The 72089-nt window shown below is 42.2% G+C and overlaps 3 protein-coding genes across 3 annotated transcripts; all 3 read left to right on the top strand.

The window, feature by feature from the left end:
* The first annotated feature begins 10082 nt into the window (after positions 1 to 10082).
* pyurf (PIGY upstream open reading frame) lies at positions 10083 to 11368 on the top strand. Its single transcript, XM_080736093.1, has 2 exons — positions 10083 to 10345; positions 11217 to 11368. Exons 1-2 carry the CDS (start codon positions 10131 to 10133, stop codon positions 11359 to 11361), a joined length of 360 nt encoding a protein of 119 aa, XP_080592219.1. The 5' UTR covers positions 10083 to 10130; the 3' UTR covers positions 11362 to 11368.
* Positions 11369 to 11747: 379 nt separating this feature from the next.
* Positions 11748 to 12196, top strand: LOC308293526 (phosphatidylinositol N-acetylglucosaminyltransferase subunit Y-like; the record flags this gene model as incomplete). The annotated part of the gene is made up of 1 exon (XM_080736094.1): positions 11748 to 12196. One exon carries the CDS (start codon positions 11748 to 11750, stop codon positions 11958 to 11960), a length of 213 nt encoding a protein of 70 aa, XP_080592220.1. The 3' UTR covers positions 11961 to 12196.
* A 23248-nt stretch (positions 12197 to 35444) lies between these two features.
* LOC308294805 (BTB/POZ domain-containing protein 10-like) lies at positions 35445 to 68018 on the top strand. The gene is made up of 8 exons (XM_080737672.1): positions 35445 to 35579; positions 45123 to 45337; positions 45988 to 46315; positions 47042 to 47144; positions 59069 to 59189; positions 63285 to 63482; positions 64235 to 64345; positions 65385 to 68018. The coding sequence occupies exons 2-8, from the start codon at positions 45184 to 45186 to the stop codon at positions 66209 to 66211; spliced, it is 1842 nt and encodes a 613-aa protein (XP_080593798.1). The 5' UTR covers positions 35445 to 35579; positions 45123 to 45183; the 3' UTR covers positions 66212 to 68018.
* The last annotated feature ends 4071 nt before the right edge of the window (positions 68019 to 72089 follow it).

Raw genomic sequence — 72089 nt, 5'->3', positions numbered from 1 at the left:
GCTCCAGTTTTGTTTTCATCCAGTTCCTGATGTTGCGCTGCTCAGCGTTGCGTATGAGAAAACCCGCCCCATCTGCCTCTGATTGGCCAACCGAATTTCCGCTTCTGTGACGCACAGGGAAGAATTCCGTAATTCTTTTTATTTTTTTTGCCAGGAGTCTTGGACCAGCACCCCCCAGCCGGAAGAGGCGTCTACCTTTCTATGTCTGTGGTAGTGACATTCTGGCAAGCGCAACCCTCCCTAGCGTTCTCATTGGCTGAATGCAAGACTGAGAAAACATGGACACCGGCATTACTTTTTTGAGAAAATAAGGATAGTTATTGACCAAAGCGCGACGGAGGTGTGCTGTCTCAAGCGGACTTGAGCCACGTGAGACACCATCGAGCGAGCTAAAGCGAGCGAGTCGCCGCGTCGAGCGTTGCGAATGTTGATTTCACTCTTTTGGGGGATAGGTGGAGGGGGCTAATGAGCTTCAAAATGAGCTGTGTTCAATTTTACTCTTGTCTTGAATTTCTTGCTCTGATACAGATTGGTTCATCCTGAACACGTTTGTGTATTACCTTTTCTTCTGTTTAATAAAACCCTCATTAACATTCAGTCAGGATTAAGAGCTTGTTATTTCCCTGGCAGTCCCAGTCTTGTATAAACAGGTGTTGCAGGTGTAATCTTGCACCTGCCATTTGTGACTACCGTATGTCATGTGCAGGGGCGTCACACCAAATTCTGGGCCCTGGGTACAAGGATTCACTGTGGGCCCCCCATCGAATGTTAACTATTGAAAAATAGCAGATATACAAGCTCACAGCGCGGCACCGAGTGCCGCGCTGCGAGCTTGTAGATCTGCTATTTTTGAAATTTTTTGATGTCAGTGATGCTCAAACTTTTTCATGTGAAGGACCCCCAAAATTATATGAATTTAGCCACGGACCCCCATCTCAAAATATTTAGTTCCAGGGACCCCCCCACAAGCAAAATTTGAGTTAGAAATGTTCGCTTAAAAAATACATATATTCAAAGATTTTCACACATTTTCACAACATTTCAAAAATAGCAGATCTACAAGCTCGCAGCCCGGCACTCGGTGCCGCGCTGTGAGCTTGTATATCTGCTATTTTTCAATAGATAAAGTTATTAGGGCCCCTCCACCTTGGGCCCCAGTAACTCAGTCCCACTTTCCTACCCCTTGTGACGCCCCTGTTCATGTGTGTCTGAGCTGGAGTGCAGTTAATGCGGGACAGACATCTGAGAGAATCCACTAATGAGCACTCTGTGGGCAACGTTTCCTACTGTCCTGTCAGACCTCTGAAATGTTGGCTCCACTCTCTCTCTCTGTCTGACTGTCATTATCCACCACATCTCTTTTTCCTCCCATTTATTCATTCCTGCTTCATTCTCCTCCTTTTCACTTCCTCCCCTCTCTTTAATTAACTCTGCAAATCTCTCCTTCTGCTAAGATATCCGATTAAAGAGATATCTCTGTGTCTCCTAGGGGCAGATACCCTCACAAAAACATGCAGTAATCCTGGTCTCTATAATGCCTCCCCCTGGCCTGATGGAGGGGAAAGAAACTGGTTGGAATAACGTGTTCCTTCCACGCGCTACGTCCAACCGGAGAAGCTCCCCTCTGTCAGGTGATAAGAAGTGGCCTGTTCACTCCTCATGCACTGAAGGAAGCATGAGCTCAGTTCGGGGCTCTCCCCAGGTTGGCAGAGCCCAGGATTACAGTTTAGGCAATTGGCACTAGGTAAAAAATGGGTTGCAAAATCGTGGGTTAGGGTTAGGAATTTTGGGAAGTCAAGTCATTTATATTTGTAAAGCACATTTCATGCAAGGTAAACTGAATGTGCTTCACATTAAAACACAGCAATAAATGATGTTTAAACAGATACAACGGTTTGTAATCCCTGACCCCCATCCTCCCACCCACACATATGAAATGCTTTTATAAACACTATTCATCCACACATTAGCATGAACTCCAGGACCACCCCCGCAACAACAACAACACCATCTCACTTGCACATTACTGCATACAGAAACACAACACGCACCCACAGAGGACTGAGAGGTTTGATTGGTTTCATGGCTTATATAGTGAGCAGGTCAGAGATAGGCATTCAGGAGCTAAACCATTGGAGCCTTGTAAACAGTAAGCAGAACTTTGAAATCAATTCTGTATTGTATTGGGAACCATTGAAGTGATCTGAGTATAGGTGTAATGTGTTCAGTTATTCTTGTCCCAGTGAGCATTCTGGCTGCTGCAGCATTTTTGAATGGGCTGGGGCCTTCTTACAGCAAAAAGAAAGAAAAGAAAAAAGGGGGCATTACTGTTATTTACAGTAAAAGATAACAATAAAGTCTGCAACACTGGTTCTCAGCGCCACTTGTTTCGCCTTTCTTAGTGTAATTTAACCTCGACGAATGCATATGCCAGTTTTTCAGTGCCAGATGGAGACAGGAAGCTTTTTTTTTTTTTTATCCCACAATTTTGTAACCCATTTTTCACCCAGTGCCAATTGCCTATGTAATCCTGGGCTCTGCTCTCCCTCTGCCGCGCCTGGGGAGACAACGGACTGACCTCATGCTTCCTTCTATGCATGAGGAGTCCAAGTTGCTTCTTTTCACAGTGGAGATTTCCCTGGTTTGGACGTAGCGCGTGGAAGGAACACGTTATTCCAACCAGTTCCTTTCCCCTCCATCAGGCGCTCCGGCTGGCCAGGGGAAGGCATTATTGAGACCAGGATTACTGCATGTTTTATGTGAGGGTATCAACCCTCGGAGACACAGGGAGAACATGCAAACTCCACACAGAAAGGCCCTATCGGAAGCTTTTTACGTTGGAGATGTTTTTTAACCACATGAGTCTTCCTTCATGTGGTTTGGCAGTTCTACAAACTCACACGCATTGCAAAGAAAGGATGAAGGGGCCTTATAGACCCTTGGGGGACTCAACCACATACAATATATAGGGTTTAAGTGCAAATTATAGAGCTAGAGACAGTGAAGTCAAATGGGAATGGATCTCCTCTGACCTTTAGCACTTTACTACAAGGAATTTAGTTAAGCTGTAGAAGGGTTTTGAACTGCATGCAGTGCAATTAGCACTTTACAGGGCTATACCGGGTCTACCGGGGGAAAGCGAGATACAAGTTTATATCATCAGCGTACATGTAGGAGTAGTTTTGTCTCTGTATAATGGCACAGTACCAAGTGGTAGCATAAATAAAACACTTCTGGAATCCAATAGAAAATGTTGAGAGACAGAGAAAGTCTTTCAGGTGTAGGAGGAAAATCATCAAGGTTTCCATGGGTGATTTCTAGGTAGCACATGCACTACCACTGAACCAGGAGCACTTCAGAAACATGTCTCTTGGACGCTCATAACATCAAGGTTATTCTAATGCAGCACATCTAATGCACTACGTGGCTAATAAACACAAGCAACAACAACAGTACATTAGCCAATATAGTGCTAATGATGCCAGAGTAATTAATGGGTAGCGAGTCACTCTGGGACTTTCAAAGAGGAGCTGTAATGATGTTTTTCCAACCTTTCCCCGTGGCTTGTACTCTTCTGCTGAGTAACCTCTGATGCTTAATTGACGGGTAACACTTTGTTTGCATGGTTGCTGGGTAACCACAGGAACTTTACCAAAGGGTAATATTAGCCTATACAGTGTTAGAGCTGAGCACAGCCAGCCACCAATCATGAGCATTGAAAAGAGTTGCCCTGTGTGTCATTTTGACACCATTAGGCCCAGTACTGTATTTATGGGGTTTTACTGCAAATGTGCAAATGTGTGATGCAGGCAGAAGAGCAGCAGAGAAGGCAATGAAGCAGGGACATGCAGAGAATGTTAGAGGCAGGGGCTAAAATTTCTAAAAGGGCCTGGAAATAGCAGACCTCCAAGCTCACAACGCGTCGCGCTGCGACGCGTTGTGAGCTTGGAGGTCGGCTATTTTCGGGGCTTGATACCACACTGAACTAAGCATAATCAAGTCAATTCTGGAGTTGTGGCGTACAGCATGGATTTCTACACAGAGAGGATTTTTTTCCCCCTTTTCAACATAAGATGCTGCATTCAAGTTCAGGAGAGTTTGGGACATGGCAATTCTCTTGAATGCTGCTGCCTTCAGGTATGGCATGGAAAGAGGGCATTTGCATTTCTTTCACCATAGTAAAAACTGCATTCATGGTCTGGAGCGGGCACTTTTTACAGACGGATAAAAGGGCAGGGGCTCAAGCCCCCTTTGGTGTCTACCGTATGTGTGCACGTGCCTGCAATGAAGGCAGGTTGGGGAAAGAATTAAGAAGAAAGTAAAGTATGGGTAGAATGTGGTTGAGAAAGGGGTCAGGGGGAGGTGTTGCAGGCAAAGGCATATTTTGGAGGAGACAACTAGCAAGGAAAGCAGAAGGGTTGTGGAGGAAGGGCAGGAATAAAAGAAGAGAGAACAGATAAGGGGTGCAGAGGAAAGAGCAGAGGGTAAAAGGCAGGCAGATTAGTTAGGGGCGCAGGGGAAGGAAATCGAGGTCTTTTGGGATCTGATTATCAGAGGGAGAGAATGCTGGATCAGCAATATTTTGCCATGGAAATGAAAGCTCCCCTGGCAGGGAAAGGCATAATCTCCCTGTTTCTAATTGGACAAAGTCTAGCCTCAGCAAGAAAATGATCAGAATTATGTCCAGGCTGAAATGACATTGAACTCTCATCTGAGTAGGCAGTTCGCTCATTTTCTCTTTTTGTTGATAAATTCCTGTAGGCCATATGAAACTACTGGGACACATTGTGTGAATGCTTTTTTATTATATATATATAATTCTACAGGGTGGTAAAGTAAAGAGTTTTAGTAATCAGTACCGTCAACAGATTGAAACTTCACTATAGTGTCCTCAGGCACAAATTAGAATGGACTATTACTTGCCACGCCTCATTTCTGCAGACAACATTTTAAACCATGGTGGTCCAGATAGTGGGAGTAGAGGAGATGCGTTTGGGTGAAACGCACGCACACAGAATGCAGTGGAATGAAATTTGATATTGTCTATTAGCTCTGTTCATATTAAAGTCATGACACTACTGCAGGGGTCTTCAACAGGGGGTCCGGGACCCCTAGGGGGTCCTCAGAGTTACTACAGGGGGTCCTTCAAATCTTTGTGTGATAGAAACCTTTTTTCTCCTTTTAACCACTTGAAACCATATTCTGAGAACTTTAGCCGAAAATAGCCGATCTACAAGCTTGTAGATCTGCTATTTTTTGGCTAAAGAGGTTTGGTGTAGAGGGGAAAAAAGAGCAGACTAAGTGCAGAGTGAAAGGTCAAGTTTATTAAGTATTGACGGTTCAAGTGGTTACATATCTGATAACACAAATAATCCAAAATACACTGATGATTGTGCTGTCAAACGATTAAACTATATGGAATCTGGGTGTCCCTGCTTGATCCCTCTCTCAGCTAAGGGGTCCTTGGCCTGAAAACGTTGAAGACCCCTGCACTAATGGATAAGAGAAAACAAGATGGTCTGTATTTTCCATGTTGCCCTTATCCAAAGCACTTTACATTCAGTGGTTACATTTCACACACCACAGATTGAGACAACCATGCCTGGTGGTTGGGTGATGTTTGGGGTTGATAACAGATCTGTCAGTTCTCACCAGGGAGTTGACAGAATATTTATCAAAATGTCACCAGGAAGTGAAAGCCCTCTTGTTGTCCTTTTTGCTGACTGGGTAACTCTTGGGGAATATTATCAGAACACCTGTCAAAGCTGGGAATAAATTCCTTGCCACACGATTTCTTCACCAATGTGTTCATAAAGGTGTCATAGTAACATATCTAACAAAGATTGAAATTAAACACCCCTAGGAGAACCTTTGACAGCTAGGACAGTTCCACTTATAGTATAGTGTATAGAAAGTGAATGAGGCCCAGAATTATCCTAGCTGTCAAAGATTCTCCTAGGGATGTTGAATTTCAATCTTTTTAGATATGTTACTTTACGAACACATTGGTGAAGACATTGTTTGGTGAGGAATTTATTCCCAGGTTTTATTAATATCCCCTGACTATCTGTGTTCCAACTTTCTAATCACATCAGATCATCATACATCTACAAGAAATGAATATCTATATTCATGTATGTTATGTTATATGGTTTTAGTTTGGCCTCTCCTAAACTCACTGTTAGCTGCCCAAGACAGCTAAATCTCTTGCCAGATTGAATAGCTTGTTGGTACAGAGATTTCTGGTCATGCTACAGGTCTACTGTATGTGTAACATGTTATCTAATAATGAATGAATGATTCATCTAAACATCTTTGACTCACTAGTATCCACTTGCAGACTGGTTTTAAACTGAAGAACTTTAGAAAACTAGCCCTTACCCGTTCAAAGATATGAGCTCCAAAATGATGTGCAGTGTGTGGGTTATGGGATGTGCACTGTGCATACAGTATATGAGGGATGGAAAGTAACTTTAACTGGTGCTTGCATGATAATATGTAGGAGCATCAATGTAAGAAATACCCGTTTCGTTTAATGGCTACCCCCCCCCCCCCCCCCCCGCCCACCCGCCCACCCGCCTGCGCACACACCCGCCTGCCTGCACACACACACACACACACACACACACACACACACACACACACACACACACACACACACACACACACACACACACACACAGAGAGAGAGAGAGAGCTGGTTAAACATGTTGCCTCATGCTAGATGCAGAATAGATGTGCCTCATGCTAGATGCAGAATAGATAGTAGATACACCATAAAAATGCTAATATACAGTATATGATTTGTGAAAGTGACAAACAGGCTTCACAGTTATGTTAGGTGTGTTCATATGCTGATGGTGATGCGATTTCAGATCAATTGCTCCAGCCACTGAGGAGAAACGCTGGGACAGACAGACACCCACTCACTCAGACATTCGCAAAATTATAGTATAGATGTCAACCATGTAGCCTACTAACAGTTTAGGCTATTAGAAGCAGAGAGAATAGACACTCCAAGGGAGTAGAAATGGATGACCAAATGGCAGTGGTGGAAAAAGTACTCAAATGTTGTACTTAAGTAAAAGTATCAATTCTGCAATGTAGAGGTACTCCGTTAGGGTGCCCTCACACCAAAATACCTATGAGAGTGGAATCTGCGTTCCGCCAATGCATTTCAATGAGAGTGAAGCGGTTTCATGCCAGCTGAGGATTTCTGCAAAAAATGCTCCCTAAGGGTGCCCTCACACCAAAATACCTATGAGAGTGGAATCCACGTTCTGCCAATGCATTTCAATGAGAAGGGAGCGTTTTTTGCAGAAATCCTCTGCTGGCATGAAACCGCTTCACTCTCATTGAAATGCATTGGCGGAACGCGGATTCCACTCTTATAGGTATTTTGGTGTGAGGGCACCCTAACCCCCCGGCTCCACCGGGCGCGTTGAGCGTCGCGTCAACGTCAACGCTGGGAACGCTCGCGTTTTAATCAATGAAGGGAGCTCCACTGCCGACGGTAACGTCAACGTCGGACGCTCCGGTGACGGCGTCCAAACTCGAAAATCGCCCCGGTTCAATTTTTTGACGGCGTCCACAACGTCCAGTCATGTATAAAATATGAATAAATGCATTGTATATTTAAATGTAGGCTATATACGTGCGTTTCTGCTGTTGGCTATCCATTCACAAGGGTGACTATTAGATGTCCCAAAAATCCTAGCATATTTTTGTATGTAATTACAGCGGTCTACTTTGATAAAATTATGTACAACAGGCTATAATCATGACAAAGTGGTCAGTGGTGCATTGCTGCTCTCTGCTGTGAACAGTGTGCTCTATACGTTCACATGAATTTCAGGTCACAAATAGTTGTATTCCTGTTTGAAAGTGATTTTCATGTTGTTTTGGAAATGGGCTATATTGGCCATAGAATGAATACCTCACAGTCACAGCCGCTGCGCTGCGGTGGAGCCGGTCGGACGTCAATGTGGCGTCAATGACGCCGTCAAGACGCAGAGCAACGCAACGCCGCCAGTGGAGCCCTGGGGTAAGGGTGCCCTCAGACCAAAATACCTATGAGAGTGGAATCCGCATTCCTCCAATGCATTTCAATGAGAAGGGAGCGTTTTTTGCAGAAATCCTCTGCTGGCATGAAACCGCTTCACTCTCATTGAAATGCATTGGCGGAACGCGGATTCCACTCTCATAGTATTTTGGTCTGAGGGCACCCTTATCATTGAAATGCATTGGCGGAACGCGGATTCCACTCTCATAGGTATTTTGGTGTGAGGGCACCCTTACAAGTAAAAGTCCGGAATTCAAAATGTACTTGAGTAAAAGCACAAAAGTATTGGCATCAAAATGTAAAGTACCAAAAGTAAAAGTTCAAAATGTTTGAAAATAGCAGATCAGCTATTTTCAAACAGGCTAGGTATAAAATGGGTGGTGTATGTTTTATAATATTACAATGTATACCTGCAAAGTAACTAGTAACTAAAGTTTTCAAATAAATGTATTGAAGTAAAAGTACAATATTTGGATCCGAGATGTAGTGGAGTAGAAGTAAAAGTATTGGAAATTGGAAATACTCAAGTAAAGTACAAATACCTCAAAATTGTACTCAAGTACAGTAGTTAAGTAGATGTACTTAGTTACTTTACACCACTGCCAAATGGTCCCAAATTATTGGAGTTGAATTAACACTAAAGCCTGGGGCTGGAGGAAATATATTAGGTCTGAATCTGAAGTGCACAGCAGTGGGATATTGAAGCTAGGAGCTGTTTTAAAACAAGTTGGGCCTCACTCTGCTGTGAAAGTCTCAGAGCAATATCTTTGGCCAGATGGGCAGGGACTATAATATATTCTGTCCTGTCTCTGACGCTCCTCTCTGACAATATTTAATATTGTATCTATAGGCTAAAACCTACTGGGAAATTATCCCTCGAAATTATGATGAAAATGACTGTGGCACTTAAATGTAACTAAAGATTCAAACAGTGACTGCCAATTGCAAATGACAAAGTCTATCTCCATCAAATTATTCCACTTCATATCACAATAGGTTGAGTCTAAAGAAATCAATAATAATTTCGTAATAATGTTTTGACAGAAGCTTATTTTGTTTTACTAATATGCCAAAACACAGAAAATTACAGTTGGGTCTAGACCTCAACAGTTAAAACAGCGTAATACTGCCACCAAGTGGACAAGTGTAAGATGTACAATTACCGTCTATGGATGGTTTCCAGCAGTGCTAAATAAATACCACTATTATGAACATTACCAAACAATCGGCTCAGGCACAGGGAGAAATAATGATTCATATTGGTTACGCTGAAAGACTTATTTTAAATTATAGTGGTAAACCTAATAATAAAAGTAAAATATAACGGAGGAACAAAGAATTGCATTTCATTGGAAAGGGGGGGACTCCATTTTGGTTGCACACACATAATAGAGATGGGATTTATGGTTCTTTGAAGTGAGCCGGATCTCTGGTATCCGTTCCTTTCAAAGAGCCGTTCAAAACCAAAAGACTCATTAACCAACTCACTAACCAAAATGTTTGGTTACTTAGTTGTCACTTTGTAGATTTTGATTATAATTACAAATCAATTCAACCCTATAGGCCAATAGGCCTATACATTTCGGCCATATATACATTTCGGCCATTTGAAAATAGCCGATCTACAAGCTCACAATGCGTCGCAACGAGACACATTGTGAGCTTGTAGATCTGCTATTTTCAAATGTTTTCTTTTTTTTTCTTGGAAAACTTGTGAAATGGGACAATTTGCATAATGAGTACTTTCTACTATTGGTACTTTAAGTGCATGTTGATACTTAATACTCGAGTACATTTTAATTCCAAACTTTTACTTGTACATTGCAGCATTGATACTTTTACATAAGTAAAACAATTTTGTACTTTTTCCACAATTCCACATTTAGAAAGGAACGGTTCGCATCCTTCTGCGAACCGGATCCCATCGTTCTTGTCAAAGAGCCGTTCAAAAGACTCGATTCGTTCGAGAACGTCCCATCTCTATCACATAACGTGATCGTTTCCTGTTTTGGAGGTTGACAGAACAGACAACACTTCGTAGAAGAACTTTGGGTCACTGGTTTTGGTCATGATTCACAATGCATTGAGGAGATTAGTGCACCAAGTTGCTTGTGTTCAACGCTTGAAATGTGCGCCTTCGCATAAGCTCCTTTCCTCTGCATTTGTGCTGTCAAACAACAACAGAAGCTTTACTGATGATGTGAAGGACGAAGCACAACACCACCAGTTCGACACGTCGTTGCTCGAGTTCCTCGCATGTCCACTGTCCAAACAGCCACTGAGGTAAAGAAAGTCCTTTTAAAAGACAACTCATTTCATTATCATTGCCTTTTATTCAGCTGTATCATTTTGGTCCCTGGCTGCGTTGGGTGATCTGGTTACTAATGTATTTCCTGTCAGGTACTGTGATATTCTAACACTGAAATAAGAAATAATCCAGGACTCATTTAGTATGTTAATGTTACAGGAGTAGTACATTACTTTGTTTCTATTGATTACTCATGATTTAGAGACTTTAGTTCAATAATATGTTTTGGTATTTGTCGCATTCATAAGACAAACATGTATAATAGTAAATTTACCCCGATTTTGATTCTGGATGGGGATTGGGGACCCAAATGCATGGGCCTGGATGGGGACCAAATGCAAGGCCCTGGATGGGAACCCAAATTATGTTGGGTCATAAATGTAATCAATGGGGGTAAATTTTGTGTCAGGGGTCATTGGTTCTGACTCTGAGCTTGTGTCCCATCCAGAGCCTTGCGTTTGGGTCCCCTTCCAGGGCCATGCATACTTTGCAATACGGGGTCCACCTTTTGTTCCCCAGGTTCTATGTTCCCCACCTCACAGCATTAGTTTTAGTGAGGTTAGGGTTAGGTTTAGGTGGTAAGAAAGTAGGGAACATAGAACCTGGGGAACATAGGTACGGTCCCCAAAGGTATATTTATGACATAGTTTATTATTGAAAATGGGTGGTTCTCCCCTTTAAGTGTGAAAAGGTCTATAGTTGCTGTAAACGTTTAAGAGTGAAATCCCATTGCCAGTTACATCAATTCTTAAATGCAGGATTTGTTCCTCTGCATTAAGACTTATCTCGATAAACGGGCCCATGGAAACGAGTAATGAACTGTGTTGCTCTTGTTTTCTTCCTCAGGTACGACGAGAAGACCAACGAGTTGGTCAACGAGGAGCTTGGCATCGCCTACCCCATCGTCGATGGCATCCCCAACATGATCCCTCAGGAGGCACGTCTCATACGGAAGGACCCGGACGCCCCTACTGAACCCACACAGGGATAGAAAAGAAGACAGAATCACAGGGCCTATAACTGACCCAGTACTAACACCGCAGACACGACCTACAACTAAAGACATTGAAATCCTTGTCAGCTGGCCACATGTAAAGACTTATATCAGTGCAAAGGACTCTCTTATACTCTCTTATATATTATACATACAGTACATTAGTCTGTTGAGAGCAGAAATTAATGTAGTTTTTGCTTTGGTACTGTACTTTTACAGAAACCTTGTTCCGGTCCTGCAGCCTGAGAAAGCTTTAATAAGTGTGAACATGGCAAACTGAAACCGTAATCTTATCGAGCTACTGCCATTTAATTCTGATACAACTATAACACAGGTTAGCTTGCTGCAGTTATTAAACATTTTACAGTGTCCCATCTGCCAATATGTTCACCCTGTCCAATCTGGTGGTGCTGGTACCTATAGTGTCTCTGTGTGGCTTGTTCTACTCTGCTGCCGTGGATGAGAACTTTCCCCAGGGCTGTACCAGTAGCAGCAGTCTCTGTTTTTACAGCCTGCTGCTGCCAGTCACCATCCCAGTCTACGTATTTTTCCACCTTTGGAGCTGGATGGGGATCAAACTCTTCAGGCACAACTAGTATAGATCTAGTTCAGTGATTCTCAAACTTTCAAATTTCAAGGTCTCCCCTTAACTCTGACAGTGTACAAATGGAATGGGTTCATTTGGTTCCATTTATACGCTGTCAGAGTTACAGACTTGTATGGGTCATTGTAGACCCCCCCCCCCAAAGGAACCCACAGAGTCTCTGGAATCAACTTTGAGAACCACTGTTCTAGTTGATGTACTCCTTGTTCTGTTCATTTAAGTTGTAATGGCTGGTTGATTTCACAATCTGTAACTTTACGTGTTGTTCTTTGTAGCAGAGGTGGTAATATGAATAAAATTTCCTTTGAAAAAGGGGTGCATTTCTTAAACAGCAGTTAATGTATCGAATACCAGTCCGTTCACCCAAAATCTTTTTCGCCTCGAGCGTCTATCCGGTGGAACGGTACACGGTCTCTGCCTGGTATACCTAAAAGCGTAACCTCTGTAAAACGGCTAAACCTAACCTTGACCTCTGAAAAACGGTGCCAAATCCTAAATCTATTCATAATCTTAACCTCAGTAAAACTATGTCTAACCCAAAACTTATTTATCGTTTTACTACAAATACAAGTATACAAAAAAACGCCCCACCGAGCAGTCGGCGGAAAAGAATTGGGACGCATGGATTTTGGGCGAACAGACTTTTACCAATGTTACCAATGTATCTGCTGTAGTGTGTACTGTGTATACAGTTTGTGATAGTAGGGTTGGCAAGGAAATACTCCTATTGGGATTTACTTGACTTCACAAGATGAATAGTCAACAGTGTTTATAATAGTAATATTATTGGAGGAGGATACAGTAGGAAAATTACACTCCAATAAGAAAGTTGTCTTGTTTTACAATAAATTAACAAATAGCCATAAAGAAGAAAAGGGGAGAAAATCAAGTAAGTGAACAGCAATGCACAACATTAATTATGAAATTGACCAGAATTCAATAGCTGAAACAATACATGTTAAAGACCAAAACTGTCACAAACACTAGCTGGATAACATCCAAAAATACATTTATAAACTGATCAGTATACATGAAACCTGTACATTTCAATCAAACTGGCCACATTTTATTGCTACTGTTTTAACTTCAGTGGTTCCCCCTAAAGCCTCACATTTCAAACTGGCCAAGTTTATTGTTACTGTTAAGTATAACTTCAGTGGTTCTCCCTAAAGCCTTCCTACTTCTAAAGGAGGTAGTTCAGCTATGTGGCCTGGGTGGAAAATGTACTATCTACAGTATTTAATATCTGGCTGGTATGCCTCAAACCAGCCCAATCAAATAATCCCTCCAGATTAGAACCCTTATCCTTTCAAGTCCATCTCATCAGATACTGTAGTCAGTGTCTGCCACTTTTCTTCCCCTTGTGAAGTTTCATCAGTGGGGATTTCATCAGTGGGGAGTCTGGTCTGGGTGAATGTCCCTCTCCCTTAATTTTGAAGAAGAAGGACTCGTTGAGTCTTGTTTGGACCGCTCTGACCTGTTGTAAAATGAAGAATGATTTGTCAGTTGAAGTGCTTCTATACATTTCTATTAACCTCTACAACAACAACAACAACAACGTTATATTCATGCAAAACACGTCCACAAGTGTAGTTTTTGAATGGTTAGAATGTAATTTTTAACATTGTGAATAAGATTTGGTGGCAATATTGTGCATCGGATTTGATGGAATTACCCACGTATACTGTAGCTATGTTAAATCTAAGGCACAAATACTTTGAACGGTCAGCTTGACCGTATCTCTGTCTGTCTGTCTGTCTCTAACGCGTTGAACACCTGACACTGTGGTTCCCCTGACACATCACTGTGACATCACATGTGATCAGTTTCAGAACCGTCACGTTTGGTCTCTCACAGCACAGAATATCTCTACGGTACATGGATCTCCATATATGGGTACCAGGGGTCTCCATATATGGGTAGCTGGTCCGATATACATCACTGGCCAGATGGCCAAGAATTGGTGCGAAAGGTCGCAAGTCGAGGTTGCATGTCGCACTGAGGTCGCATGTCGCCCTGAGACGTCTTACTAGTAATGATTAGGGATGGAACGATATGAACATTTCATATCACGATTATTGACAAAAGAAATCGCAATGTACATATCGCGATAATCAAAATCCATTATCCTGGGGTGGAACATTTGCCAAAGAATAGCAGATCTACAAGCTCACGTGTCGCAGTGCGACGCGTTGTGAGCCTGTAGATCGTCTATTTTTTGGCAAAGACATTTGATAGAGAGTGAAAAAAAGACTGTATCAAGTACGTATATTATAATTATTATACCTTTTACCAATTATAGAGGGTTTAAGTGGTACCGGATATGCAGCTCGGCAAATAAAAGGTGAATTGATCCCAGTGCATGACGGAGGACGATATCACGATAAATTAAATCTCCACGATACGATTATCGTGAGTGTTTTTTATCACGATAAACGATAATATCGCGTACCGTCCCATCCCTAGTAATGATTATGGAATTTCTCACCTGTGACAGGTCAAACTTGGCTTTCTCACTGTCATCACTGGAAGTGGTGGTGTCTGTGGTCTTGGGCTCTGGCTCCGACTGGGGAGAGGGGGGTGTTTCATCTTCACCCCTTTTCTTTTCTTTGTTATCTCCTGGGGAACAGATCAGTTCCTCCTGACTTTCATATTTGATCTCTATAGGTGAAGATGACAGATGCTGCTTGCCATGCTTGTCGGCTACATCGTTGACACACCTGCCCGACCGCGCTCTTGTTCTTCGCGGCAGACTCAGATCTACGGGCTTCAAGTCCACAGAGCTCTCGATCACTCGGTCGTTACGTTCTTGGCAGAACCTGAGGAAAAACGATAGCTCGGTGGTGAAGAAATTCTCTGTCTGGGTGGATGTGTTGGTTGTTGATATCAGGGGAAAGAGTGATGGTTTATGTGTAGGCTTCAAGCATGGAGGAGGCATCTGGTTCTTTTGGTTTGGTGTGTGGGTCTCCTTTGGCAGCTTTGTGACGTCCTGGTCAGGTTTCTTCTTGGGCTTTCTCATCTCCTGATGTAACTGAGGGAGTTCATGATGCGCATGTCTGTCTGACGCTGCATGATTTAGCATGAGATGTGATGGTGGTGGCGGTGGTGGCCGTTTTTCCCTGAATTGCTCACTGAGGGTGAGTGGAGTTGAACCGATGCCCTCTTCCATGTTCTCTCCACTGGATGGTTCAGACGATGAGCATCTGAATGTCTTCTGGGTTATAAAGAGGTCCTGGCTGTTAATATCACTAGCGGTGCATTGAGAGTCATTGTCCTGTGGCTGTTGGCTCTGGCTCTCCCCAGTCCGTGTTCCATGTTGTTCCTGTTTCTCGTCGTCTCTCATCACTTGACTCTCTGAGAAATAACCGTTTTTTGCTGGGGGTGGCTGTGAGATTACCCTAGGGTGTTTGGTACCAACGTAACCGGGTGATAAATGAAATGCCACTCTCTTTTTTGTTTTGGCTGGTTTTGGGGAGATGAAGTAATTGGTTATTTTATTAGGCTTTGCCTGCTCATCACTTTCTGAATTGGATGTGGCAGGTGTGATAGGTGCAGGTGTGCTAGGTGCACTGTCATTCAGTGTCAACCTAAAACTGTCATCTAAATTCACACTCTTCCTGTCTTTCTTTCTATTCTTCTTCTTCTTCTTTTTTTCCTTCATGGCCTCTTTGAATTTGGGTTTCCTCTGTTTCTTTTTCTTCAGGATGCTGCTTTCCTGTTCCGAGGGCGTGTCACCTTTGATTCTTTTACCATTCTGGTCTTTTTTGGATTTTTTCTTTCTCTTTTTCTTCTGAGGTGACGTCCAGTATGAGTCCCAGTCCTTGACGAAGTCTGAATCTGCCTCTGCAGCCATGATCCTGTGTAGTACAAGGAGAGAGTTAGTATATGACACTCTGTGTGTGTGTGTGTGTGTGTGTGTGTGTGTGTGTGTGTGTGTGTGTGTGTGTGTGTGTGTGTGTGTGTGTGTGTGCGTGCGTGCGTGCGTGCGTGCGTGTGCAGAACTCAGATCCTTTATAGCTAATTACAGCACATTTTTTTGAAAGACTTTTTTCTTAATTCAAGCAGCGGTGCTTAGCCAGCATGCACCACCAAAGAGAGTACATAATTACAGAAAGGTTTCAAAGAGACACTGTTCACAGCACACTGATCACATACATACTGTACTGTAAGCAGTGGTGCTTTGGGATTTTCTTTTCCGGGCGGACGGTCATGCACGCGTTTACACGGTCGTGCACCGTTCGGTGCCGTCCGTGCGTCCGTGTGGGATTTTTTTCGACCACACGGCGTCCGGTCGCGTCCGGCCTCCAAAGCGCTACTGACTGTAACCTTTTCAGGCCGAGACCCCCCAAATAATCCTATTTTAACTGGGGACCCCCCACCCTGACGAGCACTAAGAGTTGAGGCATTACATTTTGTATAACACGGTTCTATTGTGAAAATAGCCAATCTACATGCTCACAACGCCTCGCAACTCTGCCTCTAATATTTGACAATTTGGACAGTGTTTAATAAGTCCTTAAATTGTCACTTTAGAAATGTGCAGATACCCTCTATACACTTAAACGTTATGTTGGTTTGTTTACTGTTGAGTGAGATAACAACATTGCACATTAAGTTAATCATCTGGGGAGCCCTCAAAATAATTTGGGGACCCCCCTGGGGGTCCCGACCCACAGGTTGAGAACCACTGCTGTAAGAGGAGGCCAGGCAGGCAGAAGTGGCCACAGATATGACATGTTCTGTTCAAATCCCATACTCAAACAAAAACACAAAATACATGTTTAATGCCAAAATGTAGAGTTGAAAGAGAAATGCAAAAGGACGGTGTTTAGCACTAGACTGAAGATGTGTCTCGGGTATGTGGCCACAGCAAGCACTTAAAATAATATTGTGAAAGCTAACAAGGGTGACATTGTGTTACGTTTTCTTTTTTCTCGTGCACAGAAATAGGAATTTAAATGTATGCCTGCTCCACATTACAAGTAAGCAGATTCAGAATGTATCTTGTCTAGAATCAGCACAGTGCCCATTTAAATGTTAGACTAGTGCAAGAAATAATCAAGAATTAAGAGGATTTATTTGTCAATCACTCATACAGTTACAAGCAGCAGAATTTTGTAGTGCATTTATATGTACTGTAGTAACTTGATTATTGGCAGTGCTGATTTCAAAAACGTCATGTAAATGTGAAACAGCGTTTTCTGTTCCAGGTAAACATATTAATTAAGAGAAACAGAGGTAACAGCTAGATTTCTGCTGGAGAAATCAAGGTACTTGGCAGCTTACTGTAGCCTACTGTACCTGGATGCATTGTTCATTAATAGGCCTGTAGTATGGTTGTCCCTCTCATATAAACAAATAGCATAAAGACATTTTAAGGTATCATATTCCTAAAGGTTTTTTAAAATGTACATTAATAATTAAATATAAATAGGTTAAACTCTATTAGTAGGCTATTGTTATTATATTACTGAAATGAAAATGCAGCAACTTTTATGACCAAACATTAGGATGATTTAGAAGTCATTTTAGGCCTAAAGCAAGGTAAATTATTGGAAGATTTTTCTATTCTAATAACATCAATTCAGCTTAAATTACGTGTTCTTAATCGCATTGTTCAGTAAACCCGTTGTAGGGTTGGAGTAGGTATCACGACTAGACACCTGCTGTGTCGTGGAATCGGTGGAAAGATATTTGACAAAACACGTTCATCCTTTTTGTCTTTTCAGCTGCCTGTCACTATTAGATTTAAATGTAGTTTGCGATACATTTTACTCACATGTAGGCTCTCGCTCTGCAACAATGTAGCAATGTGTCACGAGTCACACGACTGAGAAATCAACCATAAGCAACAATGTATCTTCTTGCTGCGGAGGTAGGCCTTCGTCGTACGTGGTGTCGCGCACAGAGAATAGCAGGTCTACAAGCTCACTAGCGTCTTGCCATGCAAGGCTTCATGAGCTTGTATATCTAGTATTTTCGGCAAGCAAGAAAGGAACACCGTCGGTCCGTCGTAGCCTACTAGAGAGAGACCACCATATACCTGTGGGCTGTATTATTATTCAGATTACTGTAAGTAAATAAGTTTCAGCTCAACTATGTTTAACCCCGGCTGTGTTTTTTAATCGTAAATGGAATTTAAACCAAAAGTAGCGTACATTTAACATTAACGAGAAAATGACGAGGTAAACTAGTGAATGACGACTGAAGACTCTAGTCTAGTTGTTTGGCTTCTGAGGAGCACGCCGTCTACGCAAGCCTTTGATGGTGCGTCTAAACGTTTACATGTAAATTACATCCACATAAAGAGTGCAAGAGAAACAAATGCATTAACAGAATAAGTCAAAGTTACCTCCGGCTCTTCTTTTCCTGGTTCTTTGGTCGCAACAAAGTTGTCAGATCAAAGGCAGCGCTCATTAGGTGTTGCTACTGAGGTCAGCCCGACCCGCTCCTGCATCCAAAAATACCGCCACTCAGTCCCATCCCATCATGCTCCTGTCTTCCTGCCCGAAAATAGCCGATCTACAAACGAGCTTGACGATGCGTCGCATCGCATCGCGACGCATTGTGAGCTTGTAGATCGGTTGATTGTAGCTCGATCATTGGAAAATACTCAAGTAAAGTACAAATACCTCAACTGTACATTACTTAAGTACACGTACTTAGTTACTTTTTCCCACCACTGACAGTTACAATGTTTCCTTTCCAGTCAGTGTTAACTGGAAACATTGTAACAAACTGACAGATGTCTATCACCTGCTCTGCTTTACTGCACATATACTTTGTGACACAAAGTATCCACGCAAAGTTTGTGTGGATTGGATAGTAGACTGACTAGCAGAAGTGGAGATTAGAACATTTCAGTAAGGTGTAAATATGTTGTTAATTAAAATGACTGCGTAATAATTATGAGGCAATTACTTGATGGATTTGCCTATGGAAATGTGTTTGATGGGATAATTAATACTGCACTATAAATGCCTAAACTCATTTCATGAATAAGTCTTGCTTTTAAATAACCTACTACAGTGTGGGCTGCACTAATGAGTGTAAAAGTAACCCAATTTTAGGCAAAAAGTAAGTTGAAGTCAGTCAAGTGACTGACAAAACATAGCCTAGTTGTTAATTAGTTATTAGTTTATAGACCTTTATTCAATTAATAACATACATGGCTAAACAACATAGAGTTTATACACTTTTGACCCATACAGGCACCCAGGCAATCTCAATGTTCTCACAGTAGACTGGGAAGTGTGAGTCCTTGGTCACCCACTGTCCTTAGTGTTTTCATAGGCCCTGTCCATGTGCTTGCTCCATTGGTGACTCCCCTTTTCATGGTGGGAAAAGGTCTCTCTGATCCATCGTCTGAAAATGAAGGCCCTATGTGAGGTCACGGAACAAGAATGTTGTGAGCCAGACCCACCAGTGTTCTTCAAGTGGAAATAGGATGTGGGCCTGGCTCTCTGCGTCATAGCAGGCTATGCTTTGTTCCTGTAACGTAGCACCATATGATGTCACTGGGGGTGACACTAACTGTGACCACCAGGTCAAAATAGTTCAGTCACAGGACAGGCAGCAGAACAGTCTTTGTGTCACATGTGGAAAATTAAGCTCTTATGCATTGAGCAACACGGTTGGGTGAGCCGTCACCCTGTGCCAATGTATACAGTCCTAAACTCACACTCTCCCTTTCTTTCTTCTTCTTCTTTTTCTACTTCATCACCTCTTTGAATTTCAGGTATATGCAGACTTATTGCGACCATAGGTCGCAAATATGTGAACGGTCACAGCTTGACCATATCTCTGTTTATAACGCCTGACACTGTGGTTCCGCTGACACATCACTGTGACAACACATGTGACATCATGATGTCAGACACTCAGAGCCGGGATAACCCCTGACACATCACTGTGACATACAATGGATTGTTGTGATTTCATGGGAACCACTCTAACAGAATCCCTTTTATGCCCATATATGGAGATCCCTGATGTCATCAATATTAAGAACCATATCTGGGGCGTCCGGTGGCCTACTGGTCAAGGCGCATACCACATAGGCACCGCCACATAGGCATGGTTGCCGGTTCGATTCCCGATCTGGACGACCTTTGCCGCATGTCACTCCCCATCTCTCTCTCTCCCCATTTCCTGTCAGTCTACTCTATACTATTAATAAAGGCATAAAAGCCAAAAAAAAATTATATAAAAAAAAAAGAACCACATCTAACACCACATCTAACAGGACTTCATATGGGAATGCATATGGAGGAAGACAGCCCATATCTGTGTGGCTGGTTCTACAGACAGGGATCTCCATGGATGGGCATAAAAGGGATTGTATGTATGATGTCAGATGTGATAGACGTCATAGGATTTTCACATAACGAATAACCGAGTAAGCATGTCTGAGGTCTCACAGCATATCTCCATATACAGTACATGGATCTCCATATATGGGTAACTGGTCCGATATACATCACTGGACAGTCGGCCAAGACATGGCACGACCTTGCCCTACACTTGTTGCCCTGAGGCGTCTTACTAGTATGCAGACAAACATTCTGAATAATAACAGTAAGGATAGCTTACATTCAGGATAGGCATTAGGGCTGCATTTGGCTTTAAAAACAAGCCTGTAAATTAACTGCTGCTCTTACTTGATTACTGGAACTTGTATTTCTTCTTGGAACATGCTTTCCCTTTTTTAAATATGTGCGTACAACTTAATTGGCATGAATACCAGAAGACTTGTCGGAAAACACACTCGCCTTGGGCGTCTATCTGGCGTAACCGTAGAGCGGTCTCTGCCTGGTAAACGTAACCTTGGTAAACTATGCCTAAACGGTTAAACCTAATCTTATTCCTAACCTTAACCTCAGTAAAACGGTGCCAAAACCTAACCCGATTCCTAATCTTTATGTCAGTAAAAGCTATGCTTAACCCTAAAAGTTATATCTAACCTTATCCTCAGTAAAACAAATACAAGAATACTAGAACCGTTCCAAGCGGTCATCGTGAGGTTGGCAGAAGAAAATCTAGGCGAGAAAGTTTTCCGGCGAGTAGACCGGTTACCCATGGCATGACCCACCGATAACGCAGAAGAATGTTCTCATTTGCTTCCCAGAATTTTCCTCTTTCCAGACACAATATGATCGATCAGGTGCAAAAACATTGGTCCTGGTTTATAATTATATGACTGTAAATCCTTGTGAGAATGACTTATGTTATCACAGTGACCTAGAATTACAGTATTTGAATTTCCAACCACAGTGTACAGCTAGTTTGAACAAATCCAAACAATGATTAAGTTAACTATGTTATGAGGCATACTTCCCTTGAGTTCTCAAAGTGAGGTCCGGATACACCCAGGGGTCCTTGAGCGTATTCCACAGGTTCCCAGAAATGAAGAACAGTTTAATTTCACAATTAGAATTTTGAGAATGTATGATTGATGATCATTAAAATCATATTTCACTCTCTCCACTGTTATCTCCCCATCTACACAGTTTTAGAATTACTTTACTATATCATCAGTCATCTAACAGAAAAACATCTCAGGGAGCTGCACCATTAATTCATAATGAATTATTTGTTCTTCTTTCCAGGAAAGATGTTAAACTCATGGTAGGCACTCAACCACCTTTGGAACAAATGCCCTTGGACCAAACTATCAGGTTGGTAAGATGTTATTGTTCAGCCAGATGTTAATTAGTTAATTTGGTCTTTTCCAAACCTATGTCTGCAGGATTGTATTCAGCCATTGTTGAGTCTTGGGGAAACTTGTGGTTTGGAGAATTCAGCTCTGTCGTATCTATGCCTAGCTCTCTCACAACAATGTCCTATTTCCTTGAAATGGAAGATTGATTATATATACATCAATAAAGAAAATGTAGTTTATTTAATCACAGTGTATAATAGATGTTTGATTTGGATTTTGTTGTTGTTACTGTCAGTGCAATAACATTGAATAACTGCTTAATGGCAGGTAATTTGGCACAGATTATATGACTTTTTAACTGCCTTAGCATCCCAACTGTCATAATAGGCAAACATTCACAGAAAATAGGCAAACATTCGGTGGAAATAGCAGAGCTCATAATGCCTCACAACACAATGTGTTGACATTTGGTGTAGATGGAAAAAAGTAGGGGGCCAATGCAGACCGCTGGGGAACTGCCTGGTTGTGAGCGAAGGTCGCAGTTTACCATGAGAAACGGCACAGCTTGTCCGCGTGTAGAGTAGACGTGTACACTGTGGCAAACCCATAGACCGGTTTGCCGCTCTGACATCTCTGACATCATGCTCTGATGTCACTGTGATATATGGGGAACCACTCTACCAGAATGTGTTTACCGCTCTGACATCACGCTCTGGCTTCACTGTGATGTCACACTAACTAACAGAATCCCTTTTATTCCCATAATGGAGTTCCCTGATGTCATCAATATTAATGATGCCCTGTTAGAGAGATCCCTGTGATGCCAGGGGGTACAAATCCCTTTTATGCCCATATATGGAGATCCCTGATGTCCACAACTCTGATGTCCACATCCCTAATGTCCACATCACTGTGCGCCCTGAGGCATCTTACCAGTTTATATAAGGTTTAAGTGGTTATTGTGCATATTTGGTGAGATAGAGCTACTCTCGCCATAGTGATTAAGAGACTGTTTCTGTCTTTACAAGTTACTTTTGGCAATATTTTCAAATATATTGATGAGAGACTACTTAAAAAACAACTAAAACAATACCAGTTGATGATGCTTTATAACATTTATGGAGAGAAGGTGATTTATTTAAGTTCAAATCTAATTTTATACTGTATTTATTGTCTAAAGGCAACATTTAATCATCAGCACACTGAATTAGATTACGATGATTCACAAAACATTATACACATCTGTAATATGGATGCTCCAATCAGATGTATTAGACATAGTCAGTGTCATTCAGTCTACACATAATGATAGGGATGGTGTTTGAATGACTTCCAGATCAGGATTGTCCTCATCTGTTTTCCACTGCTCTTGATGATCCATTGGTCCGGGGCGCTACATTACTTCTGCCTGCAAATGTTCAACAAGCCTTACCCTCTGGTTGTAGCTTTACACCTGAGGTGTAATGAAAATGAAACGTCATCCGCCTCAATCCTAACATCCCTTAAGGGTTAAAACACATCTGTGCAGCAGGATTGTGCCGATTGTGTGTAGCACCTTTCAATAACTTTATTTATTATGATGGTAGTTCTAAATTATGCCATTAAAAATGACAGTTCTTAAACTTAACAGTACTTAAACTTAAAAGTAAATATCAAATAGTTAACCCATGTTTTACCATGTACTTGTGAGCATACTGCTAATGGGCCTATTCCCTCAGTAGTAGTAGAAGTAGTTTGCCCTCCTGGCCCCCAAGTTGTGGAATAAACTCCCTGTCGCACTTAGAACAACGGACTCACTCGCTAGCTTTCGCCGAGGACTGAGGACTCACCTTTTCAGACTCCACCTAAACCCTTAGCACTACTGGAAAGATCAATGACCATACATGAAGCTAGTTAGCATTTGTTTTTAGGTTTTTAGAAACCTTTTTTTGCCAGACCCATGAAATGGGTAGGCCTACATAAGCAAATGTCGGTCTGTCTGTCTGTCCGGGTTTTCTATATAAAGGGTATATATGATGATGACATGATGATGACATGCCTATAAAAGGCATGATGTCATAAATGATGATGACAGACAGGGGGTCTGGCACAACCAGGTTGACCTGGTCTAGTTACGGATTATATCGTTTTTTTTCTAGATATATATTCATTTACATTTGTTATATTGCTGTTGATGTACTGACACTTAATCTTGTTTTCTTATTATGATGTTTATTTGCTTATTGTAAGTCGCTTTGGATTAAAAGCGTCTGCTAAATGCCTAAACTGTAGTTCCATGTTAAGAAAAGTCAAATTACATCCCCAATGTAAGACCTACATGCAAATCACATTATCTCTCCAAAAGAAAACATTTCCTCATTGTAGAAGTACAATAACAGCCTTACAGGCCCTCATAATGTGTTAACCACTTTCTCATATTATTCCTGCTGCGGATATTTCATTCTCATTTGAGAGTTTTTGTTGCCACGGTAATTGCACAGGGCAGGGACACAATGCTCTTAAATCTGTGTAGGTGGGATCTTTTATGTCTCCCTTCAGGTGTGAAGGTGGTAAAATGTCTGAAATGGGCCAAACAATCTAGGTTTCCTGCTCTAACACTCCATGTGGTGACTCATTTGGCCATGACTGATGTATCTTTATGTGTGCATGTGTGCTTTGCATGAACTCTTTGCCATAGTGGAACGGTGGACAGCAGGCCAACACGAGCACCCACTGGAGCCGCCTTTGAATGGCCACACACTCATGTTATTGCAGGATCATCAATCTCCCTTAGCGTGTGTATGTGTGTACACTACTGTATATGACATGAATAAGCTTCTTGAAAGATGGCACCTTCGAGATTGAGACAGTACACTCAGAATTCCACTTCCGCTACATACACTCATGCACGCGCATGCAGGCAGAAGCTCACACACACACATGATCACTAACGTCCAGATGTACACTAAAAACCACCCAGTGTGGTGGTTGATGGCGAGTTTCTTCTGGGTCAGTGAGAATGCAATCTGGCTAACCATCGTCGTCAAATAAAAGGGAACGCCCTCTCTGTTTGTTCCTCTTCTGTTGCGTTGCATCAGAGTCTGTCTCGAGAGATTAGTAAGAATAACCTCCTAGCCTGACCAAAATGAGGCTTCCTCTCAAGTTGTTGTACAATACTTCGATCCCCTCGGTCTGACTTATGGTCTTAAGGCACGTCTACTACTCTGTCAGTAATAAAGTTTTCTCTTCCATATCATGCATGAATCCTGCAAAGACAGCAGCCAAAACGGAGATGGGATGAGATTTCACTCAGATGTATGAAGAAACATAAAAACATGAACATTAGCATCCCTATTCTGCAGTGAACATCCAGTAAAAATAGCTGATCTACAAGCTCACATCATTGTGACTTGTTCTGAGCTTGCATATCGGCTATCTTCTTATTTGGTGTAGAGCAGGCTAACAGTAGAGTGTCAATCTAGTGTTTCATTCACTCACACCGAAGATAATTTAAGAATGAATTCTGAATGATGTAGCGATGCTTATTCAGAATCTCAGCTCTTCTTTATGAGCTGTCTGCAACAATAGGAGAAAAACACACATAACTGACTTTAGTCACACCTGACAAAAACCATGGATGCATTATTAAGTGGGTGACTCATAAGGGGAATGACATTGTCCTGGGAGACACAGTTTCCTAGGACTCTACAGACCTTTTTCCAGAGCGCTGCTATGTAGCTTCGGTGTTGTTGTGAGAAGCGGTGCTGCTTGACACCGCAGTTATGGTTGCCGCTCTGAGAAATCGGTCTATACACAGAACAATCCAGAGTATGGACTCAACTGTTGGAGTGTAAAGAACAACTCCTTGTGGATCCATTCCATTTACACTATATCTGTAACTTTTATAAACACGTACAGGTTACAACAGGCCTAAACGGGTTATGGTGATTTAAGGTCACCTCTAGTTTCATGAATCCATATCAGGCCTACAATGGCCTACAAAACAAATTGAGTTAATTACTTTGTACTAAGGATACAGCACTAGCAGATTGCTCCACTCCAGTGTATAGAACAGAACAACAGAACACCGATGGCATTATGATTTATGCATATAGACTCATGACATGTATTTCTAGAAAGCAGCATGTGTTGTGTGGTGATGAGAAAGGGGTAGAATGTGTCTTAAGGGTTTGATGCATTAATAGGTTGTACAGTGGCAGACTTCATTCAAAATGTAATTTGAAATGTTTGTCTCTGTATTTGATTTTGCCTACCTGAAACGATACAAATTTAATCTTTTCTTCTTGATCTTGTCTACCTAAAAGGATATACGTTTCAATTAAACTCAGCTGAGAGTGTCCATTTTTGTCCTTTGAGAGCTAAACTAACAATCAGGAGTTTGCTCTGCTGTGTTGCCAAATCTTGGTGCATCGCCTAGGGAACCAAGATCAGCGAGTGAGCATTTCTTGGAAAAGAAGGATTGAGTTCAAACTGAGCGGGGTAACGAGCTAGCTGTAATGTCAGTGTGAAATGCAGGGTGTACATGAGCTCATGCACACGTCTGAGGTCCTCCTATCCGACCCTTGACCATACATAATAAATCTATGTCTTCATATAGGCATTAGGGAGACATTGTTGAGCTTAATAAACATTTCTAACCTCTAAAGATGTTTAATATGTGGATATTTTATGTAAAAAGAATATATAGAGCCATTTGTCCCATAACCTCTGAAATTAATCTAGTTAATTATAGTTAGGTTAGTATAAATATTTAATTTCATACTGTACTTGTAGAAGAGGAGTATGATGGGAGGAAGATGAAGTTAGCATCGAAACGTCAGTCACCTTTGCTAGCAGCTTTATCAAAAAGGCTTAAAAGAAGTAAAGTACTTCCGAAGACATTCAGAGAGCTGTTGTATAAATGAAGATTGCTTAGCTTACTTAATAGAGTAGGGTTAGGGTTGAGGGTTCAGACTTTAAACATGTGTCCCTATCCATGTGTCCCTATCCATGGAGAATTCATCTTAGCGTAATAATCTTTGAATGAAGGTGCCCGCCGGCCTAGAGCTCCAGGCACATACCGGTACCACATATAGGCTCTAATGCAGCCTGACAGCGTGTCACGGGTTCGAGTCCCATTCCCGACAACCTTTGCTGTGTGTCTCTCCCCATCTCTCCCCCTTTCCTGTCCATTTTCAATTGAACAATCAATAAAGGCAGAAAAATAATATAGATATATATAAAATATATATCTTTTAATGAATCATGGGTTCTGCAATGGGTTAAACTAGCCATTATTCAATATGTACTTTTTGGTTGCATCAATGTAGTTATATTCTTTCTCTAATCTCTTACTTGTAACTCTTATAACATAGAATAAATAGGTATATTTGACACTTTGACTTTTTGGCAGCTTCTGCATTTCATTTCTCATAAAGATCAGACAAATATCTTAATTAACTAGCTTCGCAAAAAACACCTACTAACAAAAAAACACGAACCTACTAAACAAACATCTGTAATGAAACGTGCACTTGTTTTACCATAGGCTATTTCTAATGGTTTGATATGACAAGAATCTATGCTGCTATTTATCTTCGCTGTCACTCACCTCGGGACATGCCGTCACCCCTCTATAAAAATCAAAGGAAACCCTAAAATAGCATCTGTCATGCTCCCTAATTACCCCTCTGTACTATTCTTGAGCCTAAGAGGGACCAGGTTCACTTACTGATGCACCTGACTTGTAATTGTTCTGAATGCCAAGTTGACCCTGATGTTTAGCACAGGGGTCTTCAACGTTTTCAGGCCAAGGACCCCTTAGTTGAGAGAGAGATGAAGCAGGGACCCCCACTACCTTTTCATAGATTCCATATAGTTTCATCGTTTGACAGCACAATCGTTGGTGTATTTTGGATTCATGTCAATTCGTGTTTTCAGATATTTAACCACATGAACCGTCAATACTTAATAAACTTTACCTTTCACTCTGTACTGCTCTTTTTTCCCCTCTTTTTTCCCCTCTACACCAAAGCTCTTGCTGCGAGGCGTTGTGAGCTTGTAGATCTGCTATTTTTGGCTAAAGTTCTCAGAATATGGACACTAGGGTTCAAGTGGTTAATATAAAAAAAGAAGAAAAAAATGTTTCTATCACTCAAAGATTTGGAGGACCCCCTGTTGAAGACCCCTGGTTTAGCATGTCATCCATAACTCAAGAGTATAAGGCGTACATGAGTTATTCTTTCATGATTTGGTGAGACAGAAAATGTATCCGTCTCACCATAATCAGACCTCGTACCAAGAACTAATTCAGACACAATTCTGCCAATATGCTTTGGCATTATTGTGTTAGGCTTTTTTCTTTTTTCTTGCATCAGGCTTTAGCCTTGTTGCATTCCTGTGCACCTTGTTGCCGTCGCATGCCATAGGTGACATGTCTCGCGTTGAGCCGGCATGAGGTAATGAGAACGACAAAGTTAAGGATCCCAAGCTAAGGTCAGAGGTCATTGTGTGTGGCTGGTGTCATCTAAACAGGCCGTGGCCACCGTAGTCCGTAATAGTATCATGGGAAAGCGAGGCGAGGTCACAATCTTTAAGACTCAGGGCCCCCCCGACGACCATAAATCTTGTAATACTGGTATGTAAACAGATTTCATTGCTAGCCACCTGTGACATTTGTTTATCAACAGGTGCAATGGTCCGGTTAAGAGGATAATCAATATTGTTATCAAGTTCTTTGCTGCCTTGGTACAATTTGGATTGTTGCTCAAGTACGAATGAACAATATAAGATTCACTCACTCACTCAGGTATGTGCAATGTTGGTGCTCCTCAGACTGAATAAAAACATATTCAGCAATTATTAAATATAAAGATATACTCATTTGCTCTTCATGCAGATACGATTCATTTGAATTGGTGCATCTTCAGTTCAGCCTTTCTATGAATCTGTCTTTCATACAAATGTCAGTATGTCACAGATGTTCAACTCGTCCTGATGAAACTAAGAGTTACTTGAAAATCCCGGAGCAGCTTGAGAAAATGCCATACCTTGACTTCTCTGACGATGCCGTCATGTTTTTTTTACCCCGGGTGACTGCTGAGTGACAAGGGGACCCACATAAGGAAGAGGCATCTACATGCAGGGTCTGAACAGGCATGTGCACACATAGACATCAATGGGGGCTTGAGCCCCTGCCCCTTTTATCCGTCTGTAAATGTATGTGCCCTCTCCAGACCATGAATGCAGTTTTTACTGTGGTGAAAGAAATGCAAATGCCCCTCTTTCCATGCCATACCTGAAGGCAGCATTCAAGAGAATTGCCTTGTCCAAATTCTCCTGAACTTGAATGCAGCGTCTTATGTTGAAAGAATTGCCCTCTCTGTGTAGAAATCAATGCCGTTACGCCACATCTCCAGTATTGACTTGATTATGCTTAGTTCAGTGTTCAGTGTGGGATGAAGTATCGAAAATAGCTGACCTCCAAGCTCACTGCGACGCGTTGGAGGTCTGCTATTTTCAAAAAAGGCCCTTTTAGAACTTTCAACCCCTGCCTCTCTAACATTCTCTGCACGTCCCTAGGTCTGAACATGGGATCTATACAGCAAGTTTGTTTAACCAAGAAATATAAATATATATAATATTTAAAATATCCAAAATCAAGTCTCAAATTTCCAGGTAGAGCTCATTGCTCAAGACACAAACATTTCAAACCTCCGAACGCAAATTGCATTTAACCCACTCTTACTGACAAGAAATGCATATATTTTGTTTTATTGCAGACACAAAGTGCTAGTGTAAACAGAGCCGTTGTGTCATGACATCGCCATTCCTAGCTACTGCTACATTTAGAAAACTCATGCCCTCACCATTGCCTAATGGGTGGTGGGTGTGACCATAATAAGTAGGACGCTCACTTCCCAGCATGTGGCGTGTGGTCGCATGGGATGGATCGCTGTCAGGACACCTGTGGCCTCAACACTGACTGAGGGGTGAGAGGAGAGCTTGACCCTGCATGGGGGCCAAAAATGAGTGTGCATATGGGGCGTCACAAGGGGTAGGAAAGTGGGACTAGGGCCCAAGGTGGTGAGGGGGCCTCAATTATTTTATACTTTAGCTATTGAAAAATAGCAGATATACAAGCTCACAGCGCGGCACCGAGTGCCGCGCTGCGAGCTTGTAGATCTGCCATTTTTGAAAAGTCGCGAAAATGTGCGCAAATCTTTGAATATATGTATTTTTTTAAGCGAACATTTGTAACTCGAATGTTGCTTTCCAGGGGGGGTCCCTGGAACTAAATATTTTGAGATGGGGCTCCCGTGGCCAAATTCATATCATTTTGGGGGTCCTTCACATGAAAAAAGTTTGAGCGTCACTGACATGGAAACATGGGTTTCTATTTTTCACGATTTTTCAAAAATAGCAGATCTACAAGCTCGCAGCGCGGCACTCGGTGCTGCGCTGTGAGCTTGTAGATCTGCTATTTTTCAATAGTTAACATTCATGGGGGGCCCGCAGTGAATCCTTGTACCCAGGGCCCAGAATTTGGTGTGACGCCCCTGGGCGGAGGGAGCAGAAACATTTAACCACTTAAGCTCTATACTTAAGCTCCACTTAAGCTCACTCAAGCCTGATAGTTGTGCTTAAGTATTGCTATTTGCTTTTTTTGTTTAAGTTGGCTGTTTCACTTATGAGCATTTACTGTTTTTGACACTTTATGTATATATTATTTGTTCCCTTTCTTTGATGTACCTTGCTCTTTACTGTACTCTGTTCATGTTCATTTTTATTATTTTCTTACTCCTCTGTAACTTTGTAAATATCCTTATACTGCTGTGCTGCCTCCAGTCCAGGTGACTGATTTTCCCCCTTGGGATAATAAAGGTATCTATCTATCTATCTATCTATCTATCTATCTATCTATCTATCTATCTATATTACTTTGTCATTATGACAAACAACAACTGTGCTTGTGGATATGATTTAGCTATATTTTTTTAGAAGAAGAGGACTTTTTTGTTTTTGCAAAATAATATGCCAGGCTTAATTGGTTTTAGACAAAATGTAGATGGTGGTGGCATATATTTAGGAATAATAGAGAGACAGAGACAGACCGAGACAGACAAGTGAGGGACTCTGATAAGGCGAGGGGAGATGTTTTACAACAAATCATTTTAAAACAAAAACAAACACAACATTATTTAAAATATGCGTTTCGTGTCTATATTTTAATCACGCTTGCATAATTTAGAATTTTTAAGAGTGTAAGTTGGCATTATATATTGTTTTGTTCAAGCAAGTGTTAAAGCTGTAGGCTACTGATAATAAGTAATCATTGTCTTCTATTATAATATACAGTTTGTGTTGAGTAACAGGGGTGTCTCTTCAGCTTTTATAGTAAACAGAAGAAAATATATATATATTCAAGGTGGGATACCAAGCAGGCCTATTATCCAAGCAGGAGAAAACTCAAACTCACTCAGGAAACAAGTGAAATTGGAAGTGATGAAACAAATAAATGAGCAGACAAATTTGTATCTGCAATGTATCTGATAAATGGACGCTCCCTCCTGATTGGGTGAATTTGGTGACCCATCTGAAAGTATATTATTTCTCTTTAGGCCTGCTAAAGTACTGGAGAATATTGTAAACATTGTAATTAATCAAAGTATAGACTATTCATATCTATACAGGTACTATTAATCAATATTAAAAGCTAACCTCTGAATTAACATCCAACATTTTAAAGAAATTGCCTGATTTTTGTCTGATTTTTATTTATCTGATTTTTGTATTGAATATGAGTCATGAATCATTCCATAAATGTTGGCTGTGACGCATGCATGCAGGCAGGCAGACAGACAGACAGACAGACAGACAGACAGACAGACAGACAGACAGACAGACAGACAGACAGACAGACAGACAACTTTTAGTCAGGGATCCCTTTAAAAACATTGGGGGTATTTGGGGAGTGATCAATTGGTCATGACATCATCACCCTCGTGCGCAGTTCCTTTTTACCCCTTGATTCAGAAGGGTGTTTTCTCTGACGTCATGCACGTGCAGTTTGCGCACGCTTAGTTTTGGGGAACCAACTAATTAAAGCAAATGCTAATTCCCGAGTGCGCGCGTATAGTAACCAGGGAGACTCGATAATGGTCAGTGGAGTCGTAAATTTGTCGACGTTTTGGCGCTATGGTTGAGAGAGACACCAGAGCCACATCCACATGTAGACTGCTTGGGTCAGATGAAAAGGGCCCCAGAGAGCTCAAATCAACGAAATATTTAAAATTAACATTTAAATCTATATAAATGGCTATAGTATTGGTTGTGGCGATTATGCCCGCAATGGTATACGTCCTATCTCATATATAAAGAAAAACGAATAGGCCTACGTAGGCCTATATAATAGCAGGCAATTGCCTTCAATCAAATATTGATAAAAATGCATTCCATAACAGTGTTTCTCAAGGTGGATTCCAGGGACTCTGTGGGTTCCTTTGGGGGGTCTAAATGCACCCAGGCTTGTCAACTCTCCTGGATTTCCCAGGAGTCTCCTGGATTTTGAACCCCTCTCCTGGGAGTCTCCTGGATTGGCAAATTTCCTGGATTTCTCCTGGATTTTGTATCAAACTCCCAAAATTCACCAGAACACAGGAAATTACATCTACTATGTTAAAAAAAATTCTGGGGGAGGACCCCCAGACCCCCCCCCCGCTTTAGGGGTGGGGGCAATGCATGCAAGAAAGATCATACATATATTCACTTAAGTAATGACTTAAAGATGAGAAATCATTATTAAAGATGTCCTTTTGCTTCAGTCATCAAATCTGTACACCAACATTTGGCATTTTAAGGCTGAAATTGTACCCATGCTAGTAAAGCAAGCCTGATAAAAGTATCAAACATGCACAAAATTCAACAGAACACAGGAAAATATATCTATTAATAGGTTTTGGAGAGAGGACCCCCCAGACCCCGGTTGGGGAGTTTCGTGCACCCCCCAAAAATACATCTCCTGGATTCTGACAGTCCAATGTTGACAACCCTGAAATGCACCCATAAGTCTGTAACTGTAATCTGTAATTTGGTTCCATTTGTACACTGTCAGAGTTAAGGGGGAGACCATGAAATGTAAAAGTTTGAGAAACACTGCCATATAAGCTGAAATGCGCAGAGCAATTACTGTGATGTGGTTTGAAGGTGGGGAGTCCATGCAGTCCATCGGAGCAGAGGTGCTGTCATGTGTCGTACCAGGCCCATCCTATCCTATCCCCACCAGCCAGGCTGCCTTGAGGAGGGTGACCTCAACAGCTAATGAAAGCGCGTCATCAATGGCAAGGAACGGGACATTATAAAAGGAACTTGGGAAGGATGTCCACTTATGAGAATAGAAGCAATATAGGCATATAGCAACTTACCAAGTACCAACCTATACCAAATCGGACTACATTTTATATAGCCACCAATCCACACTGGATTCTTTTATTTATTATTTATTTTTTAGTTATTTTTACCCTTCCTTCAAAATCAGAGGTATGCTTTCTTTAAAATATAAATCCTGTAATTGTGTTTGACAGTGGTTTGCTGCATAATGACTGTTTTGTTTATAGTCCTATATAGTGATTATGAATTATGATATGGTGTTCACATTTAACATGTTAACATGTTCATTTCACAGGTCATCATGTTCATCGCCGGACGTTTGAACTGTTTATTCATTGCACTCTGCATTCTACACTTGTCTGTGCTCTCCGAGGGACGAGCCCTACGGTAATTTCCTCTCTACAAAATATAATATAAAAACTATAAGTTCTATAGGAAAAGTTTGCCTAAATCCATATCTGGCCTACAGTTTGTAGGCTATTTATTTTACAACTTCATTCTATATTTAAATCCTTTCCTTATACAATTGAGGCTAAACCCATATCTTATGCCCCAAGTCAAGGGTTCACATTAATATATTATATTGTTATTTTTCCATTTTAGAAAGCGCTCAGTGACTGAGGTTCAACTCATGCACAACCAAGGGGTGCACAAGCACGTGCATGAGCGTCAGGACTGGCTCAACAAGAGACTCCAGAACATCCACGCCACGTCCCGCAGTAGCGCGGAGCGCGTGGGGGACAACACGGTCCGCGAGAGGAGGTTGCTTCCCGAGGAGGACCAGCAGCCCGAGCTGAAGGACTTTACCACGGAGCAAATGGACTTCGCTTTCAGCTTTTTGGACAGGCTCCTCGACTCAAAGAACTGAGAATGATTTCTGGATTATTTTATCCTATAGGCTTTAATATGCCATTATGCTTGAATTGTTTTCTTGCGTAAAGTCCAGTAGCTGCTTGAAAAAAGTGCTGCATGGCTGCACATCATCATGCATTCTAGACTTTTATTATTTTGTATTTGTAATTTTATTTTCTATGTTGGGCTATCTGACCGAATCTTAGCTTTTTGTACTATTTATTTATTTAGACATATTGAAAGTAAGAAACAACAGGCCTATTTATTGCGCCTTAATTGCCAAAGGAAGGCAGCCTGCCGAAGCAGCCTATAAGCTTCCACTATTTAAATGCTTGAAGCACTTTTATTTATTTATTTACCAGTTGATAAAGCTATTTACAATTGACAATTTAGGCATTTAGCAGACGCTGTTATCCAAGTTATACGGTAAATGGCATGAACCCAGGCAGAAAATTCTACTAAATAGACATATTTATTACAAATTTAATTAATATCAGGACCAAAAATATTTAAAATTGATAATGTCAATGTCAGGTGCTTTGCCTTTTTCATATATTGTTGCCAGTCCACCAAGAAAGAGCCTAAACAATTGTTCGTTTTATAGGACTGTGTTGTGTTTAAACCCCGTGTCGAAATGTGCTTGTTGTGCAGTGTTTGCAATGCATACACTGGCTGGAGAGAGGACTAAAGTGCGAGATATTATAGGCTACAAGATTAATTATATGCACTTAGTTGAACTATATTTTTGTAATGATCGATTATTATACTTTTATAACCATTGGCCTGAACAGAATGACCATTAAACGTTTTTTAAAACCTTTGTTGTGCTCATTCAGAGATGTAGACTATTGTTAAATGTATTTAGGCTATTCTTTATCTGCAGTCATATATAGTTGAGGCATTAGGCTACATTTTGTATAACACGGTTCTATTGTGAAAATAGCAGATCTACATGCTCACAGGGGCGTTGTGAGCATGTAGATCTGCTATTTTCACAATTTTCTGCCTCTAATATTTGATAATATTTGATAATGTGATGTGAGTATGATTGGCTATTTTCACAATTTCTGCCTCTTATATCATCTGGGGACCCCCAAAATAATTTGGGGACCCCCCTGGGGGTCCCGACCCACAGGTTGAGAACTACTGGCCTAAGGTATTGGTTCTCAAACTTGTTCATGTCTTAATCCTCAAATAGATAGGCCATGGACCCTATCTGAAAATATGACAAGAACTTGTTACCCACAAGATTTGAAAAAAAAAAAAAAAAAAAAAAAAAATCTAAGCTCACGTGTTGTGTTGTGAGCTTGTAGATCTGATCTGCTATTTTTCAAATAGCCTATAGGAAAGTACACATTTTGCTGGGGACCCCTGAAGCCCCCCCAAGAAGGGCCCCTGGGGGTCCCCGGGCCCGGACCCCACGTTGAGAACCACTTGCAGTGTTCGAAGCAATACTCATAAATGGCATCCTGTGTGATGATTGGCTACAAGTTACATCCAGAACCCGCCCCCTCTGCGGTTTCCTCCGAATGTAGCAAATCTCGCGATACGTGCCCCGTGATGAAGTCAGCTTTCAAACCAAAACAAAGGAGCAGCAGCAAGTTACTCTTCTGGAAAACACCAACAGTTTAGCGGATCCTCGCTGTTTTCAAGGCAAGCTGCGTTAAACAAGGGCTTGTTTACTGCTAGTTACTGGATAAACGTTCCATATCAGCATGTGAGCAGAAAGAGGTAAAAAGAAAAGAAGAAAAACTCAACTGGTTCACGTTTCTTTGTTGTTGTAGCCTGCTAGCTACATGTAGCTACTATTACTAGCTTAGGGATACTGAGAAGATAAGTTAATTTGAGTGTTATTTGTGTGTGTATTCATTAAATGTCTCTACAGGGCTGTCAGAATAAACATGTAGACTACCCGTAATGCCATGCAAGCAAATGGGCCAGGTTTTGGATCTAAAAATGGAGATCAACAATTGTACGTTGATTAGCAAGTTGGATACGCTGCTCAACCCCACCATTACTTTTCACTGGAATATGATTTGTGAGTCAGTCGAGTGCAGTGTTTTTATCATCATCATCTGCACTGCAGATGACTATAAATCAAGTGCTTCCCCGGGTTCTTGGTGGTTAAATGTGCCAGAAGAATGTGTTTGACATGATTACGTAGGGAACATGGACGGGTGTATTTAATTATCTGTAGGGAAATTGCTTTCTCACTCATTTTTTAACTAAATTTACAGCCTTCAAGCTCATCTCCCATAATATGTAGGCCTACTTTAGTGTGACTACTTTAACAGTTTGCATAAAAGGTACGATTATACAAATGGTGTTAAAAGGATAACACAACGCCCTGGCCTGAGGGTTTATTTCCATTGTGGTCCTGTGTGTTGGTTATATTACATTACAGTGACTTCTCTGTATGAAACACTTTGCACATAGAAAGAGGACAATTCAAGCTTTCCATACAGCTGCAATTTTGGCGAGTTTAACGTCGTTTAATGCAATCAGATAGGACTTGACTGTTCTATTTGGATATTATGGGATGGGCTGCTGGCCTGCTGCCAATGGTTGGTGTTGCAACTCTAGATTCAACAGAGTTGCAATTTGCGGCTAGGCTACTGTAGTGTTTGCAATATGGGGCAGGATCACTAAACCGTGGAGAAAAGTGGATACTTATCTGAGAGGAACAACTAATGCTCAGCTCAACGGACTGGTGGTGGTAGCCATCTGGTTCCTAATCCCATCCATGTTCTATTTACAGTCCTAGTCCCATAAGATAATGATTTAGCCTTGACAACATTTGATCTCACATCAATTTATCATCATGGGTGTATATATTCAGTATCTAATTTTTTCCTTGTGAAAGAAAATTGGGGAGTGCATTGTGTTAATTTGGCATGTGTCATGTTTGTAATGTAATCATATGATGCAGTTTAAATGCATATAGTCATAGCCTATCTGTTTATTTCTTTGGAAGGTATGGTGTTTTGTGAAAGACTTGTGGATAGCCAATTTCCAAAGGGTGGAGGATAATTTATATTTTATTATTTCCTTCTCAGTGTCTTTCAGTCTAGCCTGGGCTGGCTTCCAATTTCGGGCTTTTGATCCGGTCGGGAGCGGAAGAGCTCCTACGTTTTTCTGTAGTCCAAAACGGACTACACTTTGGCCGGAAACAACGACCGGAAACAGTTTTAACCCGTACTTGCGCATGCGCCAACTACTTGCGCATGCGCTAAACTGGGTTGAAATCTGTTTCCGGTCGTTGTTTCCGGCCAAGGGTAGTCCGTTTTGGACTACAGAAAAACGTAAGAGCTCTTCCGCTCCCGACCGGATCAAACGGCCCGTTTAGTAAACGAAAACCAGGCTTTCTCTCAGGGGAAAGCCTGGTGAGGCGAGGTTACTTTCAGTCTGACTATATTTTAGGGCTGTATTTATTTTCCATACATTGCCTAATGGGGTCCTCTAGTGTCGCAAATGCGACATTGCTTTCATTTGCTCTCGCCGGGACACGAGCGTCTATCATCATCGGTGTGAATAATCATGTAATGATTATTAAACACATTTAGGTATATTGTCGCAAAGTGACATACATAAAAATGGCCAGTGTTGACTTACTTATCCATTTGTAATGGATAGTAAATGTACCAACTTATTTAACCAGCTATCAAATTGTCTCTAGCCTAGCAGGTTCACTAACATTTGAGTACTTTTTCCACCACTGGCTCTACATTATGTCGGATAGACATAGTACAGTGGACGAGCCCAGTTGAGGCATTACATTTTGTATAATACGGTTCTATTGTGAAAATAGCAGATAGATCTGCTATTTTCACAATTTCTGATTCTAATATCTGACAATTTGGCCAATGTTTCATTTGCCATTTTAGAGGTATTAAAAAGTCCTTCATTTGTTGGAGCTCATATCTTTGAACGGGTAAGGGCTAGTTTTAGAAAATGTGCAGAATGCAGATACCCTCTACTTAAACTTCATGTTGGTTTGTTTACTGTTGAGTGAGAAAACAATATTACACATTAAGCTAATCATCTGGGGACCCCCCCCCCCAAAAAAATTATAATAATAATAATCTGGGGACCCCTCTGTGGTCCCGACCCACAGGTTGAGAACCACTGGACTGCGTGCGTGCGTGCCGTGCGTGCACGACTGTCTAGTCTATAGTCCATGGATGTATTGGGGTCTAGTCGAGCACGCGGCCATTCATATTTTCTCGTCCCCGTGAGATGATTCGCGTGTTGTGTGTGCGGCGCGCAGTGTTTCCTCGCCGTCTCTTTCGTGCTGTCGCCTTGTCGTCTGTCATCTCATCCTCACCGCTTTCCTTTCGGCGGATCCGACCATGGCTGCTGTGTAGTGTTTAAATGTGTGTCTTTTCTTTTAACTGCATCGTGTGAGTCGAGTGCCGGGTAGTGAGTGTTGTGTGTGTGTGAAATAATGCTGAAGTTGGAAAGTAATGAGCGAGGATGCTGACCGTGCTGGCAAGCCTGCTTTGTTCGGAGGAGCTGCAGCCCTTTGTGCCGCTGTCATCGCGCAGCTCGTCCCGTGCTGCTTTGTCTTTAGTTTGCCCGGTGATACTGATACCGACTGGTAGGTGCACGACTCTGCCAAACATGGATGTGTTCTGATCTGTGATAATATAACCATGGAAAGAATGTAGTATATAATATGCTAGTATTTATTACAATCATTATCACCATCTCACTTCCAATACGGTATAATCAAAAAATGTATTATATATAACATTGACTGAATTGAATTGTAATCATTTTAGTCAATGCCGTTTATATTATTTTGGATCCCGTTTGGCTGGATTTAAGGCAAGCACAGACATTTGCGCTTTAATACCAGCTTCTCTTCTTTGCCCACCACAGTGTAGCGGTGTCAGCAGCCCTAAATAATAAATGGGACCCCTTCCTTAAGTAACAGGGCTTTCACCCTATATGCTTTTTATAGACTTCAAGTACACACCACGTCTTTGTCTGACTCTTTGTGACCTAGATGGCGTGGAAGACTCAAAACACATTGCAGAAAATCATCTTTTTGACTTATGGTTGATGATAGGCCGTTGACCTATTTAATCGAAGGAAAAACCTGATATGAAGGGAGTGGTGTTTGGTGGTATGGGGGGGTATTACCTAGGCAGGCTATACGGGAAATGTGAAACGAGCTGCCAACATTTTCGCTCTATTCTATCAGCCTGAAATCCTGGCTGCCGTGGATTTGCATTGCAGTGTGAAAGATGAGAGCAGCTGCCCTGAGAGAAATATTGCCTCCTCAGTTCCTTTGTTCCTTTCATCCTGGCTGGCCTGGCAGCCAGAAGAGGCTGATCCAGCCAATGACTGGCTGGCTGGCTGGCTGGGAGATGTGCATTTGTTTTTTATCATTCCATTTCCACCACAGTCCTCCTCCTAATGCAGATAAAAGATAGGCCTACTGTACATCTGTGTTGTTGTTGGTGTATTACATATATAAACAGTACACAAAAACAAACATAATGAACTAGATATGAACTCACTGGCTAACATATTTATATAATTGCTATATATAACTACGTGAACAGTCATGTTCTACATTTACAGTAATGGTAATTGTCTAATAGGCTCATGTCTTCTTTGTTTATGCCAGACCGTAGTTAACCTGAAGTGTGTGTGCTTGCGTGCGCAAGCGCGCGCGTTCCCCAGCTGTTGTGGTGACCCCAGTTTTCAAGGACATAACCTGAGTATGCAGCTGCATTGTGAGCATGCTACATTAGCAAATACACAAACATGCTCTAATTTAATGTATACATACAGATCTTTTTAGTTTGATCCGTATGCCAACATTAATTGCAAGCTTTTCTTCAACAGTATATTATCATACAACAACTACTTACAGTATTATCTATTATGTCTACTCTTTGCATGGTTTTTCTTTATCTTTTTATATGCAGACATATTCTGTTTGTCTTGTATCATGTGTGTGTCCAACCAACTACTAGACATCGATCTCACCAGTTCAAGATGGAGCCATGAAATTAAAAGCAGGATGCTCAATGGAGCTGGGGTCAAGAGTAAATCCATGACCTTGAATTAGAAGGGCTTAGAAGGTTTTAGATGTTCGTGGACATGCCAGATGTTGAAGTCATTGGACTTCCTTGTTGATGGGCTACTACTTTCTTTTTTTCTGCCTTTTACTGATAGTTTTCAGTTAAGATGGACAGGAAAGAGCGGGAGAGACAGGAATGGGCCAGCGATCCGGGCTGATGGGCGGCTACTTGTCAGATGTTTTGCTCTGTCGCGTTGTGAGCTTGTAGATCTGCAGATCCGCAAATGTTCCGTTCCAGGATAATGTATTTTGATTATCGTGATAATATTGTAAATCGTGATTTCTTTTGTCACAATAATCGTGATATGCCATTTTCATATCGTCCCATCCCTACTGTCAACACAGAAATGTGTGTGGGTAGGAATTAATTGCCATAACGATTAAATTGGGAGGAAAAAGGGGGTAAAAAAATGATTGGCTACTCAAATGATTGGCTACTCTATTTTTTCTATTCTATATATATTGTTTTAAAGCCTTCCTACATCCATCCACTGTAAAACTGTGATGCTGTAGCTTGTAGCTTGTCTCAGTCAGTGGGTCAGCCACCTCATTCAGTTCCCATGTCAGTTCCCAGTACCTCAGTGAAGGAGCCAAACAACATGTCTGTCATTCAGCCATGAATCAGCCATCCTGCACATCGGTAAGCCTGCCAGCAAGTATCCAGAAGGACGTGTCTCATTAAAAGCTTTTGAAGATTTATAATTCAGCTGTGAGCAGCACTACACCGTCCATTATAGATGTTATATTGAGTCAGCTATGTTTTAGTGCCAGTTTCATTCGCTGAGCAAAAATGATCCATCAATGGATGCATGTACCAGTCAATGAGGCTGTACCACATGTATGTATATTTTTACCAGTAAGACTCCCTAATCGGGAGATAAGCGACCGTTGGTCGCTTATCTCCACAAATATCACAACCTCCACCTCTCACGTCATACGGGTAGCCATAGTTACACCTGGAATGTTGAATCTCCATATATGGAGATAACCTACGCATCACACAAAGTCTGACCTCACCAGCCCATACTTGGGCATGGACGACTTATATCTCCATATACGGAGATGGCCATATATGGAGATACGATGACATCACAGAGTCCATAGCTGATGATGTGGCGTGATGTCATACAATACACAAACAAGCCCTATATAAAGGGGCAATTCTCACCAGGGAAGAGAGCATTGCCTGGAATGTTGAATCTCCATATATGGAGATAACCTACGCATCACACACAGTCTGACCTCACCAGCCCATACTTGGGCATGGACGACTTATATCTCCATATACGGAGATGGCCATATATGGAGATACGATGACATCACAGAGTCCACAGCTGATGATGTGGCGTGATGTCATACAATAAACAAACAAGCCCTATATACTGATGCGATACGATGACATCACAGAGTCCACAGCTGATGATGTGGCGTGATGTCATACAATAAACAAACAAGCCCTATATACTGATGCGGAGATATGAGCAGGGCAAAGGTGTGACGTGTGACGGACGGACGGCCGGTGGAGGTTTTCATAGTAAACTGCTCCCTGACGGTCGCAATTATTAATATTAAGTAGGGTAGCCAAGCCATCAGAAACATAAGTAATGCAATATATTGCATGATGAAAAATAAGATCAAATAGAAAGGACACTTGTCTTTGCATTGTGCTATGTTGCGGTTGAAAACTGTGGCAACTGCATCTTCCTCATACAACATGGCAGCAGCCAGATACTGTATACCAGTGGTTCCCAAACGTTTTAGCTCTTGACTTAAACGAGAAATATACCCAAACTAAAGAAAATGGCAGATCTACAGGAAACTCACAACGTTGAGCTTGTGAGCTTGTAGATCGGCTATTTTCACTACTTCTTAAACATTTGTTTTTCTGATTTATGGAATTTCTAAGATTTCTATTTTATTTATTCATGAAATTACTTGGAAAAAATCATTGCTTTTGAAAATGTTTTGCTTTTGAAAATGTTTTAAAATAGTAATAATTTAAAATGTTTGGGAACCAGTGCTGTATACTGCATGCAGTGCTTCAAGGGGGGTGGCGGGTTTCCATTCCGAAACCAGGTTAGCATTCACCAGCGTCGGCAGGTTAGCATTTCACCAGGTTAGCATTCACCAGTGTAAATTTTACTGAGTTTAGGGTTAAGGTTAGGATTAGGTGGCCGGAATAGCAATGTTTCGGAGTGCCGATGTGTAACCGCTTCAAGGTCACGGTGCAATGCCAGGGGCGGCATAGCTCAGGGGTAGAGAAACCGTTATTAGAGCACGAAGGGTTCCCAGTTCGAATCCGGGCTCCCCCTGAGTTAATGTCGAAGAGTCCTTGGGCAAGACTCTGAACCCCTAATTGCTCCCGGTGAGTAGGTTGGTGCCTTGCATGGTTTCCTCCGCCACCGGTGTATGAATGTGTGCGTGAATGGGTGAATGTAATGCACAATCTATGTAAAGCGCTTTGGATAAAAGCGTTATATAAATTTACCATTTACCATGTCTAATATATGGTCTGACTGTGATGCAATGGTACTTAAACATAGCTGTGATGTGACATTTGTACTTTTTAAATATATCTTTAAGTTATAACTTACAGTTTCTCAGCTCACTCCCTGACGATGTTTTTTTATTTTTTTACATTAAAAGGTGGTTATAGCTTTATTTTCTGTGGTAGCCTAATTTTAGTAGCCAAAATAATTATCGTTTTTTCAGACTCCCAAACATTAACAGATTAACAACGTGTTAAAAATTTAATTAAGAGGTATTTTAGGGCCGATGATGCATACTCCACTTTTAGAGCCGAATTTATTTCAGTTCGGGGAGTCACAAAATCTCGGTGGCACCGAACAGCCGATTTAATGACGGTACCCTCCCCCCAACCTCTGAAGGACGTCTTTTTAGCCTGCTTTCAGAATTGACAAGCTGTGTGTGAACACATTTTAATTAGATTCACAGCTTTAGGAATTGTTCATGAAAATGCTTTTCAATGTAGTCAATCAAATAGTTAATCAAACTGTGGTACGCTAAAGTATAAAATATGGTTTAAGGGGTTAAGCAGACTAATCTATTTTGGCGATTTAAAAACAAATCTATTCGATTATTTATGTCCATTCATTGCTATATTTAAAAAAATGTAAAACTGTCCTTGATTATTCGATTAATAGAAAAAGTCATTGATAATAATCTATACTTGCAGCCCTACATTTGGTTATGACCAGTGAACTGAAGACCAGGGACTCTGCCTCTGGGCCTCAACCAGTTACTGCACCAATTAGTCACCATGTCCTGGCAGGGTTTCAGTGCAGGATTTCGCCCTTCCTCTCTTGTCTCTCACAGTCTGTGACGTCTAAATAATCAGCATTATTAGTCACAAATCGAAATGGGGGGGGGGGGGGGGGGGGGTCATTTCATTGCAGAAATGTGGTCAATTATCCAGTCATCTGCCGTAAAAAGCATCCTTTTCACAGAATGGAGTAATTGTAAAATATGTTGTCCTGTGTGTGTGCGTGCGTGCGTGCGTGCGTGTGTGTGTGTGTGTGTGTGTGTGCTTGAAAAGGGCTATTCAAAAAGGGAGACTAGAAAACAGCAACCCTTCCGGGCCTGCAGTTGTGGGGGCAGTTGTCTAGACTAGTATGTGTGGAGCATAGGGCTGTCACAATTATGCCATTTTACATGATGATTAATTGTCATATAATTGCGATTAACGATTTAGTTGTGTTTTTGTCATTGACAATTACATTTCTGTTTGGCTTTTAGGCTTTGAAGTTGCACATGGTAGATATGACACATAACCTAAATATACAGTACAAAGAAATTACTGACATATTTGACAAACTTTATATTTAAAAAAGAACATTGATAGTGGAAATAGACGATCTACAAGCTCACAACGCGTAGTAATGGATGTTTGTGTGTGTGTGTGTGTGTGTGTGTGTGTGTGTGTGTGTGTGTGTGTGTGTGTGTGTGTGTGTGTGTGTGTGTGTGTGTGTGTGTGTGTGTGTGTGTGTGTGTGTGTGTGTGTGTGTGTGTGTGTGTGTGTGTGTGTGTGTGTGTGTGTGTGTGTGTGTGTGTGTGTGTGTGTGCGTGTGTGTGTGCGTGCGTGTGCGTGCAAGCGTGTGTTCAAGCTGCATTGGGGTGGCTGGCTGGCTTTTGTTCTGCAGCTCTCAGCTACATCCACGGTTCACATGAGTTGACTGCAGACTTTCTCTCCGCGGTCCAGCACGCAAAAAAAGTGCTGAGCAGCACTATGTGTTTGCATTTATGGGAGGGAGCGTGCAGTGCACTCAGTGCACCTTGTCTACTACATCTAGCTATGTGTGTACCAGTTAATTCTTCTCAGAGTGTCATGTAGCCCTTCAGCATGAATGTCACAATCTCACTTTGATTGGTAATGATGTCCGAGACTTGTTTACTGGTAAATTAAATGTGCGCGTCGTTAGGGGTGGGCCATAAGGAAAAAATACAATATCACAATATTCTTCCAAGCTGTATCACGATACACATCTTATCACGATTCTTTTTCTGGTTATTTTTGTCAAGTTACTTAACAGTACAACCACCTACAAAGTAACAACAACTAAAAGAAAAAGGAGTAACAGACCATTTAGACCAGTGGTCCTCAAAGTGGGGTCCAGGGACTTTTTTGGGAGGTCTAAATTGATCCTTACAAGTATGTAACTCTGACAGTATACAAATGAAACCAAATGGACCCGTTTGGGAGGTCTAAATTGATCGGGTCCATTTGGTTTCATTTGTATACTGTCAGAGTTAAGTGGAGACCATGCCATTTTAAAGTTTTAGAAGATAAATGCAGGTTTAAATGAGTTCTACAATGAATCTCTGTCTTAACAATTCAACAGGAATTTGTATAAGGCTCCCTCATTGTATCACGATATATACTATATCTCTGAAAAGGCATATCGCGGAGACATTTTATCGTCGATATTTATCACCATATCGCTCACTATGTGTTTGCGTTTATGGGTGTGTGGCTGTGCGTGCAGTGCACCTAGTCTACTACATCTAGCTATGTGTGTACCAGTTAATTCTTCTCACAACTTCTCAGAGCACCATGTAGCCCTTCCGCACGAATGTCACAAACTCACTTTGATTGGTAATGTTGTCTGACTTGTTTACTGGTAAATTAAATGTGCGTGTGGTCTTATTCTCTGTCCCCACAGTGAGCAGCAGTGTGGTTTGTCAGTGTTGGACTGTGAACAGCGGCGGCGGCTCGGCGGCGCTATGAGCATGTACGGTGCTGGCGGAGGAGGGGCGGAGCATTACCGCGAGCAGCGGCGGCGCTCCAGCGATCGATCCCGGGACTCCTCCCACGAGAGGGGGGAGGGCCAGCTCACCCCCTGCATCAGGAACGTCACCTCCCCCACCAGGCAATACGGTAAGGAGGAAATACTGGGGAGGTGTCAAGAATAGGGAGAGTGTTTTTTGCAGGTTTTTCAGTCGGAGTGTATCAAAAAAGCAACTGGATTAAGGCAGCAGAAGCTTGTGATTGGCTGTGCCTAAAGCCGGGGGACGGAGATACACTGACCTAAACCTAACCTTAACCCAACCCTAAGTCCAAATGCTAACCTGCCGACGCTGGTGAATGCTAACCTGTTGAATGTTAAACTCGTCGGAACAACAGTGCTTAACCCAGTTGCTTTTTTTATACACTCGGGACTGAAAGACCTGCTAAAAACACTCTCCTGTCAAGAATATGGTTGACACTTGGAAGTGCTGATATGTGGACTTCACGTCTGCTACACAATACTGGTGGTTCTCAAGCTTTTTAATTTCAAAGACAATCATAACTCTGACAGTGTATAAATGGAACCAAATGGACCATTTGATTCCATTTGTACACTCTCAAGAGTTACAGACCTGTAAGGGTGATCCAGTGGACCATTTACATGTAATTATGCTGGATACAAGTGTCTTATGTAATTGGTCAACCCCGTTTATCAGCTATATCCATGTGTACACATCTTGTCTGACCACATGCATGCTATTGCTAACGTGTGCACGCGTTGCTCTTATTTCATCTACCAGACCGTGAACGTGGTGATGGAGGCTCTTCATCCAGATCCTCCAGTCCCCGTCCTCCCAGGGTATCCCTGCCCTGTTCCCCCATGGGAGGAGCCCTGATGGTGGGGGGACACTTTGCTCGACCCCTGGTGGGCGCTCCCGGATGTGAGCCCCACTCTAAGGTCCTGGGCCACGGACCCTGTGACATGATCTACGTGTACGACCTGGGCTCTAAGGAGGGGTCTCGCGGTGTGCTGCGGACGGGGGAGAGGGTGACGCTCATTGTGGACAACACGCGGTTTGTGGTGGACCCTGCCATCTTCACAGCTCAGCCCAACACCATGCTAGGCCGGTAAGGACTGTTAATATGGTGGTGTAGTGTCTAATATTGTGAGGAGGAATGTTTATTTTAATGAGAAACTGGGGAAGTTTTACTGACTGACCAAAATGTTGAATCTTTGTTGTCCTTTCTTCTTCTTTTTTTGAGCGGTGCTCAAACGTGCTTTGTCCGTCCCGGAAAGCTTAATGAAATGAAATCATAAAAGGCACCACTCACTTCACACTGTGTGCCCATGAAAGATTGCGGTGCATCTTGGGAATGGGTTCATTGTGTCTAAAAAGACATACAGCATTTAGCCACTTGTACGCATGCCCCCAACCACTGAAATCAAAATCATTAAAATTGCTAAAACAATAGAAGTAATAGAAGTAAATGAAAACATTTTAACACTCATCTTTTCTTTTCTCTAATTACAATCTAAAATATGAACAAAGTTGTCCTTTAAGTAGGCGAGCTTTTTATACATGCTTATCAAAACAATGGTCTAGGTTGAACAGAGGATTACTAAAGCCCATATGTAATTTCCATAACATCAATTATCACACTGAAGGAAAGCTTATAAGGCAATTCAAAGAGCTACATAAGGCATACAAATTAATGTAAAAGCATAAGAAGGCAATTATGTTTGACTTATTCTCACACCAGGACAATGAACATGTATCAATCGTATATGAGAAATGTCATTGGTGGCCGTAGCCGTATGGTTCACTTAATTCATTTTGTATTGTGTTTTTGTAGGATGTTTGGTTCTGGTCGGGACTACAACTTCACACGACCCAATGAGAAGGGGGAGTTTGAGGTGGCAGATGGCATCAGCTCCACTGTCTTCAGAGCCATCCTGGTAAGATCTGCCCCTTACCAGGGTCTCACTCCTTCGCTTGTACCTGTTGTATACAGCAGTGATTCTCAACCTTTTTAAAATATGTTTTGGGGGGCTTTTATGCTTTGATGCCTGGAAATGGGGAGAGCGATAGGGAGTGACACGCGGCAAAGGTTGTCGGGATCGGGACTCAAACCCCCGACACGCTGTCAGGCATCAGAGCCGATGTGGTATGCACCTGGACCGGTAGGCCGTCGGACGCCCCCAAACCTTTTGATTTTACGGACCCCCAATTTGATATGGATTAGGCCATGGACCCCATTTGATGCATGCAGGACAATCCTAAAATTCTTCTATTCTTACATTTTTTTCAGGGTGCGAAGCCGTTTTACATAAAAAAAAAAGGTCTATAAATGGTTTTTGATATATTACTGTAGATTAAAACATGGAAACTTGAAGGTTTTGGTCAGAAGCACTCCCTGTGGTAAAATCTCTTCACAGAAAGTGTACACATTGTGTGCTGTACGAGACCACGTTGAGAGAACCAGTGCTATACTGTATGCCCTTTTATGTATCTCATCTCATCTGAGAGCCATCCTGGGTGGCTGACACAAGGGAAATCTCCCTATTTCTACGTCTCATTATTTCGACTACGGGCGTCGGCAGGTTAGCTACTCACCAGCGTCAGGGTTACTGAGGTTAGGGTCAGGGTTTGGTTTAGGTTTAGGCTAGGGATGTCCCAATCATGTTTTTTTGCTCCCGATCCCGATCACATATTATTGCTCCCAATGTTATGTCGAAATATCGACAACGCTCCCGGCATACACACCATTGTGAGTGTCAGCCAGCCATCCCTGTCCTCTCTTCTCCCTGCGTCTCTTGCCGCATTACGCTGATGGCTCAGAGCCATGTTTTATGTAAAGGGTGTTCTAAGAAGGGAGAGCGTTCTTTGTCGCTGCACCAGCGACTCCCAGTCCCAACAGGTTGGTCAAGGTCGACTTGGCAAGGGTGTTGTGCTGTAAGGAATAGGGTGTTCCTCCCAGTGGAGTTCCTCACTGACAGCTGAGAAGGAGCAGCAGGCGTTTCCACGTATATCAGAGGAAGCATGTGGTTTCTCAATACCATCTAGGGATGGGACGATATGAAAATTTCATATCACGATTATTGTGACAAAAGAAATCGCGATTTACGATATTATCGTGATCATCAAATCCATTATCCTGGGGCGGAACATTTGCCCAAAAAATAGCAGCTCTACAAGCTCACAACGCATCGCATTGCGACGCGTTGTGAGCTTGTAGATCGGCTATTTTTTGGCAAAGACATTTGATAGAGTGAAAAAAAGACTATTAAGTACCTTTTACCAATTATAGAGGATTTAAATGGTACCGGATATGCAGCTCGTCAAATAAAAGGTGAATTGATCCCAGTGCATGACGGAGGACGATATCACGATATATTAAATCTCCACGATGCGATTATCATAAGTGTTTTTTTATCACGATAAACGATAATATCGCTTATCGTCCCATCTCTAATACCATCCAGTAAATATAAGCAGTGTCATGTGTGGAGATAGCAGGAATTACTGCACCATTGGGGGAAAAAAGGAGGAACATTTGAAGCAGAAAAAAATTGTTTACAGGCCCACTGTGTGCCGTGTGTGGGCACAGTCGGCTCTGTTTCTGAGATGGTGTTTGTGGGATTACTACATGTGGTCGTATTGCTGTGCATGTAATGTGTGCACTCTACAGTGGTATTGTTACACATGGAAGTAGGGCTGCACGATTTTGGGAAAAAACCTAATTGCGATTTTTCCGACTAATATTGCGATTGCGATTTTATTCGCGATATTTACAGGGGCTAAAGCAAAAAAAAAATCCTAAGACGGAAATTTATTTTGACGTGACTAGCAAGTATTATGCTGCATTTTGACGATTTCGGTCATGTTATTAACATCACGGCCCCCATTTTTTGTTTTCTCTTTTTTGGCAAATCTGCCTCGATCTCATAAATGGCCCCTAGGGACTCCTCAGGACGGAAATCCATCCCCAGGACGGAGAACCTTAACCTCTGTATTTATATATTTATTTCAAGGTAGGATAAGTGATTTTTTTTTGTTAAAAGGATGATATAATAAATTATTTTAACCATAGGAAAATCATTTCACTACCTTAGGTCAAGCTTCCGTTGAATATTTATTGTGTAATACATTTAAAAAATAAATTGATTATTATTAACTAGGCTAATTGGCAATCATGTAAATGGTTTGATTCAGTTCAGTTATATTTCCAAAAGATTACCTTTTATTTTGCTTTAGCAATATAAAACGTTTTTATATTCAGAAAAATCTCAGTAATAATGCCTCTCATTGTCAAGGAAATTATTTAACCAAAGAACATCATTTAAGCTTCCTTGAATATTTATTGTGTGTTTACATTTATATATTTCCAAAAGATTCCCTTTTACTTTGCTTATTAGCAATATAAAACGTTTTTATATTCAGCAAAATGTCAGTAATGGTTTTGTCTGCCTCTCATTATTGTCAAGGAAGAAAGTACCGTATGTCGCTGCCTTGCTTAAGTTTTATCAAGGCAAAAGAATGCACCCTAAGACACACACCATAAGTTTCACATGTGCGGGGGACGGAGGAGGGGCCACCGCAGCAGTTGCACAGAAATTACTTTCACTTTCAGTTTACGACAAACTGGATCTAATCTATGCACAAGGATTTAAGGATGTTATATTTATAATGATTACCAGAACATTCACTACCTGTAGCCATGGAGTAGGCCTACTCCTCCGTTGGAAGGGAATACACTGTTACGTGCTGTTACGTGCTGTTAGACAGACAGTGTCGTGCCTTGGCTTGGCTCCTGTCCTCTGAGGAGGAGATTGTAGCAACCCGTAATGTCGGCTAATCCGCGGTGCGGCGATGCGCGGGTATTTAGGAAGCATGATTAGTCAATTATGAACGGATTTCTAAAATTAAAACGTCTGCATAATGCTTGGGAAGTCAACTTCGCAGAAAATCGCCAAAACCGTGGCCTTTGCGATTCGCTAATCACGAGATTTCACATCGGGATTTTGGTTTGAAAACGATTAACCGTGCAGCCCTACATGGAAGACACCCAGGGTTTGGCTGCTGATACCATGCAGTGTGCCAGCCCTCTCTTCCTGTTCTCCCTCCTGTTGTCTTTACGTCTGTTCATTCTCTGTCATTCATGGTACGATTATTACTGCTCAAACAGAGAGAGACTGGTTGTGAGAGTAGAGATGGGCTGATACGCGGTATCGTGGAGATTTATTTTATTGTGATATCGTCCTCCGTCATGCACTGGGATCAATTCAGCTTTTATTTGCCGAGCTGCATATCCAGTACCACTTAAATCCTCTATAATTGGTTAAAGGTACTTATAATATACGTACTTGATACAGTCTTTTTTTCACTCTCTATCAAATGTCTTTGCCAAAAAATAGCCGATCTACAAGCTCACAAGTGAGCTTGTAGATCTGCTATTTTTTTGGGCAAATGTTACACCCCAGGATAATGGATTTTGATTATCGCGATAAGATCGTAAATCGCTATTTCTTTGGTCACAATAATCGTGATATGAAATGTTCATATCGTCCCATCCCTATTCATGGTACGATTACAGCTCAAACAAACAGACAGACAGACAGACAGACAGAGAGACTGGTTGTAGGTAAAGGAGAGCAGTAGATGTGTATGGGGGTATGGATTATGTGAGTATATGTTGTCAGGTCTTACATCTAACGGCGTGTTTTCTTTAGAGGTTTAATATTGATGCTTTGTCAGTGAGAGTACCTGAGACGAATAACAGTCTACTGCTCGTGCTCTACTCTAAATCCATATAGTTTTTAATATAGGTATTTTTTGATTTACCAGACTGTAAGCCACAAACTAGTCATTTTTAATCTGTTAATTGTTAATGCACGCACGCCCCCTCATTTTGTTCAATTGTCTGTTTTAATGTTATCTGCTTCCTTTGTCTGCTGAATATTGCTTGTACGGACTTATACTGTTGTTCCACAATCTGTTGGAGATATACTGTTTTTCCACTTTCCATAAGTATTATGTCTTATAATTCCTAATATATATGAGTTAAGTAAAAAAATCTAATTCAACAAAATGAGGGGGGAGTGCATTAAGAATTTAACAGATTAAAAACTTCTAGTTTGTGGTTTACAGTCTGGTAAATCAAAAAAAATATCTACATGTATATTAAACCATTTTAAATATGGACTTAGACTGTTTTTCGTCAAGTCCGGCGTTATACTTGGACTTGATGAAGGGGTGCAGAATGATTCCATTACAGGTCTGAATACTGCTTTCATTTCTAGCAACTATCGGTTATTTTCTTATTAATCGAATAATCAAGTAGCATATTTTTATTGCGACAAGGTCGCAGTTTACCACAAGAAATGTCACAGCTTGTCTCCGTGTGTGTACACATTTTTACAGTCTATGGGTTGGTTCCCTTGACACATCACTGTGACATCACACGTGATATCACAGGTTACATAGAATCACCTATGTAAAAGTCCATACAGTATATGGGTATTCCCTAGAATCCCTTTTATGCCCATATATGAAGATCCCTGATGTCATCGATATATATCACTGGCCAGATGGCCAAGACATGGCCCATATCTGTGTGGCTGGTTCAGATGGGGATCTCCATGTATGGGCATAAAATATATTGTATGTTGTGATGTCATGGGAACCACTCCAACATAATCCCCGACCGTTATGCCCATATATGGAGATCCCTGATGTCATCAATATAAAGCCCATATCTAACAGGACTTCATATGGGAATGCCCATATATGGAGGAAGATAGCCCATATCTGTGCGGCTGATTCAGACAGGGATCTCTCCATGTATGCCTGGGCATAAAAGGGATGTACTACATACAGTACATGAATCTCCATATATGGGTAACTGGTCCAATATACTTCACTGGCCAGATGGCCAAGAATTGGCGTTGCATGTCACCCTGAGGCGTCTTACTAGTATATATTGTTTTTGAGCGGTGGTCACACAGTCTCCAATAACTATTTTACTATGTTACTATGTTTGTCTGTAGCATGAGCTGTAATACCGCTGGGTGACCAGTGGCAGGCCTGGGGAGAGAGGGCGAGATCATTTAGCGACCTACAACTGGGTTGCAACCTGGTCGGTAGTTTTCACCGACTGGGTCGCTAAATATACCGACTGGGTCGCTAAATATACCGACTGGGTCGCTAAATATACCGACTGGGTCGCTAAATATACCGACTGGGTCGCTAAATATACCGACTGGGTCGCTAAATCTACCGACTGGGTCGCTAAATATACCGACTGGGTCGCTAAATCTACCGACTGGGTCGCTAAATATACCGACTGGGTCGCTAAATATACCGACTGGGTCGCTTAATTTACCGACTGGGTCGCTAAATCTACCGACTGGGTCGCTAAATTTACCGACTGGGTCGCTAAATCTACCGACTGGGTCGCTAAATCTACCGACTGGGTCTATCTACCGACTGGGTCTCTAAATCTACCGACAGGGTCGATTATCCACTGACCGGGCTGCTAACCCTAACCCTAACCCAAACCCAAACCCAAACCCTAACCCTAACCCAAACCCTAACCCTAACCGTCGGTAGATTTAGCGACCCAGTCGGTAGATTTAGCAACCCAGTCGGTGATTTAGTGACCCAGTCGGTAGATTTAGCAACCCAGTCGGTGATTTAGCAACCCAGTCTGTGATTTAGCGACCCAGTCGGTAGATTTAGCGACCCAGTCGGTAGATTTAGCAACCCAGTCGGTGATTTAGCGACCCAGTCGGTAGATTTAGCAACCCAGTCGGTAGATTTAGCAACCAAGTCGGTGATTTAGCAACCCAGTCGGTAGATTTAGCAACCCAGTCGGTAGATTTAGCAACACAGTCGGTGATTTAGCAACCCAGTCGGTAGATTTAGCGACCTGGTTGGTATTAGCGACCAGTCGGTAGATTTAGCAACCCAGTCGGTGATTTAGCAACCCAGTCGGTAGATTTAGCGACCCAGTCGGTAGATTTAGCAACCCAGTCGGTAGATTTAGCGACCCAGTCGGTAGATTTACCGACCCAGTCGGTAGATTTAGCAACCCAGTCGGTGGATTTAGCGACCCAGTCGGTAGATTTAGCAACCCAGTCGGTGGATTTAGCGACCCAGTCGGTAGATTTAGCGACCCAGTCGGTAGATTTAGCAACCCAGTCGGTGAAAACTACCGACCAGGTTGCAACCCAGTTGTAGGTCGCTAAATGATCTCGCTCCTACTGGGCCTGCAGTAGGAGCGAGATCATTTAGCGACCTACCAGCGACCGACCAGGTCGCTAAATCTACCGACTGGGTTGCTAAATCACCGACTGGGTTGCTAAATCTACCGACTGGGTTGCTAAATCTACCGACTGGGTTGCTAAATTACCGACTGGGTTGCTAAATCTACCGACTGGGTTGCTAAATCTACCGACTGGGTCGCTAAATCACAGACTGGGTTGCTAAATCTACCGACTGGGTCGCTAAATCTACCGACTGGGTCGCTAAATCTACCGACTGGGTCGCTAAATCACCGACTGGGTTGCTAAATCACCGACTGGGTTGCTAAATCTACCGACTGGGTTGCTAAATCACCGACTGGGTTGCTAAATCTACCGACTGGGTTGCTAAATCTACCGACTGGGTTGCTAAATCACCGACTGGGTTGCTAAATCTACCGACTGGGTCGCTAAATCACAGACTGGGTTGCTAAATCTACCGACTGGGTCGCTAAATCTACCGACGGTTAGGGTTACGGTTTGGGTTAGGGTTAGGGTTTGGGTTAGGGTTAGGGTTAGGGTTAGGGTTTGGGTTTGGGTTTGGGTTAGGGTTAGGGTTAGGGTTAGCAGCCCGGTCAGTGGATAAGCGACCCTGTCGGTAGATTTAGCGACCCAGTCGGTAGATTTAGCGACCCAGTCGGTAGATTTAGCGACCCAGTCGGTAAATTTAGCGACCCAGTCGGTAGATTTAGCGACCCAGTCGGTAAATTAAGCGACCCAGTCGGTAGATTTAGCGACCCAGTCGGTAGATTTAGCGACCCAGTCGGTAGATTTAGCGACCCAGTCGGTAAATTTAGCGACCCAGTCGGTAGATTTAGCGACCCAGTCGGTAAATTTAGCGACCCAGTCGGTAGATTTAGCGACCCAGTCGGTAGATTTAGCAACCCAGTCGGTATATTTAGCGACCCAGTCGGTAGATTTAGCAACCCAGTCGGTGAAAACTACCGACCAGGTTGCAACCCAGTTGTAGGTCGCTAAATGATCTCGCCCTCTCTCTGGGCCTGGGTGACCAAGTGGCGCTGTTGAGTCACACACACGGCACACGCCACATGCACACTCACACGCACACACACACATTCCTCTCACACATACACACACACATACACAGGGGTATAGCTTAAAGAAATGAACTGCTCACATCCACCGCTCACTTCAAACTGGGGTTTGATTTTTGGAGCGGTGAAAGCGCTCCCAATGAACAGGTATGTCCGTGGGTATGTCCATAGGCGCCGACTCTGTGTGGGCTGAAGGGCCGCGGCACCCCGGGAGATCAAGCCCGAAATTAACACGTACAGCTTTGTTTGAGGGGAAAACAGAAAACACCAGCCCCCCACCCCCACATTCCTATGGGTGGGGCTGGTGTGGGGGAGGAGGGAGCGATAGAAACTACGTTGGGACTGGAGGCGGAGCGCTCCCATAGCCTATTTGCATGTACGCAAACATGCCTAATAGTTCTTTTGTTTAAACCGGGCAGGTACATTCCAGTGGGGGGGGGGGGGGCCTGGTCACTGGTGTGGGGGCTGTGGGAGCGATAGAAACTGCGGAGACTGAAAACCTATCTGCGATCCACAATGGGACAAGCAAGACTAAACCATCTTACTCTGCTGAACTGTCACAGGGAGGCGGCACTGAAACTTGACATGGATGTCATAGCCAACCGCTTCATATCTCGTGCATCTGTAAGGAGCCGAGTAGCACCTTCCCCACTAAGAAATAAATAAAAAATTTTGGTTTTGTTTTGCTGCAAGTAGCCTACTTGTATGCGGTGTTCACTTTATAGGCCTAATAGGCTGTTGCAATAGCGTGGCCATGGTTTTAATACTATTTTGTCTTTCTTTGCATTTTATTTTCTATCATTTAGCAGACTACTGCATGATGCACGAATACAAGGGCAAGACGGCAGTCTTCTCTAATCAATACAATGCCATGGCATTAGCTAGTTTTTTGTTTGATACTTTGATACTATGGTGCTTAACTGTTGAAACATGCTGAACTTTCATTGTAAAAATGTACCACTGTACTATTGACAAACTGTAAATAAAGTATCCATTTGAGGAAAAAAAATGCCCTTTTTTTGCGACGACGACGGGGGGGGGGGGGGGGGGGGGGGGGGGGGGGGGGGGGTAGCGCTCGATGCTTCAGCACCTCGCGGCATGGACAAAACCCGGCGCCTCTGGGTATGTCTGTGGGTGGCTGGGTGGCTGGGTGGCTGGCTGGCCGTGTCCGTAGCCTGGCAATACCTTGAGTGGCCACACACAAAACACTAGTTAAAGGAGGGGCGCTGTTTTGTGCAGGCCAGGCACACTCACCACTCACTCACAGGCACAGTTTACACTCACTCACTCACTCACATAGGGTACAGCTGCTCAAATTCACCGCTCCACTTCGAACCGAGGTTTGATTTTTTAATTAACATGTACAAATATATACTGTATTTGTTGTGCTAAATAAAAAAAAGCATTTAGCACTAATTTATACTACTGAAAATTTCAGTCTTTTATTAAAAATCACACCCGTGTGAAGTGGAGCTGTGTGTGTGTGTGTGTGTGTGTGTGTGTGTGTGTGTGTGTGTGTGTGTGTGTGTGTGTGTGTGTGTGTGTGTGTGTGTGTGTGTGTGTGTGTGTGTGTGTGTGTGTGTGTGTGTGTGTGTGTGTGTGTGTACCGATTTTTGTGACATTTGAAGAAAATATGTAGGAAAAGGAGCAAAAAGTGTGTTTTGGAGAAAATTCAAGATGGCGGAAAATCTATCATGGCGCAAATGGGCGTGGCCTATATGGGGAGATGCGTCATGACCCAAGGAATCCAGGGAAAAAATATTTTTAATTTTCCGACCTACGGTTCAAGAGTTACAGGCCAAAACGTAAAGTGGGGTGTTATGGCGCCACCATGCGGCCAAATGACACAATTATTTTTTATTTAATCCTTGAAATCATTATGAACCTCCTCTCCAAGTCTTGAAACTCTAGCCCCTATGGTTTGCGAGAGACAAATAATTGAATGTGAGTTTTTGCGATTCCCATTATAAGTCAATGGGGAAAATTAATTCACTAATAAATTAATATCAATTAAACTATAGAACCTTTCTCTTAGAAAAGTAATAGCCCACGATTCCTGAGTAAGCCGGTCGATTTGACATATGGCGCGAGTGTGTGGTGGCAAAACTGTGGGACTAGTGGCGTGCCGAAGTTTAGGAAGTTCAGGCTACATACACACACACACACACACACACACACACAGACACACAGACACACAGACCCACACGGCCACGTATAGGGAGCCTGTGCTTCACACAGCTCCAAAAATCGCACCCGTGCGAAGTGAGCGGTGCAAACATGACGGCAGATGTAATGAAGAGGAGGATTATGACAAGTATGACATCACTGTCAGTATAGGGAATTAATATAAAACTAAAGATAGTAATGAAAGTATGACATAACTGTCAGTATAGGAAATTTGTATAAAACTAAAGATAGTAATGAAAGTATGACATCACTGTCAATATAGGAAATTAATATAAAACTAAAGATAGTAATGAAAGTATGACATCACTGTCAATATAGGAAATTAATATAAAACTAAAGATAGTAATGACAAGTATGACATCACTGTCAATATAGGAAATTAATATAAAACTAAAGATAGTAATGAAAGTATGACATCACTGTCAATATAGGAAATGAATATAAAACTAAAGATAGTAATGAAAGTATGACATCACTGTCAATATAGGAAATGAATATAAAACTAAAGATAGTAATGACAAGTATGACATCACTGTCAGTATAGGAAATTAGTATTCACAGACCCCTAGTGAGATGTGATCAATGGACAAAATGTGGAGTTACAGACATGCGGTCAGACAGACAGAAAAGATGTCTGACCGACGGAAAAGATGCACCTATCACTTCAGGACCCAAGGAGAGACCCACCTGTACAGAGGACCTAAGGAGAGACCCACGTGTACAGAGGACCCAAGGAGAGACCCACCTGTACAGAGGACCTAAGGAGAGACCCACCTGTACAGAGGACCTAAGGAGAGACCCACCTGTACAGAGGAATACAAGAGAATTGGAACCTGTTCCAGCAGATCACTATGAAGGCTGTACAGAAACTGTCTTAGAAGATATCACTCTCTCTTTCTCAGAACAGGAGAAGAAACGTAATATCACCGAGGACCTTTTCGTCAAGCTGTGGTACAACCGTTTAATCAAGCCAGAAAGGAATCTCACAGACTGATCCCTCCCAGAAGAATGGTAAGAGCCATGCTAGTAGCCCTAAGGGCAATCAAACGACGAATCCATACAGAGGACGGAACCATCTCTGGACAGAACCAGCTCTGCCACCAGAGCCTGATGACTCTGGTGGTCGTCAGTTAGGCAACAGGGACCTTATTTGCCTCTAGATTTTTGTTTATGACCCTATACTAATTATTTCGGCAAAGCCGAAGTATTTGAATTTCATACCACGATTATTTTGACCAAAGAATCATCCGTTATCCTGGGGCGGAACATTTGGTCTAGTTAACTCATGTTACCCTCATTAGTGACAGCATATTTTTTTTTCCCAAAAGCTGTTTATTTGTATTTTAAACTTGTATTAGTTGGCTATCATTTATAACCTGTAAGATTTTCCACAGTCTGTCTAAAAGTGTGGTTATTTTATCGCTTATCAATGATATTCATCTAATACAATTTTGAAATTCAAAGTCAATGGCCTAAAGTGTGAACCAATTGGGTGCCTCCGTGTCTGTGACATAATATTTTCTGCGGCCTAAACGCGTTCTAAATCAGGGGACCGGGACAATCAGTGGATGGATACCCAGTGGATATTGTGTTTATTTGTATTTTAAACTTGTATTAGTTAGATTTTCCACAGTCTGTCTAAAAGTGTGGTTATTTTATCGCTTATAAGTGATATTCATCTAATACAATTTTGAAATTCAAGGTTAGCACCGCTCAAAAAAAATGTATGACGTATTTTACGCGGCCTAAACACGTTATGTCGTATTTTACGCGGCCTAAACGCGTTATGACGTATTTTACGCGGCCTAAACGCGTTCTAAATCAGAGTGAACCAATCGGGTGCCTATGTGACTATGACATCATGGACAGATCAACAGAATCGAAGTGTTTCATTGGTCTAGCGAACTCATGTCATCATCATTTGTGACATCATAGTTTTGGTAAAAAAGCGGTCTATAGGAGCGGTTAGCACCGCTCAGAAATGTGTAAAAATGTATCTAAGGGTTTTTGTGCAGAGGAGGGAGGAAGTGACGTTGGCTTTAGCTTTCATCACCATTCACTCTCCACCTCTCCCCCTCCTCCTCCTCTCCACTGCTCTCTCTTGTGCACGCACACACACACACACACACACACACACACACACACACACACACACACACACACACAGACTTTCTCTCCCTCTCTCTCTATTTGGCGCCTGTATGTGAGCAGAGCAGCTTCAATAATGGCGTATTGTTTGTTCTCCTCCTGTGCCTGCATGTGCGCGTGACTGTCTGCCTGTGTGTGTGTGTGTGTGTGTATGCATGCATGTGTGTGTGCCTGCTATTGCAATGGCAGGATTACTACAAGTCGGGGATAATCCGCTGCCCTGATGGCGTTTCCATTCCCGAGCTGCGGGAGGCATGTGACTACCTCTGCATCTCCTTCAACTACAGCACCATCAAGTGCAGAGATCTCAGTGAGTATCGCTGATAGACGCACATTCCAGGCTGTTGTTTTATCTTTCATTCTTCATGCATCGTTGGTTGGAAAAACCCTGTGCTAGTAGTAATGCTGAACCGCGACACGTTGTTAGCTTGTAGATTGGCTCTTTCTGTCGTATGACGATGCATGAAGCTCAATGGAGAGCGTGTGCACCGTCTGTGGGCAGGCACTAGAGATGTGCTCATGTGATTGACCTGTCATTTTAGTGTGTAGTTTTGTTCTCCACGTGTGCTAAGAATAGCTTCAGTCTGGGTGACCAAACGAACCACTCAGCCTAGTTGTCATGTAGACACAGCTGGCTGTTTGCGTTGATATTGTTTACGTGTCGTTGGTTCGCTACAGCATGACAGTGTCATGTAAACATAATTTTGTTTGTGGGTTACAGGTGTGTGTGTGTGTGTGTGTGTGTGTGTGTGTGTGTGTGTGTGTGTGTGTGTGTGTGTGTGTGTGTGTGTGTGTGTGTGTGTGTGTGTGTGTGTGTGTGTGTGTGTGTGTGTGTGTGTGTGTGTAGGGCTGTCACGATTATGACATTTTACATGACGATTAATTGTCACTCAAATAATTTGCGATTAACGATTTAATTGTGTTTTTGTCGTTGACAATTACATTTCTGTTTGGCTTTTAAGCTTTGAAGTTGCACATGGCAGATATGAAACATAACCTAAATATACAAAGAAATTACTGACATATTTGACAACTTTATACTTAGTCAAGTCAAGTCAAGTCAATGTATTTATAAAGCACATTTAAAAACAACCAGGTTGACCAAAGTGCTGTACATCATGAGAACTCAGTAAAACAAATACAATACAAGGCAAAAACAATAGAAACGTTTGTAAACATTTAAAACCTTACAACTATAAAAACAAAACATTTAAGATATAAAACAATGAGAGGTAAAAAAAAAGAACATTGATAGTGGAAATAGCAGATCTACAAGTTCACAACGCGTCGCATCGCGATGTGTTGTGAGCTTGTATATCTGCTATTTCCACTATGTTTTACTTTATTTTTTCAACATGGAAACACTTGTGACGATTATGAAAAATGATCGAGTTTATGTCAAATAATTGCGATTAGACGATTATGTAATAATTGTGACAGCCCTATGTGTGTGTTGTATGTGTACACTGAGCTGTAGGTAGGTCATTATTGGCTGTGAGATATGATGCTTGCTATGTATAGGTAGCGGCCCATAAACACACTACAGCTACTAGTTCTGATTCTTGTCCTTTTTTCCAAGTATTCTTCTTTTGTGTTGTCCACAATCATTGCAGTTAAATGCTATCTAATCACATTTGGAAACAAAAAGGTTTTGTCTACAGTTGAATCTTTAATTTGTCTTGACTCATTGACCGCGACCACACGAGGAACCCGTAAAAAAATCGCTATGTCTATTATATTCGGGTTCCTCGGGCCTGGCAGAGAAGCAGTACAAAGGTTTTTTTTTTTTTTTTTTGGCAGAGAATGGGTTAATTATTGGCATCATCACTCCTACAATGTGTCTGTATAATGCCTATATAGCCATTTTAACCCATTTAGAACGGGTACACATTTTGTGTATCATTATTTTATGCTTTAACTATTGAAAAATAGCAGATATACAAGCTCACAGCGCGGCACCGAGTGCCGCGCTGCGAGCTCGTAGATCTGCTATTTTTGAAAAGTCGTGAACATTAGAATTTTGACCCGATTCTATAAGTGTCTTTTGAATCCTTCTAATTCTAGGCCTAAATGGGTTAATTTAATTTGTATTGTTTTTGGGTCAAGAGGGAGGGAATTGTTCACATTATATAACCATAACTCTGACTCAACTCATGTGTCAACAAGCAAAGATTGAGACAATCGAATAGAAATTGTGATTATTGTGATTTTCTCCCAAAAATAGCGGAAAGCGCAGATCTACATTGCTGTTACACTGCTATTCCCACTATTCTTATTTTAAGTAAGCTATTAAATATAGCAGTTATATCTTTGTTATTTAAAGTATTTGTCATATCTGACCTGTGCAGCTTTTGGCTTGTTTACAAAGCCGAAAAGGAATGTAATCTTTACTTATACTGTATATTCCAATGTTCAACGGCAAAAGAAAAACAAAATCTGTGTGACAATGAATCGTCATGATCGTGGCAGCCCGAACTGTACCTTGACCTAACACTAGGTCTGTCACGATTATTACATTTTACATCACTAATCATCATCAAATAATTGCGATTAATGATTTAATTATGTTTTTGTCGTTGACAATTACATTACTGTTTGGCTTTTAGGCTTTGAAGTTGCACATGGCAGATATGACGCATAACCTAAATATTCAAAGAAATTATGACATATTTGACAACTTTATACTTAAAAAATCAAACCTCGGTTCGAACTGGAGCGTGTGTGTGTGTGTGGCCACATTTGCCTGGTTAATAAACCAGACTCTATCACACACTTCGTACGTTCTCCTCTCTGTCTGTTGATGTGTTCGTTCGGTCATTCGAGCCATGTGTGTGTGTGTGGGGGGGCAGGGCTTGCGGGTCGAGTGAATTTGCACGAAGAAAAATTGGACTTGTTGCCTACCACCGATTGTTCTAGATATAATAAAGAAAATTAAATCTACAATAAGAATATAATATAGCCTACAGATATAGTTATAGGAGTATCCTAATATTTAGGGACTTGTCTATAGGCATAGACAGTCAGACAGACACAATGCACACTGTGAGCTTGTAGATCGGCTATTTTCACTACTTCTTAAAAAGGCCTATTTGTTTTCTAAGATCATTTCTTTGATCATTTGTATTTTATTTATTCATGAAATTAGAAAAATATATATATTTTTTTAAATCATGAAATGTTTAGCTTTTTGGGGAGGGAATGTTTTGTAATTAAAAACGAAATGTAGAAAACCAAAAATGAAGGGACCCATAAAAATGTGTCAACGACCCACAAATGGGTCCCGACCCAGGGTTTGGGAAACAGTGTTGTAAATCACAGATTATTTATTTAGTGGATTCTCCTGGCTGACTTTTTGCAATCTAGCCATCGTCAAAGTCAAAGAAAAGGTTGATCCTTTTCACTTGTAACTCGAGCTCAGTCTGTTCTTGAGAGACTTTTTGTGACTAGTCTCAGCGTCATTCTGTAGGCAGAAAGAACGGAGGCATAACAGTGAAACGCTCCCAAGTCACGGCACTAGCATTAGCATGTAGCTAGCGCATCATCGTCGAGTAAAATCAACAAGGCTACAATCGATTATATAACGTCACACATCGATGCAGAATAGCGCACAACCGCGATGGAAGCGAATCAAAAACCATAAGTCCACAGTCACTCCACAACTACAGTACTACACGACCACACTACAGCAACTTTGCAAGCTTTGAGCGCTCTGCTCTGTGGCTCGCAGCAGTACAGTGGCTGGCTGGGCTCATTCTGACTGAGCGCTGCCTGCAGTTGACGACGCTTGCAAGAGAAGGGAGCGCTTGATTTGTTAAAAAATAAAACTATCCACTTCCCCATCCACCTTCAACACAATTGTACTGACAAAACGGACGGAGTAGAGAATAAGAAATAAACGCTCCTCTTTTCACAGCTGCTCTGACGATACGACACCCCCCCACCCCCCTAAACAGTTTTTTAACGAATCTGCACGATTCACACAAATGACCAATTTGGATTCAAAACGGCAATTTTCGCCGAAAAGCTACAAGTTTGCATGCCTGCTCTTGACTGTGTGTGTGTGTGTGTGTGTGTGCGTGTGCGTGTGTGTGCGCGTGCGTGCACGTGGTAAAAGTCGCACATGCGCAGATCCCGCCGTGCTGACCAACACAATTGGACACACAAAGCCGCGTACTGGGAGCTCGTGCTAGCACACGCTCCAAAAAGAACATTGATAGTGGAAATAGCCGATCCACAAGCTTGTAGATCTGCTATTTCCACTATTTTTCAACATGGAAACGATAACGATGATTATGAAAAATAATCGAGATTATGTCAAATAATTGCAATTAGACGATTATTATGTAATAATTGTGACAGTCCTAGTACCTAACACCCTTTGCTCCATGACCACCCCACCCTCCAGGCGCCCTGATGCACGAGCTGTCCAACGATGGAGCCCGTGGTCAGTTTGAGTGCTACCTGGAGGAGATGGTGCTGCCTCTGATGGTGGCCAGCGCCCAGAGCGGGGAGAGGGAGTGTCACGTGGTGGTGCTGACCGATGACGACGTGGTGGACTGGGATGAAGAGTACCCTCCCCAGATGGGGGAGGAGTATTCACAGAGTGAGCCATTATTACACTTATAATATTATTACTTGTTTAGCATACTATAGCTTGGCAACCATATTGTGACATAATTTACTAGGAATTGCATCACAATATGGTCACCAAAAGGGTTAACCAAACTACTAACCACTGACACTGACATACAAGACACCAACAACAAACATAGAACATCCATGATACACCACAAATACCTAAATCTCCAAGGTGATACAAATTTACACTATATGAAAGCTAGTTTACATACATCAGGTAGAACTACACACTTCTGTACCCTACCCCCCAAAAAAGGAAAAAACCTACTGAGAAACTAGTAAACATCCGAGCAAGTGCAAGTGTTTGTATATCTATCTAGAGTGATTCTCTTAAAGCTTCTCAGAGGAATTAGCACGGCCAGTTTGAGTCTGGTCTGAAGGTCATTCCATGACCAGGGACCAAAGAAAGAGAGGCATTTTTTGCCTCCCTCAGATGTGAATGCAGGTACTATACAGCGTAGCCAGGCATTTGATCTGAGATTTAGCCCATTCCTGACCAATTCAAATTTGAACAAACAATACAGCCATACATATACAGGCAAGATGTTACTCTCACCAATACACTCACCCAATCGTACTGTCTGTCTGTCTGTCTGTCTGTCTGTCTGTCTGTCTGTCTGTCTGTCTGTCTGTCTGTCTGTCTGTCTCGGCTGTACTGTTGCTACTGTTTTGTGTTTCTTGTTTTCTCACTTTCCTCATGTTCTTGGTTGTCAACAGTCATCTACAGTACCAAGCTGTACCGCTTCTTCAAGTACATCGAGAACCGAGATGTGGCCAAGTCAGTATTGAAGGACAGAGGACTGAAAAAGATCAGACTGGGGATAGAAGGTATGGATAACCTTTTTATAACATATGTACAGTATACGCAGTTTATTTCTTTGAAATAAAATATTAAAAGCAGCAAGTGCCATTGATTTTAAAGGCAGTTTTCCACTGGGCCGATTCAGCTGCTATTCGTCGTCGGAAGAACTCAGAAAACGTCTGACAAGCTGCCACCGGCACCTTGTCGGCAAGAGACGTCGATAGCGCCGTCGGAATCCGTCGATGAAGAACTGAACTTTACGGGAAAATGAACACAGACCTGGCAACACTTTGGCACACTCAGCGCATTTTTATTTTATTTCAGCCAACTAGAGTTTGTGCTTAGTCTGTGCCAACTAAAAGCCACAGACTGCCAGTCTGAACGAGTTGGAAAGAGTCTCTTGTAGTCTGTTTGGTGGAGAGACACCTTAAGGATTTTCAGTTGCCCTGTTTGTACGTATATTTGTGCTTTAGCAATATTATTAAAAGCAGAAAGTCTTCAAATGTAATGTTTGCAGCAGTCTTATAATGTTCTCTAATCAAATGACGGTGAAAGAGTGCCCCAGATGCAACTAGATTTGATCTGCAAGGTAATAATACTTAGCTGAGTGGTCCCCTCGTTGCTCCCCGCCACCTTCCAGCAGCCCATTCATGCTCAGGGAGTTCCTGATGAAGACATGAGCAAACATGTCTCACTTTGTAATGTTCGGTTGAACTTTGCCTCAAAGTTGTTTTTCCATCATATATGGTTCCATGGCATTGGTCCGAAATCTCATTGCTCCTACATCCCATTAGTCATAATCTGGTGATGTTAACCTGGTGAAAAATACTATGCCTAAACCTAAACCTAACCTCAGTAAAACTATGCCTTAACCTAACCTAACCCAAACCCTAACCTCAGTAAAACTATGCCTAAACTTAACCCTAAAACCTAACCCTAACTAAATTCCGACTAATGAGATGTAGGACTAATGAGATTTCGGACTTACAGTATGGGCAGTCCCCTCATATATAACCTGTTAGTTTTTGCACTGTTCAACTGACCGTTGACCTCTGCCCTCGCCAGGCTACCCCACCTACAAGGAGAAGGTGAAGCGACGTCCAGGAGGTCGCCCGGAGGTCATCTACAACTACGTCCAGCGCCCGTTCATCCGCATGTCCTGGGAGAAGGAGGAAGGGAAGAGCCGGCACGTGGACTTCCAGTGCGTCAAGTCCAAGTCCACCACTAACTTAGCTGCGGCCGCGGCAGACATACCTCAGGACCAGCTGGTGGACATGCACCCTCCTGGACCACAGGTGGACGAGCTGGACACTCTGCCGGGACACCAGCCGCCCCAACAACAGAGTCCCAACGACGGCCACCAGCCGGCAGCACAGCCAGCGCAAGACGTTATCGATGTTACCCCTGTGGTTGTTCCACAGGGTCACGATGGCAGCAGTCATCAGGCCCAGCAGGGGCACGATGGCGTCGTCGGCCATCAACAAATGCAGGGGCACGACGGGGCCGGGCACCTCCAACCTCCGCAGGGTCAAGACCCAAGCCCCAGCCCCAGCCTCAGCCCCAGCCTCAGCCCCAGCCTCAGCCCCAGCCAGCTCTCACATAGTCAACCCCATAGCAACCAGCAGCCTCACAGCAGCAGCAGCCCCGGTCAGCCCTCACATAGTCAGCCCCATGGCAACCAGCAGCCTCACGGTAGCAGCCCCGGTCAGCCCTCACATAGTCAACCCCATGGTAACCAGCAGCCGCACAGCAGCAGCAGCCCCGGTCAGCCCTCACATAGTCAGCCCCATGGTAACCAGCAGCCTCACAGCCCCAGCCAGCCCAATAGCAACTCCATTCAGTCCACTTACCACTATGAGCCTGACCCTGACCCACCGTCACCTTCTGCATGAGACTGGCTGTCCCCCCCGTCCCTCCCCCCCAGTCTAGGGATGGGACGATACGCGATATTATCGTTTATCGTGACAAAAAAACACTCACGATAATCGTATCGTGGAGATTTAACTCATTTGCTGCCCCCTGTCGAGTTTCCCGAGTTATTACCGTTGTTTGAGGCCACCAGGGCGCGATTTCCCTGAGTTGGCAGCCATTTTGGAAAAAAATAATAATAATAATAATAATCTGGACCTCCAAAAAATGTAGTAGGCATCGCGGAATTGTATGTTTAACCCCCATACCAACCACATCTTTCAAACATGGCAGCCATGTTTGTTTACATTTGAAGAAAACATAATGGCTTCTATCTCATGAATGCCTGAACGGATTTCCAAGCAGATTTTTTTGTTTGAAAGCTGTGAACAGCATGCACAGCATGATCTAGGCATGGGCGTGCACGGATCCATGCACTAAAAATTACATATTTTGGCAGCCTGGTACTTGGCAGCCATTTTGAAAAGGCAGAGAATGAGTTAATTTATCGTCCTCCGTCATGCACTGGGTTCAATTCAGCTTTTATTTGCTGAGCTACATATCCGGTAACATTTAAACCCTCTATAATTGGTCAAAACGGACCTGGAAATAACGTACTTGATACAGTCTTTTTTCCCCCACTCTCTATCAAATGTCTTTGCCAAAAAATAGCCGATCGACTTGTAGATCGGCAATTTTTGGGCAAATGTTCCGTTCCACCCCAGGATAATGGCTTTTGATTATCGCGATCGCAGGGGTTAAAGTTCTCAGTCCTGGGGACTGATTTCAGTCTTGAGGATTCCATAGGGGCTATTTCTGAGATGCAGAATCAGTGCAGATCCGTAAAGAAAATAAGGGGGAGGTATAGCGATGGCTGCGGCGTGAATGACAAAGTCGTCAAAACGCTAGTCAAGTAATCTCCAAACAAAAAAAAGCAGTTATAATTTCAATATGAGTATTTGAATTGGCCAGACTAGCAATAGAATACAACAGAACTTCAGAAGATACTTCTATAAAATGAAGCATGGATTGGCATACACTGCACACACATTCAGTGAAGACAGTTCAGAACTTCAGGGAAACACCCCAAATATTGGTGTGCACTTCGCGCACATGTTTCAAAAATCATCAAAATACATTTCAGTCTTGGGATTTGTTTTGGCTTTAAGCCCTGCGATCGTAAAACGCGATTTCTTTTGTCACGATAATCGTGATATGAAATATCGTCCCATCCTTACCCCCCAGTCACCACCTCTTTGTTCTCCTCCCGCCCGGAACTCGCCTCTTCCTCGTGAGAGGCAGAATGAATGCCACTTTGCCTTTTCTTGCACCTCTGCTGCAGCCTTTACGAGTCTACAGCCTCAAAAAAGATTTACATTTAACCCATTTAGGCCTGAACACATTATGACGCAATATTTTATGCTTTGCGAGCTTGTAGATCTGCTATTTTTGAAAAATCGTGAAAATTAGAATTTTTACCCGATTCTATAAGTGTCTTTTGAATCCTTCTAAGATTTTTGGAAAAAACCTATGTTTCTATATGTCAGCAATCTGGCCAGCCATCGTCAAAGAAAAGGTCCTTTTCACTTTAACTGGAGCTCAGTTAGTCTGTTCTTGAGAGACTGCTATGTCAGTGGTGCTCAAACCTTTTCATGTGAAGGACCCCCAAAATCATATGTATTTGGCCACGGACCCCCATCTCAAAATATCTAGTTCCAGGGACCCCCCAGAAGCAAAATTTGAGTTACAAACGTTCGCTTTTAAAATACATATATTCAAAGATTTGCACACATTTTCACCGCTTTTTCAAAAATAGCAGATCTACAAGCTCGCAGCGCGGCACTCGGTGCCGCGCTGTGAGCTTGTATATCTGCTATTTTTCACTGGTTAAAGCATTCAATAATTTTAGGCCTAAATGGGTTTTAAACACTGGTGAAGTTTCACCAGTAGGTTGGAAAATAACAGCCAAGGATGTTTAAAAGCACACACGATAGTAAAACACTAGGCCATGGTCCATTCTCTGCTCACGGATATCATTTTTCTATTATTATCTTTTATTTTATTTGTACCCAACCAAAGGAGATTTAACCACATGGACCCTTTATAGCGTTCCTATTATGAGTCATAATAGGTCACCATTCTGCAAACTATGGGTTCTACGAGCTCACAATGCCACGCAACGTGAGCTTGTAGATCTGATATCCGAAGTGATTCGGTGTAGAGTGAAAAAAATAAAATAATAGGGGACTCTGGTCAGAGAAATGTATAGGGTTTAAGTGGTTAATTTTTTATTATTTTGTACTTCACAGAAACAATGTAATGTACATTATAGTGTGTGTGTGTGTGTGTGTGTGTGTGTGTGTGTGTGTGTGTGTGTGTGTGTGTGTGTGTGTGTGTGTGTGTGTGTGTGTGTGTGTGTGTGTGTGTGTGTGTGTGTGTGTGTGTGTGTGTGTGTGTGTGTGTGTGTGTGTGTGTGTGCACGTGCGTGTGTGTGGCTGGCTGCAGATGGGAAAGTGAATTTAATTATTTTTTGAAGAAAGAAAGAAGTTGGATTTGAAAATTCAGTGTTTGTGAAGGGCTGTGATACATGGATAACATCTCAAGCTTCAGGCAGAATAGATAGCCATTCACTTTGACAATTACTGTCGCTCCCTTTCTGTTGGTTAAACTCACACGGTCATCGATTCTACTTACCCCTTTCGGAGGGCGATATTTTCCCTGAATACTTTGCTTTGTATCGTCCTCCTCAAACCCCCATATGTTCAACTACGTGTCACGTTTTGGTTTTGACTTTTCTCCTGCTTGTGCCCCGGTTGACCTGGTGTGAAAATGTCCGCTCGTCCACACAGGTTTAAAACCACTGCACGCTGAAGGCGCCTCCTGTTGTGACCACACGAAGGCATCATGACAGAAGATGATAAAAAACATCCGTTTTGTAATAAATATTATTCACAACACGTTCCTCACTGATGTCTTTTTTTGTTATGCCCATCGACAGGGGCGTCACAAGGTGGGGAAAAGTGGGACTGAGTTACTAGAGCCCAAGGTGGAGGGGCCTTCATTTATTTTTTATTTTTATTTTACTTTAGCAATTGAAAAATAGCAGATCTACAAGCTTGCAGCGCGGCACTGACGATCTGCTATTTTTGAAACTTTGTGAAAGTGTGTGTAAATCTTTGAATACATGTAATTTTAAGCGAACATTTTTAACTCAAATTTCACATGAACAAGTTTGAGCACCACTGACATAGAAACAGATTATTTTCAAAAAACCTTAGAAGGATTTGGAATATTCAAAGACTTAAAAAAAAATAGCAGATCTACAAGCTTGCAGCTGTGAGCTTGTATATCTGCCATTTTTCAATAGTTAAAGCACAAAACAACGCGTAATAAATAATGCATTCCCAGTCTACAGGTAAATGTGTTAAACCCCCTCCCCCTATGAAGAACATTCATGGGGGGCCCCCGCAGTGAATCCTTGTACCCAGGCCAGGGCCCAGAATTTGGTGTGACACCCCTGCTCATTGAACCCAATAATAATTCAATGATTTGTAATGCGCTGTTAACCCGCGTTGCCAGTAGGGAAGAGAAGAGATCCCATAAGAGTTGTTAAATTGCATGTATCCTGACGGCTGGGTGAGCTTTATGACCCAGTTGTTAGAATGACGCTAGCCAGGGGCGTCACAAGGGGTAGGAAAGTGGGACTGAGTTACTAGGGCCCAAGGTGGAGGGGCCCTAGTAACTTTAGCTATTGAAAAATAGCAGATATACAAGCTCACAGCGCGGCACCGAGTGCTGCGCTGCGAGCTTGTAGATCTGCTATTTTTGAAAAGTCGTGAAAATGTGCGCAAATCTTTGAATATATGTATTTTTTAAGTGAACATTTGTAACTCAACTTTTGCTTCTGGGGGGTCCCTGCAACTAAATATTTTGACATGGGGGGTCCTTCACATGAAAAAGTTTGAGCATCACTGACATGGAGGTTTCTTGGCACACATTTTCATGATTTTTCAAAAATAGCAGATCTACAAACTCGCAGCGCGGCACTCGGTGCCGCGCTGTGAGCTTGTATATCTGCTATTTTTCAATAGTTAACATTCATGGGGGGCCCGCAGTGAATCCTTGTACCCAGGGCCCAGAATTTGGTGTGACGCCCTTGACGCTGGCTGTAATTGCCTGGCCTCCACCAGTCAGATGGTTGGCTTATGATACTGCAATACCTCTCACAACCGTCCAATGCAAATGGTTGGCTGCTTGCTGCTGCAGCCAGATGGCAACATAGTGTAAAAATATCTCCAGGTGCAGTGATAGGCTGAAGGGATGGATTCATCTGTCGGGTGGAAATCTTGTATGTCTTAAAAAAAACGTTACTTTTCAGGATTCAATTAAAAAAACGTGAATAGCAGATCTACAAGCTTAGTATGACGAAGTAGGGCTTTCGTTTATTAAACATAAAAAAGGTGAAACTATGGAGATAAGAGGTTTCTGTGATAATATGTAAAACGGTGGCAGGAATAAGCACAGGAGGTTCTTGACAGATGAAATGCATGTTGTTTTCTTCCCATGCCTAAAAACACCCAGTAGCAAGTCCAATGGAGAAATAAATCAAACTTACACTCTCAATAAAAACAGTTTATCGCAAATAGAGCCCAATTTTATGTTGGAGGGGGCCTATACTTTTTATAATTTCTCTAGAGGCATATCTCTCTATATATAGAATATAACAATCAACCTGCCTCAAATCACAGTTTCACTTCTAGCTTCAACACTGCAAAGCCACATCAAACAAGGGTACTGCAATATTTTTTATTTATTTTCTATGTATTTGCGGTTGGATTCTATTTATTTTTGAGGTAACATACACTTCTGCAGTCAACATAAACAAAAGGCAGAACGATGTACCTATGTCACTAACAATCTGTCTTTATACTTGATGGATAAATAAACGTAATGTTGTTATTAACACATTTCAACTTGTCACCTGATATACCCCACCCCTTGCTGCTATTATAACATTGACGAGTAGCTCTGGTGCGGTCTAAAAATTACTTATTTTGAAGGCATAGCTTTGTTAATCATGAGTGCATCTTCGCATATCTGAAACGGACTTACCAGAGATTTACAGGAGAGTGTTTACCTGGCATTTAGTTGGGTTATTGCACCTCAATGTTGTGATACTGACATTATTTGTTCCCCTTTTTTGTACCCAATGTAGTCGTCATGCCAATTGATTCCTCACCACAAACGTGTGTTGTCACAGTTGTATCCTAACTGACCCTGCCAGTGAAGAGTCCCCACCAGGGATGCTGGACAAAAAGACAGGTGCACCTTGTGGATTAAAACCCGTGGTGGTCGGTAGGTACTTTTACCACTGTGCCACCCGAGTGCCCCCACATTATTCAGACCATGTCACAGCACAGGGGCCTGATGTGACAAGGCCTGACACCCATACAATCCTAACCGTCTTTTTTTTTTTTCTCTCCCTGGGAAGTTGGCTAATAATTATGTAAAAATCACATACTAACACAACACTCCAGTTTAATGTAAAACCGAACATTTGGAAATCGATGACTTATTTTCTAAATTAACACAATAAAAATAAATCTTACATTTGAATTGGGTGTGGGTAGCGGTAAAGGACAGGGGGCACTCGCTCAAAAAAGGTTGAGGTTAAGGTTAGAGTTAGGCATAGTGTTCTTAACACATTCTGACTAATGGGCAGTCCCCGTAAAGGAAGAGTCGGAATCGAAAAATGACAGAAACAAATAATTTTATTTTAAAAATATTTCACTGCTGATACATACAATACACTCATCATACTCATATATATTTGCATAAAGTATACTCTTAACATGATAATAT

Source organism: Nannobrachium achirus, assembly GCF_963921795.1.
Source record: "Nannobrachium achirus genome assembly, chromosome: 11".
In the NCBI taxonomy this organism is placed as follows: Eukaryota; Metazoa; Chordata; class Actinopteri; order Myctophiformes; family Myctophidae; genus Nannobrachium; species Nannobrachium achirus.
This window is presented reverse-complemented; position numbering and strand designations above follow the sequence as displayed.

What these genes read in the sequence shown, in the direction of transcription:
- LOC308294805 (XM_080737672.1), top strand. Translation starts at nt 45,184, where the DNA reads ATGAGCATGTACGGTGCTGGCGGAGGAGGGGCGGAGCATTACCGCGAG. An exon ending in CATCAAGTGCAGAGATCTCA is followed by an intron (nt 59,190 to 63,284) that starts GTGAGTATCGCT and finishes CCCACCCTCCAG; the next exon opens with GCGCCCTGATGCACGAGCTG. An exon ending in GATCAGACTGGGGATAGAAG is followed by an intron (nt 64,346 to 65,384) that starts GTATGGATAACC and finishes TGCCCTCGCCAG; the next exon opens with GCTACCCCACCTACAAGGAG.
- pyurf (XM_080736093.1), top strand. Translation starts at nt 10,131, where the DNA reads ATGATTCACAATGCATTGAGGAGATTAGTGCACCAAGTTGCTTGTGTT. An exon ending in CTGTCCAAACAGCCACTGAG is followed by an intron (nt 10,346 to 11,216) that starts GTAAAGAAAGTC and finishes TTTCTTCCTCAG; the next exon opens with GTACGACGAGAAGACCAACG.